Raw genomic sequence first — 72,089 nt, forward strand, 5'->3', positions numbered from 1 at the left:
CATGTCCCAACCTCATATGCCACAACTTCGTTGCCTCAGCATCCTTCTTAGAGCTAGAAGTTGCTACCGCTACTGTCCCCACCACTGTACTACCTTGATAGTAATACAAATTGTTCTTCCTCACGCCTTTCAACATCACCAGTGCTCCAGAAGTTGCTTTAAGAATTCCATCTCACTTCGTCACAACTAGACCTTTAGATTCTAAAGCCCCCAATGAGATGAGATTCTTCTTCAACTTTGGCACGTACCGTACATCCCGCAAAATTCTGGTGGATTCATCATGATTCCGCAACTTGATTGAACCTATTCCAGCTGTCTTACATGGATTATCATTACCCATGTAAACAACCCCGCCACCGAGTTCCTGAAATTCAAAGAACCAATCCCGAATGGGACACATATGATAGGTACAACCTGAATCCAATATCCACTCATCTAGATACGATGATGCTGAAAGCGAGACAATTAAAGAGATATCTGATTCCACATCACTTTTGCATTCTGCAACATTTGCATCTTGTGGAGCCTTCCCTTTCTTCTGCAGTTTTGGCCAGTCTTTCTTCCAGTGTCCTTTCTCATGATAGAAAGCACACTCATCTTTGGCAACGGCTCGACTTTTAGACTTATACCTCCCTCTTCTCCCATTTGTTTGGCTTTGCCGACGACCTCTTGCCACCAATGCTTCTTCTGATGTCGTTGATTTGGTTTTCATCTTATCCTGCTTTCTCAATTCATGACTATATAAAGCAGAACAAACAACATCTAACGACACATTCTCCTTCCCGTGAAGGAGTGTAGTCTCCAAATGTTCAAATTCATCAGGAAGAGATGATAACAACATCAAAGCCAAATCCTCATCCTCAAACTTCACATCTAAATTCAACAGGTCTGCTACTAATTGATTAAACATAGTGATGGGTGCATTCATAGTAGTACCTTGTTGGTAGTCAAATCGGAACAACCTTTTCTTCATCAGGAGCTTGTTCTGACCACTCTTCTTCAGAAACTTGTCCTCAAATGCCTTCCACAGTTTGTGTGCAGAAGTCTCGTTTTTTACAACATACTTCTGCTCTCTGGACAGGCAGGATCAAATAGTTCCGCATGTCAACCGGTTAATGATGCTCCAATATTTCTCCTCTAACTCTTTTGGTTTCTCTCCTTCAATAGCAATATCAAGACCCTGCTGAAAAAGAGAGTCCAAGACCTCTCCTTACCACATGCCAAAATGTCCAGTGCCATCAAATATTTCCACCGCCAATTTCAAGGTGGACACCGGGAACCTCGACCATGATGAAGAGGAGCCCAACACTCTGGATACATCCTTCGCTTCTTCTTCTTGATTTGCCATTACAAACTCAAAATATAATATTCAATATTACAAATAATTTCAAACAACCCAAGGGCGAACCTTCAGCTCTTGATACCACTTGTTGGGAAAAACGGGTGATTTTCCCACTAAAACAGAACCCTAACAGAGCTACCCGACAAATAATATTGAATAAATAAAGCGGAATAATAAAAGAGATAAAGAGGAAAAAAAACACACCCGAAAATTGTTAACGGAGTTCGACATGTTTAGCCTAATCTTTGAGCACAGCAAAAACAACTCACTTTTATTATTATGGGAGAAGATATTACAAATTGGGATATCTAACAGTGAAGGAGGAACGTTTAATTTATAACCCTCAAACCTCCTTCCCAAACAATGAACCCACCGATGGGACTTGGGATTAAGTCAAAATCAACAATGCCTTCTGCATATTTTAATGCCACTGATTCTTAATCTTTACAAACAATATTTTACAATTTCACAAATGGCAAGACATCACTCTTTTTTTTTACCTAATGTCTTCACTTACATTAATTAGCCCCTCAATTATTATTTTTTAGAATAGTTTATAACAACACTATTAAGTACAAAAGATATGCGGCTGACATAAACTTCTGGTTTTTCCAGGTACTTTAATCGATCTCGTTGGAAAGCTTTAAGGTAAGTATTACTTTGTCTCTTCAATTCATCTTTTAGCGTTTATGACATATTTCCAAGTAGGGATTTTCGAAATGTAAACATATCCATAAGTGATTTTAACCAATTTTAACTCCTAAATATCCATATATATTCATTTGAAAAGTTAACTAAGTGACTAAAATTATAGGATGAAAAACACCCATTTATTTGGAATTTATAAATTTTTTCCAAAATTTGAACTAATAATAATTTTTTCTTAAACTTTATTTTAAAGTAGATAATGGTAACTATTTGGATATATTAATTCAACCAAATTGGGACAGTAAATCCTATCTATAGATATATAGATATGAAGTTGCTTAAACTTTATTTTAAAGTAGATAATGGTAACTATTTGGATATATTAATTCAACCAAATTGGGACAGTAAATCCTATCTATAGATATAGATATGAAGTTGTGTTGGTTCAAATTTTCAAATCTTCTCCAAGTACGACCAAATTATGTGTAATTTTTTTTCCTACTTACTTAATTTAATTCCTCACATTGTTTCAGAATCGGCTATTATTAATACATGTGAACTGAAACGTCATAATAATCAAGGGAATGAAATTCTAGAAATATTGAGGTACTATAAATATAGGTGTTGCGAAGTTTAACTATTCACAGCTACGGGAAGCTTCGGTGTACGATGCCATGTTGGATGCAACAAAACATGGAAATGTTGAGTTTATAAATGCTATGAGGAAGGTTAACATGATCTCTTAAGGGCAATGGACAATTATGGAAGAGACATATTTTCGTATGCAATTCTTCATCGCAAACCCAGAGTGTTCCAATTCATGCATACACTCTCTGGTAATAAAGATATAGTTAACTATAGCACAGACATGTTTGGCAATAACCTATTGCACTTGGCAACACAATTAGGACCTTTATCTGATCTGAATCTTAGACCCGGTGCTGCTCTGCAAATGTAAAAAGAAATTCAATGGTTTAAGGTGCATTCATGTTCATTAGTTTTCTCTCACTAGTGCAATTAATGTATGAAATACAATAATAGTCTATGCATTCATTAACATTGATGAAATGAATGCGTACAGGAAGTTGTGCATCTCAAATGTAGAGAGGCGAGAAATGACGAGGGTAAAAAGCCTAGTGAGATATTTATTGAAATGCACAAGGAGCTGATGAAAGATGGGAAGAAATGGGCAAAAGAAACAGCTGAGACCTTTGCAGGTGTTCTAGTCACTGCACTCTTCACTGTCCCAGGAGGTTACCAATTTTCATAAATGAAAAAGCATTTATTGTGTTTATTGTTGCTGATATAATCTCTCTGTTTGCTGCTATTATTACAGTATTGATATAAGTTGACATTCAGATATGGCATTACGTTGAAATAGATTTCCTAGAAAGATTGCCCACCAAGATAATGTCAGGTCTTGGGTTCCTTTCTGTGTCCCTAGTGTCCATGATGGTTGCTTTCTGTGCTGCACTTGCTATAACTCTACAAAAATCTAAAATGTATCAGAGCTTCAATTTTAGCAGTCGCTGTATTGGTAAGTGTTCCGTTTATTTTATTTCTACCATCTAACAGTCGCCAAAATTCAGCACCCCAGGGTTTAATCGGAAGAGTCGTGAATAACCTAATTGATAATCCAATTAGGATTGGTATTTGATTTGTGGACATATAGCTTTGTTTGAGATGTTACCCAGGTTTAGGAAGATGTTGTGGAATGATTAGTTATTTTTGTAGTAAGTGTGTTGATGAGTTAAGATATAAACCTTGCCTATTTTGTATAAGAAAACATTGTCATTTTCCCAGTATCTCAACGCAAACATTCTTACCTTTGTCTTGAGTTAACATCTGATGAACATATGCAAACTGATTAGATTAATGATTATTATGTAAGTGGATGCCACCTACAACATTTACTGCTTTTAATAACTGTACCGTCCGAGTCTCGGTTGATCGTTTACCGTTGACCAGAGAAGACATGGGAACCCCGAAGGAGGGGTCCACGCTGGAGGTTCAGTTGGTTAGGAAAGAGTCTCGTTGGACTCACGTGGAAGAGGACCGAGGAGGTGTCGGCTTGGAGGAGGGTCGAGGACTCCTCGGCCCTCAGCACTCGAAAAGGAAGATGAGTCAGAAGGGTGGCTTGAACGCCACATCCCAGCTATCAGTGTAAGGAAGCCCAGATCGCCAAGACCATGCATAAAGGTGTAGGGAAGCGGCAGTACGCCCAACCGCTAGAGAATCACTAGAACCGATACGACTCGGTAAAGTCTCGTTCCAGCAGCGATCGGCATGCATGGGACTTGCGAGGGCAGTATACGCTCAGCTTGGATGAACCCTCTGATATTGGGCATATGAGTTGACGCCTGAGGGATCATCTCGCGCCAGTTGCACTTCTAGAAGGGAGACTTACACGCTGGAATTTCCCTAAGTTGGGTTACATCATTGTAAGGCCTCCCGCACAGAGTTACGCTTAAGTTAGAAGGAGTCACGTGGCAGAAGCACTGACAAGGTATAAAAGCTCTCGTTGTCAGGAGTTTAAGGTACGTTCTAATCATTTGACGCTTACACAGTGTACGCACGAGTGACTTGAGAACGAGAGAGAAATCAGTTAGAATTTAGTTACGCACCTCCTGAACATTGTAGTTGCGGTGTTCGGATACAGAGGTGCACGGTGTTTTCTGCCAGTATTGACTTGAGCGTCAGAGTGCAAACGGTCGCGAGGGCGTCCTTTGTTCTTTCTGTTTCAGGTATTCACGGCGGTGAAGGGTGAAGGTTTGGAATGAAGAAGAAGGAGTCCTTGATATGCAGGTCTTAGCTACGCACGAAGAACGATTTGGTCAACCGACAGGAACATTTGGAACCCACCGTGGGGCTGATCTAAAACAACAATCCCACAGCAAGTAGTTCGAGTTTCGGTAGCGACAGTGAGGTTCGTGGAGGTTTTTCAAGATTCTTGCAAGATTCGCCGATAATCTTCAAGTTTCGTTCAGTTCTACCGAAGGAAGTTCCAAGATTCACAGTAACAGTTTAAGATTTTCCAAGAAACCGTGAAGAATGAGGACCACGAGGCATAGTTCAACGACGCGCGCAGAGTGATGACATGACCTTGCAGCAGGTCATGGAGATGATGCAAGGCCTTCAAGAGGCGATGACGGCGTTGAAAGTGGAGCAAGAACGCATTCAGGTGGATCTTGCAGCGTCGCAGACGAGAAATGAAGAGTTGTGCCGTGCGAACGAAGAGTTGCGTCGCGGGTTGCGCAACCACCCTAGGAATCGTGAAACAGAGGATCGCGAGTGTTTTACACAACCTAGGGAGTTTCCTATGCCATTCTCGCAGTCTATCATGGAGGTAGTGATCCCTCACACGTTCGTAGGTCCGAAGGTGATGTTCACGGGAATGGAAGATCCAGAGGCGCACCTCACTGCGTTCCATATGCATATGATGCTTGTCGGCGGTTCTGACGCCGTAAGGTGCAAGCTCTTCATGAGCACGTTGACAGGTATGGCAATGGACTGGTTCATTAGCCTTCTAGATGGTCACGTGACCTCCTTTGCGCAACTTTCACAGCTGTTTAGGGAGCAGTATATCGCGAACCAGGCTCCCCCGCCGGTGCCGTATGACCTCTTCGACGTGAAGCAGTATCAGAAGGAGACGTTGAAAGAGTACATCAATCGTTTTGGGGCACAAGTGGTGAAGGTTGGCACCACGGAAGAGCCGATGATCGTGGACGCGTTCAGGAAGGGGATCTGTCCTGGGCCATTCTGTGAGTCGATCATCAGGAATCGCCCCAAAACTTTCGTGGAAATATGGTGTCGCGCAGTGGAGCACATTGCGACGGAAGGTGAGGTGTGCGAGAAACGTGCAAGTGTTGCACCTGCACGCCCTAGAGCACAGTCGCGTGCACAGCCCGCCAGGGTGAATGAAGCCGCGACAAGAAGGAGAGGTCAGGAAAGGAAGCGCCCCTACGAGGCGTGGAAGCCCCAGGCGAGGGGGCGTACAGGCCGGTTAGGCACAACTTTGTGGTGGAGCTAAAAGACCTCATCGCAGTGTCCAACATCGCAGATAGGCTGAGGGTCGGTTGACCGCTGACCAAAGAAGACATGGGACCCCCGAAGGAGGGGCCCACGCTGGAGGTTCAGTTGGTTAGGAAAGAGTCTCGTTGGGCTCACGTGGAAGAGGACCGAGGAGGTGTCGGCTTGGAGAAGGGTCGAGGACTCCTCGACACCCGAAGAGGAAGATGAGTCAGAAGGGTGGCTTGAAAGCCATATCCCAGCTATCAGTGTAGAGAAGCCCATATCGCCAAGACCATGCATAAAGGTGTAGGGAAGCGGTAGTACGCCCCACCGCTAGAGAACAACTGGAACCAATATGACTCGGTAGAGTCTCGTTCTAGCGGCGATCGGCATGCATGGGACTTGCGAGGGAAGTATACGCTCAGCCTGGATGAACCCTCTGATATTGGGCGTATGAGTTGACGCTTGAGGGATCATCGCGCGCCAGTTGTACTTCGTGAAGGGAGACTTACACGCTGGGATTTCCCTAAGTTAGGTTACAGCGTTGTAAGGCCTCCCGCACAGAGTTACGCTTAAGTTAGGAGACACGTGGCAGAAGCACTAACAAGGTATAAAAGTTCTCATTGTCAGGAGTTTAAGGTACGTTCTAATCATTTGACGCTTACACAGTGTACGCACGAGTGACTTGAGAACGAGAGAGAAATCAATTAGAATTCAGTTACGCACCTCCTGAACATTGTAGTTGTGGTGTTCCGATACGAAGGTGCACAGTGTTTTCTGCCAGTACTGACTTAAGCGTCGGAGTGCAAACGGCCGGGAGGGCGCCCTTTGTTCTCTCTGTTTCAGGTATTCACGACGGTGAAGGGTGAAAGTTTGGAACGAAGAAGAATGAATCCTTGGTACCCAGGTCTTAGCTACACACAAAGAACGATTTGGTCAACCGGCAGAAACAATAACATTCCATTATATAATAGCATTTTTTAAATAAAGTATATGAGGTTTATGATTATTTTGGATGAGAATTTTTTGATTTTCTTACCGTTAACTATTTGTAAATCAATAGAAGTACTTTAAATAGTTTTCTATTCATTTATATTTTTTTTTTCTGATTAAAAAAATGGGGAAGGTTACGTGAATTTACAAAATGACAGAAAAGATCCATTTCAAAAGTATGTTTGTATCTGAATATTCGGTGTTTTGTATTTTTTAGCATATATATATATAAGTTTTATGAAAAGGCTACATATAATAAATAGCCAAACAAATCTGAACACTGCACAAAATTCCTCTTATAGATCTACATTATCCATATAATAAAAAAACTTAAAAATTCATGGTTCCAAAATAATTTACTTTTCTTTTTGATATGACATGACCTCCAGCAAAGATTATACAAAAATAATATCTCTGTCATCCATACAGCTATGTATAGTATCAATGTGTATTTTTTATTCGATTTTTAAGCCCATATACTTTCTCATACTCCTCTATTAATATATTATTATTTATTTACAAATAAAAAAATCCTAAAAATTATTTTTTTTAACTTATTAAATCTACAAATATATGAATAAAGAAAGAAACTTTTGGAGTGAAAGAAGGAAGAAAAAGAGAAAATAGGAAATTGATAACTTTTTCTAGTTTTCCTTATTTTTCCTGCTCTAGTGTATTTATTGTTATTATTTTTTCACTCCAACCCACCAATCATAATCCAAATAAACTTTACTTTTCACCGTCTAACCGCTTTACTAACTACATATGAAGTTCGGACATTTATCTGAAATGGTGTGTCGGTGTTCGATACGAGTATCAGACACCGACACTTATATGACACCTGTAGAACATGTATCCGTGAAGTGTCCAATTCAAAAAGTATTTGTTAGATTTTTGACAATTCTAATACGGTTTTAACACAATTTTAAAGAGGAAAAATACATTATTTTTTTAAAAATTCAAACTTTATTGTATAAATTGTTATTATGATTATAAAAATAAGAAACAAATCCTTGTTAACTAGTCATGAAAATCATCTTTCTACTCTAAAAAATAATTTGGAACATACTTGTGCACATAAATCTTTATTGTCAATTTATATAACATATAGATTCATATCCTCGTGTCCTATATTTTAAAGATTTTACGTATCTTTGTGTTCGTGTCGTATCAGTGTCCGTGTCAGTGTTTGTGCTACATAGCTAACCACACCACTCTTTTACTTCATATTTTACTACTTACATAAAAGAAATCAAACAAAAAGAAAATAATACATATATAAATTTATGCAATTTTTTAATTGATTTATTAAAATATTTAGAGCCGTCACAAATTGTATTGTGATTATTTTTAAAATAAATTTCAAAGATTCATTATTTTTATCTAAGATTTCAATTAAAAACAGTTCCAGGACGTGTGAGAATAATTCAAGAACTTAAGGAACAAAAAACGATTCAGGAACTTCAGTAATTAAACCTTAATTAAACAAAAAATTTAAATAATGAGTAAGTTAACTTCTGTTAGATTTTTCTTTTGGCCAACCAGGCTCTATTTTAAAGACAAAATTGAATCTCGAGAGTAATTAATATGCATAAATTATATGTGACAGGGTATAACTAGTGCTTTTTTCTTTGAATATAAAACTCCATTCCCAATACAAATTTTATTTTAAAAGTTTAGGAGGCCTTTACCTTTGTTTTTTCTGGCAGGTGATAATACTTATGTTATTGAAATAGAAAACAAAATACGTGAAATGACACAGGAATTTTATTAGAAGGATAATTATATTTATTTAAAAAACTTACTACATTTTTTATAGTTAATAAATAACAAAAAGACAAAAGCAGAGTAAGAATAAAATATAATAAAATAATTACAATCTTCGTAATTTCAATTAAAAATAATGGATTATTATAATTTAATTTGCAGTTCACGAGACTTGTTTTTTCCCAGGTAAAAGTCCGCGATGTTAATTGTTTTATTGAATAGAAAACAAGTTACCATATGAAAGGAGAAAATTTCGAGAAATGATGCAGGATTAGTAGATAAACACTATTATGATTCCCTAATAAACATTAAGTTTAAAATTTAAAATTCATCCTTTCACAGTTTAAGAGGTATATTAAAAAAAAAAGAGCTATACAAGTTGTTAATTTAAAAACCTTCGGTTTAACTTTATTTCTACCTAAACATTGACCCACGCGTGCGACACAAGCGTGACTAATAAATTAACGATGATTAATACCCATACACTTCTTATTGAGTATTTAAAAGTGTAGAGTTTTATTTATATAATATTTATTAGTTCTATAATGTTAGATTCATAAAAATATATATTAAATACGTTCTTTTTAATAATTATAATAAAAGTAGTTTATTTATATTTAGTTAGATGACAAAAGTAAAAAGTGCTTACTATATAATAACTTACAAAGTAGAAGTTAGTAACACGGGACAGTTAAAAATAATGAATGTTACTTTGTCATTATAAATTATAAATTAGAATAACAATTATTAGTGCTTTATCTCAAGACTCAGTACATAAATCCTGTTTTTTATAGGCCCAATTTCTCTTACAAAATAATCCACTAGTTTTGGGTTTATTGGTTTTGTAATGAAAAACTTTACTGTGTGTTATTAGTTTTTTATATTTCATTAAAGAAAAAGAAAATGTACTCACTTACATTTTATTATTGAGTGTCTTATTTATATAGCACATAAAAGATAAAAATTAAAGATAACTAATATTATGTTACAACTCAAACTCAAAATCTAAAATATTATATGAAATCATATTTATATTTTAATATACATAGCTTGACTCGAAGAGTTCAATTATATATTTTGGGTCCATGTCTGAGTGGATAGAAAATTTATAGCACAGTTGAATTGATCAGATTATTAATAGTGAGATTGATAATATATACGTACCATGTGTGAGCCAGTTGCACCACTTGCAATAGTAAAACCATGTTTGTCTTTAACTCCACACTTGTTCTTTTTTTAAATATTTATTAAAATTAAATTCTGATAATTTAATGAAAGAAGTACTAGGTTGTTCCTCCAGCCTGTCTCCTATTTAATGAAAATCTCAAAACTATGTTATTTAAAAAATTGCAATTTTTTTGGCTTCATTCAATTCGTACAAGTGATCTGAATTATCTAATATTTAGCATCACATATAGATTATCCGTCATATTAAAAAAACGAAAAGGTTTTTTTAAAAAGTAAATAAATAATCCTTAACATAAAAATAACTTTATTGCAAAACGATTAAATTCAAAAGCTCCTTAATATGTCATGTTTCAAAATAGATCTGGACTATAAAATTAGGATCCAAATTAATTTGGCCTGACACATAATAAACTAAACAGGGCAAGCAAAATTAGTAAAATTCAGATTCAAAGATTATCGACCATGTTTGATTCATATGTTTTTTAACTTTTGTTCCTTTTAAAATTAATACGACAAATTTAAACAGTAGTGAGACAAGTTATCCTATACGGTAGACAAAGAAAAGTAGAAATGGAGACGATTGCAAGACTAAACAGGATAATGAAAAGAAATTCCTGTTTCAATGGATCATGGTTCCTGTTTTGGGAAGATAAATGGAACGAGGAAAACATTGGTGGTAAGGTATACAAGGATATTTAGTAATAGTGATTGCAAGTAAAGGAAAACTTTAGATATGGATCCTAGGAGAATCACAGGTGGGTATGGAAGAGATAGTGGTTCTAATGGGACTTACAACTACTGAGTACTAGTGATGGTTTAGAATTATGCAGAAAACTTTTTCTGCAGAGGGGAATATCTTCTTCTTCTGCAGAAAACCAGTTAAAATCTTGCTTTAGATTTTAAAACTTTCTCCAAGATTTAAATATGGCAACCATATTGTGCTAAATCTAACATAAAAGATTTTAAATCTTGCTAATTGCAATGTCAAAAGAATGGAATTTTAAAAACTTGACTTGACTTTCCTTTTTGCCAGGTAAACGTTAAGTATATATGTTACTTATTTTATTGAATTAATAAAACAACTTACCAGACGAAAGAAAAAAAAGAGAGGAGAAATGGTGCAGGATTAGCATATGATCACGAATAATCTGGATCCATACCAAACATCAAGGTTAATTATTTAAAAAAACCATTTTTTCACACGTTAAGATGTGAACTAATTGTAAATTAGAGTGACAACTGCATCCTCATAAATATGTTTTCAAAGTATATATTATCATAAACCTTTTTATTTAACTTCATTTTCGAGCAAGCATGCCACGTGATCGTGTTTAATAAATTTTGAAGTTTAACTGAAAAGTAAACTAAGAAGAATGTATAGTAGAGTATACCATGTTAGAACTCCTCTCAACTATTTACAGAAAGACCAAGCTTCTCATATCCTATATAATATAAGCTCACACTCTTCTTCCCACATTAGACTCCAAGCCACTCAAATCTTTGTTCTTTCTTCTTTCTAGTTCCATTTTCCCGACCTTTCTTCTTTGTTTGCATTCCACTGGGAAAAAAATGATACTGTCCAAAATCAAGAGGGCTGCGGGGAAGCTCGAAAAAAGACCAGCTGAGGCGCCCAAAACTTCAATGGACATGGTCTTCACCTTAGCAGAAGCCATGAGGTTCGGTTATGCAGAGACACTTGGCAAATGGAACCTCTTGGACTTGCCCAGGGCCATCCTTTACTCTATCATGGAAAAGGTACATCCATTTCCAACTTTCCCTTCTTTCAAGGTTTCTTCATTAGTTAATGTCCCTACTGGGTTCTTATAGGGTAAGAAAACAGTTGTAATCGAATGTAAAGAAAGAGATGATTGTGTACAACTGACAGACCCCGAAATATTAAAGGAGTTGTATGAGCTCAAAAAATGCTTGACACGCACCATGCTCTTCAGCAAAAAACGCTTTCGTGCCTTTCTATTTGCTGCTGGATACGTTAAGGGTGATGTTCTCCTAAGGAAGAGAAAAGCTCGGGTATTTACGTTTGGCTTCTTAATTGTTTTACCTTAGTTATACTCTTCAGAGGAGGCAAATCTATCAAATGCCACTTTAGCTAACAGTATTTTTTTTGGCAGATTCTGAAGCCTGCTTTCACAGTGATACGTGATAAAGAATCAAAATGTTTGTTTGTGTTCATCCGGGGAACTCGTAGCATAAAAGACACTCTGACAGATGCAATCGGTGCTCCCGTTTCCTTCAATCATTTCATTTGCAGTGATGGTGAGCTGAAGAAGAACAACGTGATTTCAGGACATGGGCACCGTGGTATGGTTGCTGCAGCTGGTTGGATCAAAAAGCACTGCACTCCTAAACTTCTTGATGAACTTCGTCAATACCCCGATTTCCAAATCAAGGTATTTATTAGCCTCTTACTCAGTTTTTTTGGAAGAACATTAATATTATAATGTTCCTTTTTCATCCAATACCCAGATTTCTAAATCAAGGTATCATGTTTTACTTTCCACACTGCTTCAATTTTTTCATGAACTGAAATTATATATTGTTTTTATTTAATCATGCATGTCAACAAATATTTGACCTTTTTCTATTGTTATACCTATAATAATATTTATTTAATAGATAGTTGGACACTCACTTGGTGGTGGTACCGCTGCACTGTTGACATACATGCTTAGAGAAATAAAGCAGTTCTCTTCATGCACTTGCGTCACCTTTGGCCCAGGCATGTGGATATATGACTTCTTCTTTAGTTCGCATCTAAAGTTTTTTTCTTGTCTTGATTAAGTAATTAATTTTCAATAGGTTTTTGTTATAGGTGAATTTATCATCTCATGATCTTTAGTTTAACCAGATGTAGAATAGTATGAGTTTTAAATTCCAGATCTCTTCATATTTGGTTTTAATGCAACAAAGTGTTAGTAAATTTATATCTATATTTATAAAATAAGTGAAACTTTGAGGTATTTATTAAAAAAGAGATGTAGATAATATTTCAACCCTAAGCATGAGGTACATAAGTTTTCATGTCTTTTATCTGTCATTGTTGATTAATTAATTAGTTGTTTTGCTGTTTCAATAATATTTTCATGCAGCTGCTTGTATGTCACTGGACTTGGCGGAATTCGGGAAGTCCTTTGTCACTTCCATTATAAATGGTTATGACATGGTGCCTACACTGTCAGCTTGTTCTGTTCATGATTTCATTTCCGAGGTGCTCAAATTAGTTCTTTCAACATTACATGGTTTTGGCAAATGTGTTTTTTTATATGTTGTCAATATTTTTTTGTTAATGGTGGTTGGTTCTTTGTTGAAGTTGGCTACTCCATAATAAATACTGATTGCATGATTTACAGGGTCTGATTAAGCGTAAAAAATTCATAAATTCTGCTTTCAGTGCAATTGGATCTCGCATACCATTTGCATCTGGTGCAAAAGCCATTGCAGATCGTGCAGTATCCCGTGGCACCGAGGTACCTACCTTCAACCTCCCTTGTTTATGTTTAACCGTGGTTTTACATTGTGGTTGTGATCATTATGCTGTTACAGTAATGAAAAATAACTTTGCATTACAACAAAATTAATTACTGTTGCATACGAGCGAACCATAATAATGAGGGAACCATATTTGAACCATTGATCTTAACAAACACACTTTTTTATACGAATTTCTCATATAATAATTATCTTAATTACATTGAGATATTTCTTTATACCTAAAGGTTGTGATGAAGAGTAAACAAAGAACTCGGTCACTGATAACCTGGCCCCGACGTGAGAATGCTGCGGCATTGTCAAGTTCTAAATCTGCAGACTTGGCTGAAGCCTCTCAATCATCAGACACAAGTTATGAAGTGACTGAAGAGTTAATAATCTCCGAGTTTACGAGTGATGAAGACGATGGATCTAAATCCTCCAGTGAAGGATCTGATAATGATGACATGGATGAAGAAGAGGAGCAAATCATATCTGCTACTCACAACATCGCTAACGATGAATTGAATCAATATTTGAAGGAGATTCAACTTGAGGCACAAGATGACTATCCTAACACTAATGGCGCCAAGGAAAAAGAAGCAGCCACAAAAGAAGGCGCCACAGAAGCAGAAATGAATGATGAGGTTGTTCACATTGAAGAAAGAGAAGGTAGTACAGCGGCAACATCAGACAAGCTGGTCAGACATCATCTTTATCCACCAGGAAGGATCTTGCATATTGTCCCTGTACTTTCCCATGAAAATTCTAAATCAAACCACAATGATGATGGTGATGAGAAACATGTCGTCTTGTATGAAACGGGTAGAGAGGTGTATGGAAAACTCAGACTTTCAAGAAGGATGCTATTTGATCATATGACAGGGAAGTATCTGAAGGTGCTACAACAATTAATCAATCAACTAGAGAAAGAGAAGTCCCATTATGGTGCCTGAAAATCCAAATAATCAATATCAAAGGTTATAGCTAACAGGTTTGTGGAGCCGCAGAATTAAAATTGGCCTCTCTATGTTTGTTGTGTGTATTGAAGTTGTAATAAATCTGAACTCTGACATTTTTATATGCAATATTCGTTGAATGGTGAGGTTGATGATACTAGGACAAGTGATACTAGAACAAGTGTGTTGGGTGGTTATGTCTTTTTCAAGTATGACAACTTATGACTTCTTATCACTATCATATATCATCCAACAATTAAGGGATAAAGTTTTTTTTTTTATAAAAAAAAGTTATATAATAAGAAAACACAAGGTGTTTCAACCCATTAAAAAAATAAAAGGAGGGTGAGAAGAATTTAAATTGTGTATTGGGTCAAATATTTCTGTAAAATATAATTCAATCAATGGAACTAGATGGAATTAATGGTTGATATAATCAAATTCACGAAAACTAACTCTTGGATCAATACTATTCTACTTTTAAGAAGCATTAGAAGAATATTACAATATTTTATTTGTGTTAGATATTTTACATTGAATAAAGATAAATACTTTTTATAGTATATAATTTGGTGAAAATCTCAACTTATAAGACGATTTTGTAAGATTGAATTATTTTTAAAGTCTACTTCTTAATATAGTATGAGAGTCATTTAAAGTTTATTATAACAAGAGTTATATGTATGAAAAGACTAAAATTTGAAATTAATTAAGGTATGGAATAGAGAACTTTTTGGGAATGTAAACCAACAAGGTGAGTCTATAAAAAAGAGGGTGTTTAAGCTTAATGGAAAAGACGATGAGAATCTGTTAAGTGATGAAAAATGTGAAGAGAGGAAGACTTTATTAGCTGAATTGAGTAGGATTAGACTTAAGCAAGAGGCTTTAGCGTTGCAAAAAGCTAGGAATAACTGATTAAGGTAGGGGGATTTGAATACAAAGTTTTATCACTCCGTGATTAAATGGAGAAGGTCACTTAATGGACTTAAAGGTCTCAAGTTAAATAGTCTGTGGTGTGAGGACCCGCCAATTATTAAAGAGATGGTTAAAGATTTCTTTATGGATAGGTTTAGAACTAAACACTGAGTACTTATTAGACTAGATAATGTGCACTTTAAGTCTATTTCGTGTGAGGAAAATGCCTTGCTAATGGGAAGAATATTAGAGAAAGAGATAAATGAGGCAGTTTGGAACTGCGAAGTAAGAATCCCAGACCGGATGGGTTTGATTTTGGGTTTACTAAATGATGTTGGGAGGAGTTAAAGGGCAATATATTAGGTGTAGTAAGAGACTTCGAGGAAGGAGGGAAGTGGCCAAAGGGGGCGAACGTTTCCTTTATTACTTTAGTTCCAAAGTGTGAGAATTCACAACATTTAAATGAGTATAGACCTATCTCCTTGGTCGATTGCATTTATAAGATCATAACTAAAATTTTGTCTATAAAACTGAAAAAGGTTTTGAATAAGGTTTTTTTTTTTATCAGCAATGAATAAATAAAATTAAAGGGGATACTTTAGGGGTATCCCAACCCATATACAGTACCCAGAAGTGGACTTCCTATAAAATCCACAAGCGAAACTCTTCTTTATGGTTGGAGCAGAACAACCTTAAAGTGAGAAAACCCTACCCGAAAAAAAACCAACATCGGCGACCACCGATTACACAATGGTGAACGCCGCTTCATCGATCGGCGATCATATAGATCTTTGCATGCCTACGGCGACCACCGACTACGCACATGGAGATCGCTGTTTCTTAGACCGGCGATCATATTGACCTATGGAGAACGCCGATTCATACCAGCGATCATGTTGATCTTTGCATACCGACTACGCACACATGGAGATCACCGTTTCAAATCGACGACCACCGATTACGCACTCATGGAGATGGCCGTTTCATCGACCGGCGGTCATGTTGACCTTTGCAACCCTTCAACGACCACCGACTACGCCCGTGTGGAGATCGCCGTTTCAGCAGGGCAGCCAAGGCCATTTCCGCTATCCTTCTGCTATCTACCATGCCTACGCTCTTCATACTACAGCACCCTCCGCTGGGATTTTCATCCAGTTGCCATCAGTTTTGGCCCTCCTTCCTTCTCTCATTACAGCTACTCATACACAACCTTGGATTCATCATCCAGTCCGCAAAACAGCAAGCACCAACCTGTTCTTTATGTTTAAGCCATAACCAAGATTTGAGTTGTGCCTTGTGGAAGATTTCTTCCGCGTCTGCCACTCCATTATCAAACACGATCAAGTTCCTTTGTTCCCAAATGCACCGAACTATAGCTGCCCACACTCCTCTCCAAATCAGATTATGTTTGTTGCTGCCTTGAGCCAAGTAGAAGCTTTCAAAGTGAGTCATAATCTCATTATGTTGAACAGATAAAATCCCAATCCATCTGTGGCACAGATTCCACACTCGTATGGCATGATCACACTCCATGAATAGATGATGGCATGATTCTTCTATTGTTTGACACAAGGCACATAGAGTGTTCTGCATCACCACCCCTCTCCTATTTAAGCTCACTCTAGTAGGAATTCTACCTAAAAGTACCCTCCAGGCTGTTATCATCACATTGGGAAAAGCCTTAGCCTTCCAGAGATTCTTAAAAGCTTGACACTGAGGGCCCCTATCAGGTTTGTCTATGAGATCATAAGCTGATCTCACAGAGTAACTTCCTGATACATCACCCGTCCATACCTGGGCATCGTTGACTTCCTTGACAACATGAGCACTAGCCAAAAGCCCTCCGAGCTCAAGTTCTAAAGGGATTTCCCACTCAAATCTATCTCGCCTCCACCTTAGGGACCACCTCCACTCCAGATCATCCCATACTCCAACCTTTTGTACCTTCTGGCCTTGGTTTAGAGATAAGGAATACAGTCTAGGAAACAAAGATTTGAGGTTGGCTCGACCAACCCATGTATCCTCCCAGAACCTAGCTTTGTCCCCAGCCCCTACTTTCCAAACAACTGCGTCCTAAAACCACCCAACTCCACCTTCCTCCCCACATACTTTCCTTAAATCTCTCCACCACCATGATTGATACTTCAGGGGTATTTGTACAGCGTCTTGCTCCGTTCCGTACTTTGAATCCAGGCACTCCTTCCATTTCCCTTTCTCACTTGATATGCACCGCCATTTCCACTTAGCCAGGAGAGCTACATTGAACTTGCGGATGTCTCTTATGCCTAGACCTCCCTCTTCCTTTGGTTTACATAAGTCTTTCCACCTAACCCAAGATATTGGTCTTGTCTCCTTGCCCCAGCCCCACAAAAATCTCCTTTGGACACTGATGATAATTTTACAGACCGAATCTGGCACTTTAAACAGGGATAGGTAGTAGAGAGGCAGCGTTGATATAACAGATTTTATTAGACATATTCTGCTTGCCATAGACAGGAATCTTCCTTTCCACATACTAAGCCTGGATTTCAGCTTGTTTATAACAGGTTCCCAAAACTTTTTCTTCCTTGGATTGCCCCCCACTTCTAGACCCAAGTACAGGAACAGAATACCCATCTGTGCACAATTCAAAGTCTTTGTGTAGCACTCGATATTTCTACTAAGGACATTAATACCAGCTAAATTTGACTTATTGAAGTTAATCTTCAAACCCGATGCCAGCTCAAAGCCCCTAAGGATAGCCTTCAGAGTAACCACATTGGCATAGGAATCCTCGCACAGGAACAGGGTATCATCGGCAAACTGGAGAAGGCTCACCTCGACCTCCTTCCTTCCTATTTTTAGTCCGCTTAACAGATGGGCTTTCACTGATTGCCTTACAAGCCCCGCCAGACCTTCAGCTACTACTAAAAAGAGAAACGGTGCCACAGGGTCACCCTGCCTCAGTCCCCTAGACGGAATAAACTCATCCGTAGGACTCCCATTAACTAACACTGAGACTGTAGCACTTTCAAGGCATCCTTTGACCCACATAATCCACCTACTATGAAACCCCAGCCTTTGCAGCATATAATAGAGGAAATCCCATCTTACAGAATCGCATGCCTTTTCAAAGTCTACTTTTAGGCACAAACCTCTTCTCCCATCCCTCCTTAGGTCCTCCACCATCTCATTAGCCGTGAGCACACTATCTAAAATACCTCTGCCTCTAAGGAAAGTCGACTGACTTTCATCTATAACAGACGATAACACTTTTTTGATCCTTTCCGCCAACACCTTTGCTATGATTTTGTACATGGCACCCACGAGGGAGATAGGTCTATATTGCTCTAGATATGCCGGATCCCTTACTTTTGGTACCAAGGCTATGAAGGAGGCATTACACCCTTTTGGAATATACCCCGTTTCCTGGAAGAGAATCACTGCTTCCACTATGTCAACCTTAATGGTTTCCCAACAGCTCTTTAGGAAGTTAAAATTAAAGCCATCAGGACCTGGGCTCTTCGTGCCTTCACACTGCCACACCGCATTCCTTATTTCTTCTTCAGAGAAAACAACAATTAGACTCAAATTTTCTTCATAAGAGAGAGATTTGAATTCCACCCCATCGAGTATGACTCCATAATCCCTTGTCGCTTTGAACCTTTTTTCAAAAAGGTTCTTTGCTTCTAACCGAACTGTACCAGGCTCCTCACACCATAGACCCCCAACCTCCACCCCTTTTACTTCGTTCCTCAGCCTTCTCCATCTCAGGGTCGAATGATAAAACTTAGTACATGAATCCCCATTCTTAAGCCATTTAATTCTAGCTTTCTGACACATAAGAGAGTCTAGTTTCTTGTCAATTTCCCGCAGATCACAGATCAACTCATATCTCTTCACCTTATCGCAATCCGAAAGGCTACCAACACAGTCTTGGTCGTCTAGATCCTTGATAGCCTCCAAAATATTCTTCTTCCTAGTGTGAATGTTACCAAACACATCCCTATTCCAGACTTTTAAATCACTCTTCAGCCTCTTAAGCTTCTCCTTAAGCCTGGAGAAACCACTACCTTTAATAGAATAAGCGAACCATTTGTCTCTCACCATCTCACAGAAGCCCTTCTCCGACAACCAGGCATCAATAGAACAAAAAGGCCTAGGACCCCAGTCTTTGACCACAGATTTCACTACAAGTGCACAATGGTCCGACACCTCCCTTTGTTGCACATATTGTTTACAACAAGGCCACTGAACCAGCCATTCCTCAGAAACAAGAACTCTATCCAGTCTACTCTTCGCCAAACCATTAGAATTAAACCAAGTGAACCTTTTCCCCACAGAAGGGATTTCAAACAACTTATTAGATTCGATGAAATTGTTGAACCCTTCAATCTCTTTTGACTGGTCACCCCGTACCATACTACCCTTCCTTTCACTTGGACTTCTGACAGCATTAAAGTCACCGCACAAACACTACACAACTTTCCTGGAAGGAAGGGCTCCTGGACAGTGTGTTGGTGACAAATGAGTTGATTGAGGAAAGAAAAATGTGTATATCTTAAAGTGGACTATGAAAAGGTCCATGACTCTATTAGGTGGGATTTTATTTATTATATGTTAGGAAGATTAGGCTTTTGTAAAAAGTGGATTGGGTGGATTAAAAACTGTTTAAAAATGTCTTCAGTCTCGATTTTGGTGAATGGTAGCCCAACGTCTGAGTTCTTTCCAGAGAAGGGGTTGAGACAAGGTGATCATTTGACACTATTTTTCTTCCTTATTGTTGCAGAGGGTTTGGTAGAAGTGGTAAGACAGGTAGACGAGAAGGCCCTGCTAGGCAGTATTGAGATTGGTGATATGAAGATTAAGGTGAGTATGTTGTAATATGTGGAGAATACATTATTTTTCAGTAAAGTGAATATGCAGAGTGTGATGGTAGTTAAGGCTATTTTGATGTGCTTTGAGTTTGCTTATGGGCTTAAAGTGAATTATTCTAAGAGTATAGTAGGTGGGGAGGGTATTAGCTCTAATCATCTTTTCAGGTTTTCCTCACTTCTAAATTGTGGTATTATGAAAGCCTCTTTTACTTATTTTGGGTATGAAAGTAGGTGGAAACCATAAGAGACTGGGTTTTTGGGATGTGGTGTTTGAAAAGATTGGGAGAGATTGGGGAGGTGGAAATGAATTTTTTTGTCAATGGCAGGGAGAATTTGTGTGATTAAATATGTCATGACTTCTATCCCCTTGTGTTTATATCTCCTATTTTTATATGCCCATGTCGATTTTGAAGGATCTGAAAAAATATAATGAAAAATTTCTTGTGGGGATGAAGATCGGAAGCGCATAAAATAGCTTGGGTGTCTTGGAATAGGATTTGTGCGTTTAAAGAGGAAGGTGGACTTGGGGTAAGAGATCTAAGATCATTTAATATTTCGTTACTAAGTAAATGGATCTCACATCTCAAAACATATGAAAGTGGTCTTTGGAAAGAAATTTTGGAATTGTTGGAGGGTGTTAAAAAGTACAACTACAAATAATAAGGAATCTCTCTAGGTGATTTTTAACCGGTTTTGTTTTTCCGTAGGATGTTTAGAAAAGTTATTCTAATTCTTTCATGTATAAGGTTTGAACACTCCTTTGTGTTTCGTTTATATTATATTTATTTGTTGATTAAAAAATAAATAAACTCAAGAAGTTGTCTACATATGGTTAATTTCATGCAGATTGATATTTCTTTAATCTTCTTTTATGTTACTTTATCCTTATTATAATAACTTTCTCACCAACTATTCAGCTTCAACTAAAGTTTGTTTTGTAGATCATGGATGGACTGATAACTTTGCTGAAGAATTGGCTTGAGCCACTCCCTGATGGAAGCTTGCCGAATATAACTATACCCGCAGAAATATTTGAAGATTTTGAATGATGTAATTTGAGTTTACACCACTATAATATCTCAGGTGATTATTTTTATCAAGATTATTCAGAATCTCATTTATTTGTCTCTTATACAGTTTCCTATAGACCTAGAACAGTATGATAGAAGAGAACAACTGAAGAAGAGTGGCCTTGGAAAGGTAGGGTTTCCTTTGATCATGCGAGTAATTTTCTTTTCTAGTAGAGCCTAAAATATGCCCTCAAATATTTGTAACCTATTGATAATTTGAACCTTTTTACTGTGTTGACAGGTAATTATGTTTTTATCAAATTCTGATGAAGAAATCAGTGTAAACAGAGTCAAAGAACTGGTTGACAAGTGAGTAAGTAAAAACACGATTCAAATTTTGCTCCATCGTATATTTACTTTTCTTTAAACCTTCTTGATAAAAATCTAGTCATGTACTGTTTTAAATGCCCAAGTAAAAAACTGATAGTTTTGTATATTGTGTCTGGGCACTATGGTTTGATAAGTTACTAAATATGACAAATTTTGGAAGGCATTACTTTTTTGTGCATATTTTTTGGTCCTATGACTAGTTAATCTACTTTAAATATGTTGAGTTTTACGTTGTTCTATCTTTACAAATAACCACTTTTGACCAACAAACTTTCGTTCCGTCTTGTTTCTCCAAGCATATTGAACAGAGTAATGTCGCCTTCTGGTGCAAATAAATGGCTGGAAAGAAAACACTAGAATTCTATAGTCATTTCATAGCAAACTATCATAAAAATTTTAATATCTTCTGTGGTGTCTTCCTCTAATAATTAATATGAAAGGAACTGATGCTAGGATGACATTAATGTACAGCATTAAAATGTAGGACTATTGCTATGCTGTCTTCGTACAAGTCTTTAATTAACAGTCTGGAGCACATGGAAGTAGTAAATGTTTAAAACATGAAATTTGAGAGATAAAGGGGAGATGTGAATGCTATTATAAAATACGTCTGTCTTTAATTTGATTCCTATGATTTTTTGTGAAATAACAAATGTAAAATAATTGTAATCAATGAATACATTGTTTTTTCGATAATATAAAAAAAATCCATACTCTAAAATGGATAAACCATTTTACAGAGGGCTACAGTTTTATAACTGCATGGGAATTGGGTACTTGTTTCTCCTCTTATGACTCTGTCGTAGCTTTCATCAAATTTAAAATCTGAAAATCAAAACATTCTAATATCAGCACAGTGTGTACATTTTACACAAAGGGAGAGAGAGAATTGGAAAGAAGAAAAAATGAGTAACATGGATTCAATTTAGCCGACACGGTAATCACTTAACAAATTATTAAAGTTTAGAAATTCCTCTTAGATGATTTTAGAGATGTAAAACACACATACTTATCCAATATTGAATACCGTTGTAAGATACGTATTGAAATAGTTTCAACATAATTTTAAAAAAACAAATACATTAATTTTTTAAAAACTCAAATTTATTGTATAAATTTTTATTATGATTATAAAAATAAAAAATAATTTATTTTAATGAATCAATAATTCGATTGGGTCAATACACAAAGATTTAAAAGTATTTTTTCAAATTGTTCTCTATTTCTAAGTTCGTAGTTTTCGCAGGAGCTTCATCGATATTATCTACCAAATAAAAGGCTAGTTTGGAAGATCGTCTAATTCTCCTGAAAAAAAATTAAACCCTCTACTTGTTTCTACATACTAACATATTTTCCAGCCGAACCGAATGAAAATTATTTTTCTGTCCCAACAAAACTAAAAACTGAGACATAAGTATAATGTAAGTATAATGTGTACATTCATATTCTCCTGTGTCATAGATATTATTCTATATCATATTCATGATATTGAAGAATCCGTTTGCGTAACTTACCAGTACCAGTGTCCCTGGACGATTGTGAGTGAGCATATTGATAACTTTTCTTTAGAATGATATCTTTGATATGACCAATTTGTGGCCAATCATCCCCCGTTTCAGGTTGACACCTTGGCGTTAACAGGGAGCAGTCCGTAATGGACAACGTATATAAAGACTTGATCTTTTCTATTCCTTTTGGCAGCGAATCCAAGTTTTCACATTTAAAAATAACTAGTTTAGTAAGGGAAGTGAGGTTGCTTATGGTTTCGGGTAGATTAGTCAAGGCAGGGCATTCATGAAGCTGGAGCTCTTCCAGAGAGATAACATCCTCAACACCCCATGGAAGGGATTTGAGCTTCGGAATTTCCTTTATGGTCAGAACACGTAGGTGTTTCAGACCCTCCCATTCACTCTTGGATCTGTCAAGATCAAGTTCCGCACATCTCTCAATGGTAAGACTCTGGAGTGAGCTCAAAGACTTGAAACCTTGGGGTAGAGACACTAATTTAGAGCAATCACGAATTTTAAGGGTCTCAAGGGAAATGAAGTTTTTAAGCCATCTCTCTGGTGGAGATTGAGTGATACGTGCAATTATCGTGGTCTTCAATTTGGATAAAGGAAGGAAGTCCTCTGAAGTTCTTGCATGCACTGTATCCCTCATTGACTTTACGCTTGAATCCACAAGGACCAACTCTTCACCCAGATAAGGGTACAAAGGCATGCAATGCAACTCAGGGCAACATTGGACGTCAAGTTTAGAAATGCGAGTAAAGAACGGTCTGTTGTCTTCCCACTTGGCAGTTTCCCACCAGCTTTGGAGTTTAGGGCAGTCAGAGATTGTGAGTTCCTTTAACGATGGAAAAAATTGTGTACTAGAGGAAGAGGAGGCTTCGGTGTCAGCACTAGTTTGGTCACTGTTCTTTGAAACGAATTCAAGGGACTCCTATCTCCTTAGTTCAAGAACCCTGAGGTGTGGGAGGCGATCCAGTGGTGGGAGATATTGGCATTTGTAACAATCATTTAACCTAAACTTAACAAGGCATTCAATTAAAGAAAGCCAGTGAGAAAACGTTTTACCATAGTACCCCACAACGGATAACACTGCCAGATTTGGATTTGGATCAAGACATTCCAGTGTTTCCTTGTCTTTTTCAGCAATACCATTCCTTTTCTTCTCCTCTTCCTCCTCATGATCCCATCTTAAAGTCAAACAATGAAGGTGCTTTTTATCTCTCAAATATTTATCTTCGGCTTCCAATGGTGCACAAAAATTCAATTGCTCCAGATGCAAAATTTCCAAGTGTCCTCTGAGGTCATCGAGATCTGTGAGTTCCCCAAGACCTCCCTTATGGTAGTTCTTGCTGGCCACAAAAAGTGACAATGTCTGCAGAGAACCCAGCTTACCTATCCCGCGAGGCATGTGAGTGAGATCAAGACACCCCTCTAAGTAAAGATGCATGAGGCAACTTAGATTCTCCAAGTCTTTTTGCAATTCCTTGAGAACATGACATTGGGAAAGTTTCAATGTCTGCAAGTGGAAGAGCTTGGTGATTGAACTAGGAAGCTTCTCTATGTTATTATGGGAAAGATCGAGAAGCCTCAAGTGCTTCACGTCCCCAATAGAGCTCGGAACCATCTTGATCCCCAGGTCATGGAGATCCAGCACTCGCAAATACTTGAAAGTTTCCAATATTTTTTCACAAGTTGATAAGGTCATCTTCACCTCGTGTGGAAGCCGCGATTTGATAGTCTTCCCCACCAAGAGAATGCTCCTCAGTTTCTTCGCTTTCTCAAACAAAGCATTTGGGATTCCACACTGAACATCCAACGCAAAATCAAACGAGGATCGCACCACTCTCTCGTGAACTCTAACCCCTTCGGAGTCCACTATGATATTCTCTCCCAGGCCACAGTCCTTGCTAGTTCATGCATTAAACGGTTCATCTTGTACCTCTTCACAACACAAAAATCGTCACTCCCCATTTCCTGGAAAACAAAAGGAACAAAGTCGTTGAAACACGCTAAGCCAAATTCTTCTGGATCGGAATATAGGTTCCTAGAGAGAAACCCTTCTGCCATCCAGAGATGAATCAATCTCCCAGCGTCTATCTCGTGTTCTTGAGGAAACAAAGAACAATAAGCAAAACATAGCTTTTGTTGCGTGGAAAGTTCGTCGTAATAGGTAAACCTTATCTTTCGTAGAAACTTCTCCTTCAACTCTATTTCTGAAACCGGTGAATCAAAATCTTCTAACAACCTTGCTATGGCTATTATCTTCATAGGGACTCCTCCACAATATTCTCCAACTACCCTCCGTTCCACATCTTCTTTGATTTTTCTCAAACCTGGTCCTTGAATTTTCTGAAACAGATACCATGATTCCTCTTGGTTAAGCCCTTGCAAAACACAGGGTTTAAGTTTAACCGTGCCACTTTCAGCAATCTTGTTTGCAACAAGATTGCTACGTGTAGTTACAACCACTGCCCCACCAGCTTCAGCTTCCGTTAACTTGTCCTGTAACATCTCGAGACATCCCTCACCGTTCTCAACTCTCAAATCATCAAGTACAAGAAGAAAGCGTTTACCATTGTTAGCTGTTTCAGTAACATGTGTAGCAATGGACTCCACGTTGAATGTTTCACGGTTTACCCAAATCCGTGACGCAAAAAGAGCTTTGACTTCCTCATCCCCATAGACGAGACGAGCAAGTTTAGTCTTCCCTATTCCTGCAACACCAACAATGGTAATCACAGGAACAGATACAGCAATGCTGTTCACGAACAACTTGAGTTGATCTATAATATCCTTCTTCACATTTTCTCTACCAACCACTTCAACATTCTCAAATTCCTCACTTATACGAGTCAACTTTCTCTCATTCTCCCTGGCTTCTTCAGAGATGACAAACTTTTCTGCCTCCTGTAAGAGGCGTATGAGCTTCTCAGTGGCTTCCTTGATTTGGTGCTTGAATTTGTGGCGACGCGCCATGTTTTGGCTGGCTTTGATGAGAGATAATACGGCGGTATTTGTCTCCTTGTTGTGACGAAGATCCTCCATGAAATCGTTCAAATCGTTGATGACGTCTTTGACCTTTTTCAACCAGAGTGAAAGAACCGAGGCGTCTTGGATGTAGCTGTGCATGGCCTTCTTAACAATGTGGAGTATTCTTTTGAGACTGTCTTCAAAGTTTCGAATGTCATCTGAGGAGAGACGAGTCGCTGGTGGTGGTAGGAAGGTGGTGGCGCATTGAAGGATGTGGGATATGGCTTCCGAAAGAATAGCTATGTCCATTGATTCAACTATGGTGTTTGGAACAAGGCAGAAGAACTCAAAGTATTGTGTGTTGATGAGAAGAAGAGAACTCAAAGTATTAAGTTTTATAAAAATATTCATAATTACTTACTTTTAAAATTGAATTATTAAAGACATATTTATTATATTATTAAAATAAAGTTTTCAAGTCTTCATTTTATATTACAGCAAGCATGAATGTGAGTGTTCAGACAAATGTGGTCCAGAAAAAAGTATTCAAACTAATCTAGTACGGAACGAAAATATTACAGTAAAAATTGTCAATGGAAAATGTGTAAAAATATCATCACCCTTATTTTAATTTTAGTTGAAATTTGACATAGACATCACATGTGCCAGTTGCTCTATAAATTGGAAAAAGGTTTGTTAACACTATCACTATTTGCTTCAATAAAGGAATCAAAATCAAGCACCTTAAGAAGTTTAGTCTTCTAAATAAAGGAATCTGGAACCTGCAAAAATCACTCACAAGAAGCATGGTGCAGAAGTAAAAGTCTTTTAATCATTCTTCAGGGGTGCACGAAGCATGTCGAGGCTTATGCATCATGTATCAAAGCTAGTGTTCTCATGCAGATTCTTTCGGGAGTATAGCTAAGAGGAGGGGACCATGGAAAACAGAATTGGAGGTAGAAGATGTAGGAGCAGGGGAGGTTCTGTTTTTTCTGATGATGCAAGTTTTATCTGTAATGTATAACGCATATTTATGCACATCTGATATGCAGCGTGCACTCCTTGGAAGAATTTGTAGCATGATCATGTGGGAATTTTAGTCATGAATCAATACATGGAACAACCCCTTTAGGAACCTTAACCCGTGAAGTAAAATAGAAGGGTGCAGGGCTCTCTGGTTTGGTGCAATCTCTGGTGACTGAACCCTTCAAAGATATGCACCAATAATCAACTTTCTTATGCATAATATGAATGTAGAACCGTGCAGAATTTGTGTGCTTATTATGCAGCATGAATCTTAAGCATAGATGGGTTGTTTCTATTTTATAAGAGTTGGGAAATCTGAAATGTACTTTTTAATTTTATTTATTTATTTTTGATAAAAAAAATCAAACACTTAACATCCTAATAAATTAATATTTTTAGTATTTTTATTTTATATTTTTAATTAAAAATATTATTATATTATTATAACAAGCTGTCGGTGTTTGATTGATTTTAACTATTTGGAGTGCCAAAAGAAAAGTTTTCCATATTCCTATTTTAGTTTGATGTTGACCCGTCAAATAGGGACCATCATTCATTTTTATTAGAAATGGTCATGTCATTATATCCCTCCTAAATACCCATTTCTAACCTCAAAAGACCTATTATTGCTTATGGCCCTACAAATTGGTCCTAGAATCCAAACCTTAGCCATTGCAATTGCTGACATTCAAATTGTACAAGGTCTGCCTAAGAGTCTCACAAGAGATGATAATGTGATGATTGCTGTAAAAACTTTTTGTAGTAATGTAAAAAATAATTTTAACTAAAAGGTTTTAATTTTTTTATTTTTTTATTTCGTTAACATAAAATTATTACTTTATTAGATTTTGTAAAAACTTTTAATTTTAAAAAATTAACTAAACGGAGTCATTCCTTATTTCTTTAACTTAAAGATTAATGTTATTAGGAAATTTAATATTTTCATATGTGGGACTAATAAATCACTAGTAAATAATAACTCTTTAACATTAGAAATACAGAACTTATTTTTTCAAAACTATAGTGGCATGACACTACTTGTACATTATAAATACACGACAATTTTTACTTTCTTCGTTGGAATATATATATATATTAATTTCGTTATTTACTCAACGAAGATAAATTCAGTATTCTACCTTAATAACCATAAAATCGAATTCGAATACTTTACATATGTAAGTATTTAGATTGATTCTAAGATAAATGTAAAATGTAATGAACTTTTGTTATAAGATTTTTTAAATCGCATTGCAAAATGTAACTGATATAACATTCTCGTGATTCTCAATCCTAATCTCTGAGGCATCCAAGTATATATAAATGCGCTTGATCTAACTGAACCTTCTCTCCATATAGGTCTCAACATGCAAGCTTTTCAAATTAGTTAGATCATTTTTCTTTTCCTATTCATTTTCTGGTGCCAAAGTTCCTGCAAGGTAAATGCTTATCTTTATTTTTATTTTCAACAATAATAAAAGAGTTGAAAGGGACTGTCTCAACCCTTACCCAAACTCCACGATAAAGTGCCAAAAAAGTGTAGGCTTTTATAACACACCTATCATAGCATATTTATGCTGCAGATTCTGCTTTTTGCACTTACAGTTATATACCCCAAATCCATTACAGCACCACTTTCCTACTTATCCTTACATTTGCAAACCCAATTTCCTTCCCAAAAAGAGTTCTGTTGTTGATGCTAAGAGATTCCAAAAATAATACTGCAAAAAAGTTTCTCCATGTCCTGCATCAGGAAACCAGAAGCTTTGTCCTTCTCTACATAGTGCAGAGACAAACTTTGCTGGCCTCTATATCTATAGACCACGAACTCTAACACCTCCATTCTTGAACTTTGACTTTCTTCCACTGATCTGCTTGCTCCATTCTCCTTTTTTCTTAGGTCTCTATCCTCATCTTTTCCTAGTGCTTTCTTCTAGCCCTTCTTCTTCTGAACTTCTTTTCTTTCTCACTTTTCCTGATCTCTCTCCTTTTCAAATGCTTACCTTCATATACTCTTCTTTCCCATTTTCATTTCTCAATTAATTAGTTTTTATGTTCAGGTTGTGGAAGGTGAAGTTTGAATGGCAGTAATAGGTGGTGCAGCGAGTGGAATAGTTCTGGAAGCACTCACAAGAGACAATTACGAGAACTGGAGTGCTCTTGTGAGAAATTATCTGATGGGTCAAGGTTTGTGGGGTTTTGTGACTTTTGTTCCTGAGATTGGTGTGAAACCTAAAACCGTTTCTGTCTCATGGAAGAAGAAGAATGCCAAGGCTTTGCATATCATCCAGTTAGCATGTGGAAGGGAGATTCTAAGTCAGATTAGAGATGTTAAAACGGCCAAAGAAGCTTGGAACAGATTGGGAGCCTTGTACAGTTCACAGTTAAAAGCTGATTCAGATATTGAACAAGGTAATCACTTCCATTCGTGCTTAGTTAAGAAACTTCACTTCTATGTTTCAAGAACAAAACTCTTTTTTTTAAACGAACAAGAATTTTATGAGATAAAATCAATTTAATTTTGCAAATCATTATTTGAGATTTTGTTCATATATATTTCTAAAAAAAATAAACATTAGCTACCTTTAGATTTTTTTTTCCGCATTGAATGTATAACCTTTTTGTGTGATTGCGGATAAAAAAACTGTTTAAATGATTAATATTTGTCCAATGAATGGAAGGATATTTTTGTACATTTCTCAAAAAGGATATTTTTACTCCTTTGAAAACTTAGTATACTGCAAAATAATTCGAAGTTGGTTGTACCAAACTGTTTTTATTATAACTTTATTATTAATGAAAATAGAAGTAGCATAAGTTTCTCACATTATATACGTGCTTGCCAACGCATACACTATTTTATTTTAACAAATAATTGTTTCTCCAAAACGTGTACTCATAATCTTGTAGTTATCCGTCTTTAATATATATAATATAATAATCAAAATAGGTCATATCATAACAACATGTATAAGTTAACAATTTATTTTAATACATAAGCTAGGCTAATAAACTCGTATACGGATTAAGTTGTTAAATGGAATACTTCACAAGTTGGTCAAATAAATTATGATATGCTAAAATTGAGTTATCAAATAAATACTGGTAAAACTAGTTTCAATAAGTTAGTTTGTTAAACTATAATAAAGTTAAAAGATTAAAGTTCATACAATTCTCAATTAAACTAGATAAAAAGGCACGAAAAAATTTACGTGAGACAGGAAGATTCATCAATGAGTCCCTCTCGTGTGTTGGGATCTTTTTAGGAAGAAACACTGCAAAGATTTTACCGAAATGAGTAAGATGGTTTGTGTGGCAGGTGTACTTGTGGAGCATAGTCTCCTTCAAAATAAACCGTTGTACAGATATGTGGAGAGCGATGAGTGGAATGATGCAAAAGCAATAATCAACAATGACGACACCGCCATATTTTCCACCTCCTTTACAGGAAAAACCGTTCTTCATGTTGCAGTAATAGCTGGCCACCTACACATTGTGAAGAATTTGGTCAAGTTAGGGAAAGATAAGTTAGTTAAAATGCAAGACAACTTCGATTACACGCTCTTTCTCTCGCCGCGGAATTAACTGGAAACGTAGAGATTGCAAAGTGCATGGTAGAGAGGAAGGGAGGGCAGAAGCTTTTAATTATGAAGACCAAAGGTGGTGAAATTCCTATTCTTCTTTCTGCTGCTAAGGGCTACAAAGAGATGACTCGCTATCTCTACTCTCAGACTCCGTTGGAAGCGTTTGTGGACAAAAATTCCCACACTGGAGTTTTGCTTCTTGCACGATGCATCACTGCTGAAATATTTGGTAAGCAATAACTCTTAGTTAACTATATATAATGGAGTTTCTCACACTATTGAACGTGTGGTTGGTGTTGGTTTGATGGAATAGATGTGGCTTTGAGTTTAATCCATCGCATCCCACACCTCCCTCTAACCCATGAATCCGATGATGGACTAAGGCCCTTATATGCATTGGCACACATGCCTTCTGCATTCCCTAGTGGCACTGGATTTGGACGTCTACAACAACTCATTTATGACAGTAAGTTTTATCATTCTATTCCTCTCTTCTCTGTTCTTATCTTTGAAGTTTCTCACAATTTTGAGCACTTGAGCATGCGATCATGAAGTAACATGGGAGAGGTAGCGGAAGTAAGTAATGCTAATTATCCACTTCAATCCATTTTCAGCTTTAAGATTAGAAAGATTAGAGGTGCAAAACTTTCGTAGAGTAAGAGTTAACTTGTTCGGAATAAGCATTGACTATTGCGGAAAGAGCATTGGGATAGTGGCAGATGATACTGAAGTAGAAGGCCTTCGTGTTGCTCAAGAGGAACACCAATTTAAAACATCCATTACAGGTCTGTATGAATATAATTGCACTCTTTCTCTTTTTTAAGAGTAATAAACAAGAGAGGAAATTCTGTATTTGAAATATATGTCTATTTGGGACTTATTTGAAACAGTTATTTTATTTAAATTTAATAAAATTATTTACATGAGTTATTTTCAATTTATTTTGACAAAATTTCTCTTTAAAAGTTTACTTAAAATAAACTGTTTTCATTTTTCACCGAATTAGTATAAATGCTTACCTAATGAGGAGACCCATTTTTCCAATTCATGTTTGTTTTACTATTGTTAAAATCAATTGAAAACCAGAAAAGAAACTCTTCTCATATCTCGATTTCTTACAATTTTACATTAATTTAATTATTTTTATTTTCTACATTAATTTTTTATTATCAATGAACATAAATTTATTATAATTTAAAGCTAATTATTTTTACATGTTTAGTTTGAACTTCTGTACGTATTTTGAATGTTATAAATCTATAAATAATAATTTATTTATTTATAGTGTTATAAAAACTATGATGTTATATTTAATTTAAATTATTTGATGTATTTACTTATTATTATTATTATTGTTATTTTACTTATACTGATTCTACTGTGATTCAATTACGAAGTATTAAATTTTCAACTATAGTGTTTAATTAACTAATTTTTAAAAGTATAACTCACATGTATCATTCTCCCTCCTCATTTCTTCTTTCCATTCACAGACTTAAAAAGTAGTTCGATCATTACTCAGTCTATTTCCTCAATTGTTTCTTTAGGAAGACTCTGTGAACTGGCTTTGAATTTTCCTCCCATAAGGCTTTTAGGTACGTGTGTCCCATTTCTTTCAGGGATCCTGTGCCCTAGCATCAAATATATAAGTGTTTTAGTTCTTTCTTTCTTTGTTTTGCAGGTCGAGTGCTTATATTCGTTTATCTGTTATTTCAAAATCACATACTGTTAAAGTTCTCAGCTGGTACGTCAGCATACATTGAATTTATTTTGTTTCTCATGTTTTCTCCTCATTTTATTAAATTGCAAGGCAAAAATGTTCTTTCATCTTGTATTATTTATTTAAAAAGATTCCTTTTAATTAATATCTTATTCTTATATAATGACTTGATTATCCCAGGAATCAGAGAAATATACCAACAGAAAAAGACCCACCTTGTAGTTCTTGAAATTCTGAACTGCATGTGCGATAGAGTTTCAGAGTACGAGGAATCTCAGCTGCGAGAGGCTTCAGCGTACGATGCAATGTTGCAGGCCGCGAAGTTTGGAATTATTGAGTTCATAGATAAGATGAGGAAGACGAACCCTGACCTCTTGTGGGCCATTGATAGAAACAAGAGAGGCATATTTTCGCATGCAATTCTGAACCGTAGAAAAGACGTGTTCCGACTCATAAACAGTCTCAATGGACGGAAGGAGATAATCAGATGCAGTGCAGACGTGTTTGGCAACACCCTCTTGCACTTGGCAGCGTATTTAGGGCCTTCCTCTGATCTTGATAAGAGAGCCGGTGCTGCTCTCCAAATGCAAAGAGAACTTCAATGGTTCAAGGTTATTTTATTATTCACTTCCTCTATTTCATAACTTGATGGAAGGAAGAGATAGATAGAAAACTGATAAATACAATAAATAATGTGAAAAAAGTGAAAAATTAGTCAAATATGTTTGATTATTATAATATGATGATGATAATTTATTAACGCAGGTTGTTGAGGAAATTGTGCACCCCAAGTGCAAGGAAGAGAAAAATGGAGACGGTAAGAAGCCCCGTGAGATCTTCAGTGAAAGTCACGGGGAGATGTTGAAAGCTGGTGAAAAATGGGCCAAGGACACAGCTAGTTCTTTCACCCTCGTAGGTACTCTGATAATCACTATCATGTTCGCTGCGGCTTTCAGTGTCCCCGGAGGAAGCAACCAAGACACTGGGGTACCTATCTTCTTTCGCGACCAGATATTCACTTTATTCATCATAGCAGATGCTGTCTCGCTCTTTACATCTTCCACCTCGGTCCTCCTTTTCATTGGGATCCTTACCTCTCGTTATGCTCAGAAGGATTTCCTGAAGACGTTGCCTTTGAAGTTACTTTGCGGTCTCGTGGCCCTTTTCTCGTCTGTGGTGTCAATGATGGTAGCATTTTGTGCTTCGCTTGCTATGATGCTGCAGGGTAATCAGCGGTTGGTAATAGCAGCTATGTCGCTTGGGACTATTCCTGTTATTGTCCTAGTACCCTCACAGCTTCGCCTCTTTCTTGAGATTTTCAATTCTACAATGCATGCAAGATATATCAAGGGAAGGAAACCTTCATTGTAAGTGCCAAATTAACTGATCTGGGTCGTTGGAGCTGAGTCCTTTAGTGTCTTCACAGATATCATGAAGGGAACCTCCGCTTGAGTACTAAATTTTTTGGTTTCATAATCATGCAAATTGGACCAGCTCAGGTATTTGTTTGGAGTGATTAATTCCGAAACCCAACAATCATTTATCATTATGTTAAAAAATATTATTAAAGAAAAACAAAATATATAGTACACGCAATATGATATATTAGGTCAAAACTCATACATTATAATAAAACATTTGTGTTGTTTCATAAATACATGGTTTGATCTTAATGTTTATTTTTCTTTATAGAGTTTAAAATGATATCAAACTTTTACAAACCTTTCTTCTAAATTTATTTTCATTGTTTCTTCTCTTAGTTTTTTTAGCTCGATAAACCCATTGTTCGGAGGATTTTTTTTGTGTGTAAAACCTTTCTCCTAGGTTCGCTTATACTATCTCAATGCCATCTTTTAAGGTTTTTTTCCCTCTTAGCTATTTTACTTCCACTATTGAGTCACCTAGTGGTCTTCTATTCTCGACTAATTTATCTCTAGAAACATTTGAATTTATCAAATGGTGTCCAACACACGGATCAACTAGTAACTATTTGTCTCTCACTACAATAAATTGTCCATTTACAAATCGAATATTAGATACAAATCCAAATTTGTATGTAAAGTGAACATTATATACAAGTATTTACATATGAATTAAATCCGTATGTAAAAATAAATATGCTTACATACAAAGAATAAAAATATTACATACAGATTTTTCCGTAAGTCAAAAGTGATTATATATGGATATTTAATTCAGTATGTATATAGACATTACATATAATTTTTTTTATGTAAGCCAATAGCGATTACATACAGATTTAATCGGTATGCAATTTTGGTGTCATACGAAAATAATTACATACGAATTGTATCCGTATATAAAGTATTACATACAAAATATTTTTAATAATTGTAATAATAATAATATTGATATTAATGATAATATTGATATTAATATTTTTATTAATATTAATGATAATAATATTAATATTAATGAAAATATCTTGAACGCTAGAGTTCTTGCGAGGTGTATCTGATATGCTGATTTGCTATCACTTTTTTTTTAAGAATACTGATGTTAAAGAGCAGCCTATTAGTGGATCCCGGAACTTGCTGGTTGGGAAAGATAATTGTAGTGTAAATTGGGTGGAAACCGGTTGGGATGAGTGCAAACTTCAAAGCACACTCAAGGCTTATGTTATGTGAAGTTTTGTAGGATACACTTATCTCAATATGGATGTGAGATTGCTATAGAAGTCTTTGGAGTGGAGTCAAGCGGAAGGAGAATAGGCGCTTAATCTGCTTATGGCAGGTTAATTAACCTCAAGTTTGGAGATGCTGGCACAGGAATAAAGCAGTAGAAAAACATGTTTATAGGTTTTTATGTAGTCTGGAGTAGGCTCTGTTGTATTCCCCTGCAATGTCAAGCTCTGTTGAAGGGAACTGGGTAGGAGAGGCATCGTGTGGTCTTGCTTTATCTGGTGATTGGAAGATGAAGGAAGTAAGTGAATCCGTGGGCAGGTGCTAAGCTTTTAAGCAGATAGTTGCAACTACACTTCTGGTTTTGTGTTTTTTAGCAGCACGCTGCAACTGTCCGGTTGGTTATGATTCAGGATAAGCTCTGTTTATTGTTGCAGATAAAGAAACCTTTTCTGCCTTTGGCTTCTGGGATTTTTGTGCCTTTATTGTTGCTTCCAGCTACAAACATTTTGTTGAACTCTATATTATGGACCGGCTATTCTGTAAATGCACCTATTTAGCGATGGTAGCAGTATCCGGTGGCTGCAGCATTATTCATAATTGTTAGTTGGGATTTTTCTCCAATCACATACTTTTATATTCTGCAGAAAGTGCAATCTGGTGTGTACAAGGTAATTATTGAGTAGTTAAGTAGGGAGAGGTGTTGGTGGTTTGGCACGTTCCAGCATCCGTGTTTTGATAATAATCATAATTGTTTTTTTGGCACAAGAGGTGAGACAATTAGAATGAAGACCTATGATGCACTCAAGCTGCATAACTATTGTGTGGTGTCTACGAATTAATGCTAGGTAGCTATTGTCCAATTGGGTTGGTAGAAGCTAATCAAGGGGAATCACGATTGTATAAGTTATAGATCACATTGATATTGTTTCCTTTCACATGTTGCGTTTTAAAAGTCCTAAGCCTTGTATATGTGGAGATGTTACGTATATATGTAAATTAAAACATGAATAAAAGTACAATTAAACAATTACAATAATGTTCACATACAAATCTTATCATATCATGATTCTCACACAATCAAGAAGGAATATGCACTTACTTTGATCCATGAGTGATCCTATTTGAGCAGTTACTTTATCTCCTTTGTCTCAATCTATCTCTTAACAATTCCTTTCTTGTCACACACTTCCGTGATGGTTAACACTGAGACAACTATTATTTGCAGAGACAGAACCCTATTGACCTTAATTCCCAATCTCCATCATCAGATGTTAGGTTTTCATTAGGTATATCATCAGATATATATTTCTCGCATTAACCGATGGACCTTTAATTCTATCATTATTATTAAATCATATTCGGGTCCAAAGCCCAAACTTTAAGTCATGTGAGTTACTTTATAGAAATTAATTTACATAATTTCTTACCTTCTCCCACTTGACTCATATGAGTTATAATACTTTCATGATTTAATAATTACATAAATGCGCATTTAAAATGTCTTATGTAAATTGGTTCTATCATTAATGCACATTTCCTTCCATGTACTACTATATCATTATTTTTCTCCTTAATATGACTTTATAGTGAGAAATCCATAATATGTTCAAACATAATGTCATTTTCATCAATAACAACACAATTTGTTTTCCACAACATAATTTACATGCATATACATAAAGTAGAAAACATAAATTTCAGAAACTTTATTTATCAATGAGCTCAGAGTGTCAAATAAGCATTAATAACAACATTCATCATTCAGTAGTAGACATAATGCCCATATTTACAACATGACCAATAAATGTTTTGAGCGGTAACCATTTTGTTAAAGGGTCGCAATCATAAGATCAGTGCTAATATGTTCTATTGACACTCTATGTTTATAAACTTCTTTAACGACAAAGTAGTTCAATTCCGTATGTTTAGCACCTTTGGAATACTTGTCGTTTTTAGAAAAGAAGACAGTTGTGGAGTTATCACAATAAATTCTCAGCGGCTTGGCAATACTATCAACTATTCCAAGTCCTGAAACAAAATTTCGCAACCAATTAGCATAAATTGTGGCCTCAAAGCATGCCACAAATTCAGCCTCCATGGTGGATGCAACAATGACTGTCTGCTTCGCACTTTTCCATAAAATCGCTTCGGCTAAAAGATACACATAACCAAATGTAGACTTTCGTGTATCCACACAGCCAGCAAAATCTGAACATGTATATCCAATCACCTTAAGATGATCATATCTTTTATAAGTAAGCATGTGATCCTTCGTTCCTTGTAGGTATCTTAAAACTTTCTTTGTAGTTTTTCAATGACCCAATCCTGGATTACTCTGGTATCTACCAAGCATACCAACTGCTAAACTAATATTTGGTCATGTACAAGTTTGAGCATACATTAAACTCCCAACAATAGATGCATAAGGTATATTCTCCATTTGTTTCCGTTCCAAATCATTCTTTGGACATTGCATAGACTAAATTTGTCTCATTTTTGTATTGGAACAGGAGATGTTGAACATTTATCCATTCTGAATCTCTTTAAAACTTTATTAATATATGCTTTCTGAGACAAACATAGAAGTCCTTGTGATCTATCACGAAATATTTCTATTCCTATCACATAGTATGCCTCACCCATAACTTTCATCTCAAAGTTATTAGAGAGAAACTTCTTAGTCTCACTTAATAGACCAAGATCATTAGTTGCAAGCAAGATATCATCAACATACAGAATCAAGAATATAAACTTGCTCCCACTGACCTTCAGATATATACACCGATCAACGATGTTTTCCTTAAATCCAAATGACACAATAGTATCATTGAACTTAAGATACCATTGTCTAGAAGCCTGTTTAAGCCCGTATATTGATTTCTTAAGTTTACACACCATGTGTTCTTTTCCTTCTTCAATGAACCCCAATGGTTGGTCCATATAAACATCATCTTCTAAATCCCCATTCAAAAAGGCAGTTTTGACATCCATCTGATGCAACTCAAGATCATATTGAGCTACTAACGCCATGATAATTCTAAAGGAATCTTTCTTAGAAATAGGTGAAAATGTTTCCTTATAACCAATGCCATCCTTTTGAGTAAAACCTTCGGCAACAAGTCGAGTCTTGTAACGTTCGATATTGCCATGAGAGTCACGTTTAGTCTTAAAGACCCTTTTACACCCGACTCTCTTGCATCCTTCTGGCAATTCTATAAGGTCTCATACATCATTATTTGCCATTGATTTAAGCTCATCTTTCATGGCATCTAATCACTTATCAGAATTATCATCATTGATGGCGTCTGAAAATGAAACTGGATCATTATCAATACTTAAGTCATTTTTTGACTCTTATAGATAAACCACATAATCATTCGAAATAGCTTACCTTCTTTCTCTTTGAGATCTTCTTAATTCTATTTCTTGAGGTTGTTCTACTACAGGTTCATTGTTAACCTCGTGATCATTAATTTGTTGTTCTTCATCCTCGTTGAGTGGTTCAACTACATTAGGAACAACAATACTTGAAGTTGAAGTACTAGTCAAAGGAACTTGTACTCTGACTTCCTTAATCTCCACATTTCGTGAAGTATCACTCCCACTGGTTTCACCATTTTCAATGAACCGTGCATTTTCAGATTCTACAATTCTTGTGCTATGGGTAGGACATTAAAACATATACCATTTTGACTTTGCTGGATAACCAATGAAATATCCACTGATTGTTCTTGCATCCAATTTCTTTTCTTGCGGGTTGTATCTTCTAACTTCTGCCTGACATCCCCAAACATGCTGGTGTCTCAAACTGAGTTTCCTTTCTGTCCACGATTCAAAAGGTGTCTTTTGAACTGCCTTACTAGGAACCATATTCAACAGATACATGACAGTTTTTAAAGCATACATCCACAATGAAACAAGTACAGTTGACTTACTTAACATGCTCCTAACCATATTCATTAAGGTTCGATTACGCCTTTCTGAAACACAATTTTTTTGTGGTGTACCTAGCATTATGTATTGAGCACAAATACCACGTCTCTCAAGGAACTTAGCAAACGGATCAGGATGTTGTCCACTTTCATCATACTTTCCATAATATCCACCACCTCTATCTGACCTGACAATTTTCACCTTTCTGTCTAATTGCCTTTCCACTTCATTTATATAAACTTCCAAGGCATTCACTGCTTGCGATTTTTCATGCAGTAAATAGACATAACCATAATGTGAAAAATCATCAATAAAGGTGATAAAATATCTTTTTTTATTGAAAGAACTTGCATCAAAAAGTCCACATATATCAGTGTGTATAATTTCAATAAGTTGAGTACTTCTTGTGGCTCCCTTCTTTGTGTGTTTTTGTTTGTCTGCCTTTAATGCAATCAACACATACATTCAGATCAGTAAAATCCAAACTTGGAAGAATTTCATTCTTTACCAATCTCTTCATCCTTTCTTTGGAAATATGTCCCAAACGTTTGTGCCACAAGAAAACAAAACATTCATGCACTAAACTACGTTTAGTGCCAAGATTATGATGCGAGGTCATAAGAGTTTCAAAATATAAATTATCAAGATTCAATCTATATAATCCATCATAAAGAGTACCAGATCCAATAAAATAGGTACGCTGATATATACTGAAACATCCATTTCCAAATTTAAAAGAGTATCCAGCAACATCAAGTTTAGACAATGAAACTAAATTCCTAGATATAATAGGTACATAAAAAGTATCCATCAAGTCTAAATAAAATCCAGTGTCGAGGATTAAACGATAAGTCTCGACTGCTTCCACTGGAACCTTCTCTCTATTTCCCATGAAGACAAACTTTTCATTTGGCTTTATGATTCGGGTTGAAAGGAAACCTTGCATCATGTTAGAAACATGAGTTGTGCATCCAGAATCAATCCACCAAGAATTATGTGGAACTTCAGTTATGTTTGATTCAAAACATACATAATAATTATTCATGGTGGTTGATGTACTCATTAATGTCTCAACAAGAGACTTATCATCTTTTTGAGAGCGCTCTTCCACAAATTTCATAAATTCTTTTGCATTCTCGATTTTGGGAAGAGCAGACTTAATATTGTTTGCTATGCTCATTCGCATAAACATCATGCTAAGTCTATTTGACTTTTCCCAAGCCCTATAATGAGCTTTCTCCTCATTGTTATTATCATCAGTAATAGCAACAAGTTTCTCAATTCGAATGGCCAAATCAAGATCCAATACATCTAAATGAAATTGGACTTTTTCACTCCAGTCAAAAAAATTTAGACCATTAAAGACTGAAACAGACGTAGCTTGCGAATGTAAGGCTACAGGAACAGATACTGCAATCACACATGCTTAACATTAATACTTCGAGTCATAAACTAAACATACAATACAGATTCAGAAAACATCCTGATGCTAATACACATATGTATACTAATGTTCTCCTTTGGGAGATTCATTAATACACAAAACATAATGATGCTAATAGTATTAACTTTATTTGGCAAGATATATGCATTAACTAGAAACACTTGTTATCTTTGGATATACAAGCAAAACTAATAACACATACTCACTACCAACAATCATATCTATTAATTATACGGACAACTAATCAACCTTTGGGTGATCCAAAAATGTCTTATAATAATGAATTTTCATTTACCCATATTTAAATAATTGAAATAAAATTTATCAATAATATGGAATTAAATAAAACTTAAAGATTTGATTGTGATTAACAAACCTATCATACAAATAATTCCAAAAATTATATCATTAATTGAAATAAAATTCATCCATAATTTGGAATTAAATAAAACATAAAGATTTGATCACTTTGGTGATTACAAATCTATCATACAAATAATTCCAAAATTTCAATTTAAAATTGAATGCTTTCAATTTAAAATTGAATGCATAAAGAAAAAAATTAATTTTCCATTTCTCACTAATTAAATTACATTATAATATAATAAAACTTTAATTAAAATTTGATAAAATCATTAATAAAATAAATGACGACGTAAGGTGCAGGAATGAATTCATGCATTTCATTAATTGAATTCTTTTCATACATTCATTTCATTATTTTATATTATAATATAATAAAATTTGGAAAATAATTTAATTAAACTTTAACAAAAACATTAATAAAATTGATAACGTAAAGTTGAAGGAATTAATAACCTAAGGTGCAGATAATTCATACATGAATTTAATTATATTATATTATAATATTTTGAATCCAACATTTGGTCACATTCCAATTCCGTGAGAACCTGGACCCTCCCTGCCATTACATCATCCATGCCAAGGCTGATATTTCCACACACCAAAAAAAAAACTGATGACATAAGGTGCGGTGAATTAGCGGTGAATTAATTCATACATGCATGAGTCAAGTGCACCATCATTCACCGTATTGCAAACCTAGAACCATTCTTGAGTCAAGTGCACCATCATTCACCGTATTGCAAACCTAGAACCATTCTTTTGGAAGACAATCATGCAACCAAAAGCATATGTTTCTACATTAGCGTAAAGGGTTCACTTTCCCTCTTCAACCCCAACGTCGCACCAGGCCGATTAGGGAGACCACCATCGCGCCTCCCGCCACGAACCATCGCGTTAGCCACTACACGAACAATCGTGCGAACCACCGTGCCGCACCAGACTTCAACCCCAATGTCATCGTGTCCTAAGCCACGTTCACTGCACCCTGGGCTTAACTCGATCCTTACACATCCACGGTCACCGCACGAACCACTATGTTCCTTGACGACAACCAGGTCGCGGCCACCTGCGTTGTCGACTACAAATATGGGTGGTGATGGAGAGGTGCACGCCGACAACGAGAGAGGCTGCGCGAGCGACGGTGCCTTGCGGTTCCGCGTCGACAACGACTCCAATAATGGGTTCGAGTACAGGGTGTTAACGTCGTTAATAGCGTTGGGTGCATATTAGGTTCTGTTATTGAAGAATGAAAACTTTGATCCATAAACCCTAGTTTTAAAATTAGGGTTCTTCAATTGGGATTAATTAAATTAGGAACAAAATTAGGGTTCTTAAAATTATGGAAAAACATTAATGGAGAATCACAAAATGAGCAATTTGACTCTGATACCATATGTAAATTAAAACATGAATAAACGTACAATTGAACACATACAATAATGTTCATGTAAAGAACTTATCATATCATGATTCTCACACAATCAAGAAGGAATATGCACTTACCCTGATCCATGAGTGATCCTATTTGAGCAATTACTTTATCTCCTTTGTCCTAATATATCTCTTAGTAATTCCTTTCTTGTCACACACTTTCGTGATGGTTAACACTGAGACAACTATTATTTGCAGAGACAAAACCCTATTGACCTTAATTCCCAATCTCCATCATCAGATGTTAGGTTTTCATTAGGTATATCATCATATATATATTTCTCACATTAACCAATGGGCCTTTAATTCTATCATTATTATTAAATCATATTCGGGTCCAAAGCCCAAACTCTAAGTCATGTGAGTTACTTTATAGAAATTAATTTACATAATTGCTTACAATATAAAGTGAGTTTTAGATGTAAAGTGAGTTGTTAATGTGACCCATGAGTTTTAGACGTAAAGTGAGCAGTGAGTGTAACCCACTGCTTTCACCACTTAGCTACATACATATAAATACATATTGTAATCATGGAAAGAAATAATGATAATACACATTTTACTCACCTCTAGATTCTTCCTCTTTTTTCTCTTCTATATGCCAAACCGATTCTCGATTCTTCTCCTCTTCTCTGTGCGGAAACCCTGATTGGGTTTTCTTCCTGCAATCTTTATCTTCAGTGCCCTTTGCAAGGAACCCTAGATCCTATTTTGTTTCTATCAATTGGTATCAGGTTGGTCTTTTGGAGGACTTGTGACTATGGTCGATGCTACACGTTCCGCTCAGGCCATGAAAGACATGGAAGATCGTTTGTCAACACGCATGGATTCTCAGTTTATCGAATTAGCTAAGTCAGACACCATCCAAGATTTGATGAAACAAAATAAGGATGCCAAAAACCTCAATTTGGAACCAGAGTTAGTCGCGCACATAGGGCGTCATTCTTCTTCTTCATACGTCTGCGGTACCTGTTTGGCTAGAATCGACTTTCCTAGATTTAATGGAGATAACGTCATCCCTTGGATCCATCAATGCGACAATTATTTCTTGATCGATAATACCCCGGACGAATTTAAAGTGAAATTGGCTATTGTTCATTTGGAAGGTAAAGCTTTGCAGTGGCACACGACTTTAACTAAGACTTTTCCCCATTCTTCTTTATTGTCGTGGTCTGATTTTACTAAACGATTGATCAAACGATTTGGCAATATATGTGATAATGGCAGAACTCATGAGGCTACGATAAAGGAATTTCGTGACTGAGTATCATGAAGAATTTGATTCAATTATTACAATATTGAATCTTTCTGATACTTATGTTTTAAGATGTTTTCTTGGTGGTCTCAAGAAAGATATACAAATGATTGTCAGAATGTTTCAGCCTCCAACTGTGAGTCGGGCTTTTGCCCTTGCAAGGATGTATGAGGTTGCTACTTTTGTCTTTAATTCTAACAAGAATCCAAGAGGAGTATTGGGTCCTGCACCGACGTCTCCAAGGGGGTCTCAACCAAATTCACATACCCAGCACAAATTTCAGAGAAACCTTACACCGGCATACATGTCAGAGAGGATAGTGAAAGGACTATCCTATTCCATGTAGCATAGTTTGGTTCATAAGAAATTGCAAATTCATGTGATGGAGATGGACAACGATGACATTACCGTTGAGGACACTGCCGGTGAGGAGGGGGAGCCAACACAGTCGGTTGAACCACAAATTTCTATTAATGCTTTAACGGGGGTAACATGATTTCGAACCATGAGAATTACGGGATATTATCAGAGAAAACCAATGCACATTTTGATTGACAGTGGCGGTACCCACAATTTCTTATATGCTCAAGTTGCTAAAAAATATGGGTGTACAATTGAACAAATGCAGCCTTTGAATGTTGTGGTGGCGGATGGATCTAAAATCTCAATTTCTTTTATGGTCAAGAATTTCAAGTGGACTATTCAGCATACCACTTTTATAGCATATATGTTTTTACTTCCCTTGGGGTGTTGCGACTTGGTATTAGGCATTGAATGACTAATACAACTAGGAGATATCATATGGAACTTTGATAACCTTACTATGGAGTTTAGAGGAGCGACAAAAAATAAGGTAAAAACTGTTAAGAAACAATAGTTTTGTAAAACATTAACTGATGGAGTGCACCTCTCGTTGATGCAAGTAGCAGATGAAACATGAAATTTATCACAGTCCTTAACAACCCATGCCCACGCCCAGGTGGACCATTCAGGATTACCACTTGAAGTAGAATACTTGAAGAGTTTCAAGATGTGTTTCAAGAACCCACTCAATTACCTCCATTCAGGACAAGACATGATCACCAAATAACCTTGAGTCAAGGAGTAGACCCAGTAAATAGGAGACCATATAGGTACCCAAAAAGACATTATTGACAAACTTATACATGAATATTTGAGGTATGGAATCATTCAGAACAGCAGTAGCCCTTATGCAAGTCCAGTAGTGCTAGTGGGAAAGAAAGATGGATCATGGCAATTATGCGTGGACTACAGGGAGTTAAATAAGGGTACAGTAAAAAACAAGTTTCCTATTCTCTTAGTTGATGACTTGTTAGATGAACTTAAAGGCTCCACAATCTTTTCGAAAATTGACTTGAGAGCAGGGTTCAATCAAGTCAGAATGGACCCTGCATATATATGGAAAACAACATTTAGAACACACTCAGGACATTATGAATACTTGGTAATGCCCTTTGGGCTCACGAATGCACCTGCTACTTTTCAAGGACTCATGAACACAATATTTCAATAGGTTTTGAGGAAATTTTTATTAGTTTTTGATCCTGCCTGTTGACCAGGACGCAAGAAACTTGCCTCGTCAAATCTGGATCGACTTTGCACCGTGTTAGCTTCCGTCCTTCACCTTGATTCACCTCAAGAACCTGCAAAAGACAGAACGGCGCCGCTGCGGCCGATCACGCTCCGACGCCCAAGTCAGCGACTGAACCACCAAAATACTAAGAGAAAACTAAGAACTTCAGGAACCGTGCAAAATTCTCTCTCAGCGTACTCAAGTTCTCGCAAGCGTAAAAGAAGTATTCTAAAACGCGCGTACCTCAGAAGTTCGTTAGGATCCCTTATATACCTGTGCATTTTCTCTCTCCTGACAGTTACACATCTGGACACGTGGCTCGTATCCAGCTGTACACGTGTCACCATCTGGAGCATCCTTGACTTGGGCGTCACTTCTTACTCTTTAGGCTTATTCGACTAAGTTATCCATGCAAGGAGTAACTCGGTGTATAGCTGCCTTGGAGCGCGATCTCTTCTGTGTGGCGAGTACGGGTGTCTTCATACACACCTTCCCTATGGTCTCGCCGGCCGCCATCATGATCTACTTCACTTGCTTCATCGTGCATGCTCGGGTAAGCTGTTCCTCGACCTCAACCTCTGGCTTGCTAGGGAATGACCATCTGACGACTTCATCCTCTGCTTCGAAAGCCTGGAACAAGCTTCCCTGATCCTTCGGCGATGTCCTCCTTTCGGCGATCTCTGATCACTTGGTCGTCTGGGTTTGCATCCGGCGACTTCATCACAAACCTGGTGACCGCCGGTTTAGGTATGCTAGAGATCGGAGCACGCCAACTTAATGACTAACGACTACATGAGCCCCCCGACTTCCTTCCCTTCTGCCAGCCAGGTGCCCCGTTCAACACGCCTATATAATAGCTTGCTGCCACGTCATCACTTCCAACTACCTGGGCGGTACAGTTTTCTTGGATGATATTCTCATTTATAGTAAGAATTTGACGGAACATCTCGAACAACTGCGACAAGTCCTGGTAACCCTTAGACTCAATTCTTTATTTGCTAAAAGATCTAAGTGTTATTTTGTGGTGGATAGTGTGGAATACTTGGGACATATCATATCGGGTAAAGGTGTTTCTACTTATTCTAATAAAATTGCAGCCATTGTCAACTGGCCTTTACCTCATACCCTAAAGCAGTTGAGGGGTTTTTTGGGGCTAGCTGGTTATTATAGATGATTTGTTAAAGGCTATGGAGTCATCACTAAACCCTTAACTAATATGTTAAGAAGAGACAATTTTACATGGACTGATATAACTGTACAAGCTTTTGACAAGCTGAAAACATTAATGAGTAGCACACCAGTTCTGGCCTATGAGGCTCAGACACTTCTCTTAAATGGCGTATCCGTGTCGGACACACGTATCGGTATCGACACTTGTAGGACACTTATCAGTGAAGTATTCAATCAAAAAAATATTTGTTGGATTTTTGAAAATTCTAGCACGGTTCTAACACAATTTTAAAAGGTATAAATACAATAATTTTTTAAAAACTCAAATTTATTGTATAAATTTTTATTGTGATTATAAAAATAAGGAACAAATTCTTTTGAACCCGTCATGAAAAATATATTCATGCTCCCAAAAGAATCTCAAACATACTTTTGCACATAAATATTTATTTTCAATTTATATAATTCAAATATAATATATAGATCCGTATCCCCAGAAAATAAAATAAATTTTGTAGTGGGTGGGAATCGAAACCAAATTCCTTCAGTAACTACACTAGCCAAATTCTTTAGTATTATTATGATTTTTATAATACTTATTATTATTAATAATATGAATAATCTGAATAATAAGAATAATAAGAATAATGTGAATAATATGAATAATAAGAATAATATGAATAATAAGAATAATATGAATAATCTGAACAATATGAATAGTATAAATAATATTTAAAAGATAAATAATATTAATAATATGAATAATAATATTAATAATATTAATAATATTAATAATATTAATAATATTAATAATATTTATAAAATGAATAATATTAATAAAATGAATAATATCAATAATATCAATAATCTATACTTATATATAAAGGGGATTTCCTCTTGAACTGCTCTCAAATTTTTTCCTATTTTATCTTTAGATTAATATTTGGTTTTATTTCATTATTTTGGTTATTGCATCATTTTCTACTTTTTAAAAATATTTGAAATAGATTATCAATTTTGAATCGAAAGATATGATTTATTTTGAAATTGTATAAATGAGGGAGTGTATGTTAAAATTATGAGAGAGAAACAAATATTAGGAAACGTGAGTAGTGGCCAAAGTAGTGGCAACAATTTTGAAATGTAACATCTTCTTTTAACTCCCCACTTCTTGTGTTAACCTCCACGATTCCCCTTTAACGGTTAACTCCTTATTTTAAATCCTTTAACAATGCTCCCCCTTTAACTCTTTATTTTAAGTCACTAACACCCAACCTTCTCAAGAGAAATTATTACTTTTATTACTTTTATTCTTTTTGTTAGTATATTTCCTCTTAACGGAGAGTGACGAAGACGAAGAAGAGTTCCATGGACTTATTGGAAAGAAGGCTTAACATACGCAATTCAGAGGTACCATCACTGAGTCAGCCACCTAATTGAAAGGGAGACACGCGAAACTCCGTGACTCGATCATTGGTGCACGCTACTCCGCTCCAATCGGTGCACGCTACTGCCGCTTACTAATGTCATAACAACTCTCCTTTCTATTTTTTTTTTTGTTTCTGTTTGGTTCTTTTATAATAATTTATTATTTACATCTTTGTATTCCCTTTCTATCTTTTTTTCGGTTCGTTTTTCTATAATAATTTATTATTTACGTCTCTCTCTTCTCTTCCCTTTTTATCTTTTGTTTTCTTTCTGTTTGTTCTTCTATAATAATTTATTATTTACGCAAGACTTAACATACGCAATTCAGAGGTACCATCACTGAGTCAGTCACCTAATTGAAAGGAGATAGGCACAACTCCGTGTTGGTTATTCAGATTTTATTATTATTAATTCTGATTTTATTACCCTTAAACTATTTTACCGTTATATTGCATTAATGGTCATTTTACAGGCCTGTTAGTATTTCTATCTTATAGCTTCCAGTAATTGTAATTTTATTATATATATGATTGAGTAAATCAAAATGAATAAGATGAGTTTTGCAATTTTGTGCAATTACGTTCAATCAGTTGCTACAACATTTTGCCTTCTCTTATTTCCTTCCATTAATTCCTACAATTGGTATCAAGAGCTAGTCTGTTATCATGAACTTTACCCAATTATCAGTCCCTATCCTTAATGGAAAAAATTACAATCGGTGGTGTGTGCAAATGAGAGTTTTGTTTGATTATCATGAGTTATGGGATGTCGTTGAGAGTAGAGTGTCTGCATTAGCTGATAATGCAATTGAGGCGCAACGAGTAGCGCATGGTGATCAGAAGAAGAAGGACAATAAGGCTTTGTATCTCATCCATCAAGGGATGAATGACGAGACGTTTGAGCAGATAGAAGGAGCAACAACTGCTAGTGAGGCTTGGATCATTTTGTCAACCAATTATAAGGTGATGACAAAATCAAGAGGGTGCGTCTTCAAACCCTAAGACGCCAATATGAATTACTGCAGATGGAAACCACAGAAACTATTGATGTCTATATAAATAAAGTTATTGCCTTGACAAATCAGATGAAGACCAATGGTGAAACACATTCGAAGCAGGCAAAGGTGGAGAAGATTTTGAGATCTTTAACTCCCAGATTTGAACATGTTGTTGCCGGAATTGAAGAGGCCAATGACATTTCAAAAATGACAGTAAGGTTATTGTCTGGTTCTCTACGAGCGCATGAGCAGCGGATGAATGACAATAAGATTGAAAAACCAATTGAACATGCTTTACAAGCACAAGTCTCAATTGGTAGCTCCTATCATGAACATGGTAGCTATTTCAGCAAAGGTCGTGGTGGCCAAAATCATGGAGGTGCTTGGCGCGGGGAACGTGGTCGCGGAGGACGAGGAGGCATTTATAATAAATCAAATGTTGAGTGTTATAATCATGCTGCCAATTGTGCTCAAGAAGAAAGTAATCACGAACAAGATGAAGAGGATCATGCAGTACTAATGGCAACCACATCAAATGAAACTCCAAACAATCAGACTTGGTATTTGGATACAGGTTGCACAAATCACATGTGTGGTAAGAAGGAGTTGTTTGCAGATTTGGATGACTCATTTCGCACAAAAGTGAAATTCGGTGATGGCAAGTTCGTTCCGGTGACTGGAAAATGGCGAATTCTTATCACATTGAAGAATGGTGATCACAGGTACATCTATGATGTTTTCTATGTACCTAATATGAAAAGTAATTTGTTGAGTATGGGGCAGCTGGCCGAGAAGGGTTATGTGATGCACATAGTTAAAAATAAATTATCAATTTTTGATAAAAAAAAGGTAGTTTGATTCTTAAATCTTTTTTATCAAAAAATCGCATGTGTCCAGTAGATATTCATATGGGTGATTTCAAGTGCTTGAATGCAATAGTGAATAATGAATCGTGGTTATGGAATTTACGCTTTGGGCACTTAAATTTCCAGAGTTTGGAAAATCTTTCCAAAAAAAATTTAGTGAATGGTTTACCCCATATTCATCACCCTGATCAATTGTCTGAGGCTTGCATTTTTGGAAAGAATCACAAGATACCATTTGTTAAGGAGTCTTGGCGTGCAAAATTTCCTTTGGAGCTTGTTCATACAGATGTTTGTGGCTCGATGAACATATCATCAGTTGGAGGTAATAAGTATTTTTTAACCTTTATTGATGATTTTTCAAGGAAAACCTGGATTTATGTATTGAAGAGCAAGGATGAGGTATTCTACTACTTTAAAATATTTAAAGCATTTGTTGAAAGAGAGAGTGGCAGACAAATTAAGATGGTGTGTAGTGCTGGAGGAGGTGAGTACAAGTCTAATGAATTCAAGAGGCACTATGAAGAACTTGGGTTGCAACATAACATAATTTGCCCTTACACACCTCAACACAGCGGAGTTGCTGAGAGAAAGAATAGAACAATCATGGACATGGCGAGGAGCATGCTTAAAGCGAAAGGTATGCCAAATTATTTTTGGGCTGAGGCCGTAACATGTGCGGTATATTTGATAAACAGATCACCCACTCGGAGTGTTGCTAACATAACTCCGATTGAGGCATGGAGCGTAATCAAACCCAATGTGCAACACTTGAAAGTATTTGGGTCCATTACTTATGCCCATGTCCCTAAGACAACAAGATCGAAGTTGGATGATAAGGCAGTGAAGACCATTTTCATTGGTTATAAAAATGGAGGATACAAACTGTATAATCCAATGACAAAGAAGGTGATTATTAGTCGTGATGTTACATTTGCCGAAGATGAGGAATGGCAATGGAATGCAACAACTGAAATGGATTCGAAAAAAAGATATATTTACGTTTTGAATGATGATGTGGAAGATGGAGTCACTCTTGAAGCACCTACAGTTCAACCTGAAGTTGTAGTTCAACCTGAAGCTGTAATTCAACCTGAAGTTGCAACTCCAATTGAAATGGAGCGACCAAGAAGGCAGCAGCGACAACCTGTACACCTTCAAAATTGCGAAGTAAATCTTGATGATGAAGTTGATGACAATGGAGATTTGGTTCATTTTGCTTTTCTTGCAAAATCAGAACCTGTGAGACTTGCCAATGTCATTCAACACCCTAAATGGCAAAAGGCTATGAATGAAGAATTGATGGCGATTGAGAAAAACAATATCATGACTCAAATTGGAAAGGTTGTTCCAAATCAGAATTAAGGGAGGATGTTGGTTATTCAGATTTTATTATTATTAATTCTGATTTTATTACCCTTAAACTATTTTACCTTTACATTGCATTAATGGCCATTTTACAGGCCTGTTAGTATTTCTATCTTATAGCTTCTAGTAATTGTAATTTTATTATATATATGATTGAGTAAATCAAAATGAATAAGATGAGTTTTGCAATTTTGTGCAATTACGGTTCAATCAGTTGCTACAACCTTTTGCCTTCTCTTATTTCCTTCCATTAGTTCCTACACTCCGTGACTCTCCATGACTCGATCATTGGTGCATGCTACTCCGGGTGCACATTACTGCCGCTTACTAATGCCATAACAACTTTCCTTTCTATTTTGTTGTTGTTTATGTTCGTTCTTTTATAATAATTTATTATTTACATCTTTGTCTTCTCTTCCCTTTCTATCCTTTTTTTTTTTTCAGTTCATTATTCTATAATAATTTATTATTTACGTCTCTCCCTTCTCTTCCCTTTCTATTTCTTTCTGTTGGTTCTTCTATAATAATTTATTATTTATGTCTCTCTCTCTCTTCTTCCCTTTTTATTTTTTTTCGTTCTTTTATAATAATTTATTATTTAGGTCTCTCCCTTCTTCCCTTTTTTATCTTTTTTTGTTCGTTCTTTTATAATAATTTATTATTTACATCTCTCTCTCCTCTCCATTAACTATACCAACCTTTTTAAAAAATACCATTATCTTTGAGTTGATCTGAGTTCTAATGGGATCATTCATTTTTTAAATTGTTTTTGTTCAATATTTCTGTAATATAAAAATGTGTATATTTAATTGTTGTATAATAACAGAAACGGTTAGTAGATTTTAACAAATAAATAAATAAATCAATAGATACAAGTTTATTATTTGTTTTTTTAATTTTTTTTATTCGCTATTATTTTGGAATTTTATAGAAAAAGGGTGTTGATTATTAAGGTAGTGTTAAAAAGGGTGTTGATTATTAATGTGTTAAAATAAATAATTAATATATTTTGATGTCATAGATGAAAATCTTTTATTGTTAAAGATCCACTTTTTTTTGTGAGTATCATTTAAAAGTAAAATATTGGTAGGAGAGTGGAGAGATTGGTTACTTTTCTGTTTTAAACTGATATTCTTTTTTATTAAATAAGTATAATTTTAATTTTAAAATTTTATTTTATTTGTTATCACTTAACTGACAGGAAAGTGGAGAGATTAATGCCTTTTATTAGGGAAGAGTGGAGAGGGAGGGGTGAAATGTGAATTGTGAGAGAGAAATAATATAAAAACATCTTAATGTCTCCAAAATTCTAATTTTGAGATTCTGAAATTGTATGGTTGTTCTTCATCACACTTCATCACCCCAACTTCACCAGGTCATCGGTCTACTCCATGCTTCAAAATCCCTAATGTTGAGATTCTAAAATTGTGTATTGCTAATTTTCTTCATATTTCATCTCTTTTATTTATCTTATTTTGCTTTTCTTATTTATCTAATGTATACATTTTATTTTATTTTATTCAATAGAGATGTTTAGTTTATTTTATAAATTAATAACTTCAATTTCTTTACTCATTAAGAATCACATTGTTAAAATATTAAGTTCTTCAATAATATTACATTTGATTTATTGTGATAAAAAAATATAATTATTTTAAACATATTTAATTAAAAATTAATATAAATATAAGTAAAAAAAATTAACACAAATAATAATATATTATTTAATTTGATTAAATTTTGTATTTAATTATATAAAAATAAAAAATGCGGATACACATGCGCGAGAGCGCCCGTGTGCCCACTAGTATTAATAATATCAATAATATCAATAAAATGAATAATATTAATAATATAAATAATATTAATAATATAAATATAATATTAATAATATGATTATAATATTAATAATATTAATATAATATTAATATCATTAATATAATTTATATTATTATTATTAATATAATTTATATTATTATTATTAATATAATTTATATTATTATTATTAATATAATTTATATTATTATTATCATTAACAGAATTTATATTATTATTATTATGAAATGAAATGATTGCCTTTTTCCTATGGAAAACAAGTGATTTTTGTGGTTGTGGACATAGTGAGCAAAGGAAGTAGCACAATCTTATTTTGGCAAGAACTGATGGCGGTGCAAGGAGTTAAGATCCAACTATCTACGAGTTATCATCGACAAACTGATGGACAAACGAAAGTAGTGAATCGTTGTCTTGAGACTTTTTTTAGGTGTATGTGTGCTGAATCACCACAAAATTGGGTAAAATGACTATCCCTGAATGAGTGGTGGTATAATACAACATATCATATTGATACTAAGGCTACACCATACGAAATTATGTATGGAAAACTCCCCCTATACATCTGTCATATTTGCCTGGGAAATCTAATATTGAACTGGTGGACAAAAGTCTTGCAAAAAGGGAGGAAATGCTAAAAGTAATCAAATTCCATTTGAAAAGGGCGCAAGAAAGAATGAAGCAAGTGGCTGATAGACACAAATCTGATAGGAAATATGAGATTGGTGATAGAGTTTATGTGAAGTTGCAGTCCTACAGACAAATTTCAGTGAGCTTTAGGCCTAATGCCAAATTAAGCCCCAAATATTTTGGGCCTTATCGAATTTTGGATAAGGTGGGAGAAGTATCCTACAAATTAGGACTTCCTGTAAACTCAAAAATTCATAATGTGTTTCACGTATCTTAGTTGAAGAAGTATGTGAGAGATATAGTAGTCACTACTAAATTTCCTTATCAAGATGAGGAAAGGTTGTGAAATGGCAGCCACCAAAATGCTTGTGAAATGGAAGCATAACCTTCCAGAATGGAGACTACATGGAGTTTTACTATGACTTCAACAGAAAATACCCTTCATTTACTGTTTCTATCAGGAGATGAAATTATAAGAAATGAAATACAGTGGCTTATTTATTTCATTTATAAATTCTCGATAAAAAAAATTCACAAAAGTATCATGTCATATCAAGTAACGATTAGATGAAAACAAACGAGAATTGACATCCTCAGCACGGTGTCGTTCCCAACTGCACCGGAACGACTCGTAGTCCACGAACACTGTGTGCTAAAACCCTAGAATACCACGAAAAATAATTCTGGTGCTAGTCGTTTGATAATTTTGTATATTATATTTCTTTTCAATATGATAAAAATTATCTAATAAAAATTTAATATAATACTTTTATAAACGAATGATTAATCATATTTCTAGTTTATGATAGTTTTTTATAGAATATTTATAAAAGATAAATAAAAAATGTATTAGTTTTAATTCAATAAAATGCATTATCTTTATTTTATTTATTTATTTAATTAAAAAGAAATTTTGTTAACATTTTAAAAAATGCTACTATATAATTAGTTTAATGTTATTTATAGTAACATATTTATCTGCAAATTGTTACAATATTTTGTCGTGATATTTATATGAAAAAATATTACTATACTAGTTAAAATTTATATATTGTAATATTTTAAATAAATATGGTTATAAAAATACTACTAAATGTGATAAATGGTGTAGGGTAAATGGAACAATTGACTAAACAATTCACTATTTTAGAGTCGAAAATGTTACATTTAACCAATCATCATTAATTTATTTTTTAAAATTAATATTTTAATTAGAATAGAGTTAATTAACCAACTATATATATTGTATCTTTTAATTTTTATTTAAGCGTCTCGTTAATATTTTTAAATTTTAGCACCTAATGTTTTATTTTCACGCTTTATGATTGAGTGTACAATAATATAGTGGGAAATTTAATGCTAAAAAAATAAGAAATATATCAAGAAAGTTGTGCAAATATTTTTACCTTCACATAAATATATATATATATATATATATATATATATATTATAATAGGTGGGTGAGACTCGAAACTAGATTTCTTGAACTACAAAAAAAATTTATAACAATTTTATACCACTTAAATTTTGTTGTCATTTTGTTGTCATGATATAATTATATTTATTAGTATGATTATCAAATATTAATATAATTAATAATATAAACATTATCAATATTATTAATATTATTAAATATTATTAATATTGTTAAATATTTTTAATATTGTTAAATATTTTTAATATTGTTAAATATTATAATTATTATTAAATATCATAAATATTATAAATATTGTTAATATTATTAATATTATGAAATACTATTAATTTTATTAAATATTATTAATATTATTAAAATTATAAATAGTATTAATATTAGTAATATTAATAAAAATATTAAAATCATTGATATTATTTATATTATTATTACTAATATTATTAATATTATTCATATTATTAATATCATTAATATTATTTATTATTATTATTAATGAATATTAGTTATGATTTTATAATTATTCATATTATAATAATATTATTATATTATTAAAAAATTTAAAACTATTAAGATTATTTATATTTTTAATATTATTAATAAAAATATTTATATTAATGATATTAAATTTGTTGATCAAGAGTGATCAAATGTTTTGAGGAATCCAAATCCAAGTGTTTGATGAAAGGCTGGTGTTGTTGCTGTTTCTGGGAGGGATCTAGGTATAATAGAATGTGATCCACTCCTTTATTGAATCTAAAACTGATGTGATTTGAAACCTTTTTGAAATCAAGTGTTTTTCTAACTAAGTGAAAAACAACCTGTTGTTTTGTCGAATCAACTGGTTGTTTTACTCTTAGGAGTTTTGAAAAGGTTGAAAACTGTTTTAGTTTGGTTGACTTAAATGTCAAGCCAAATAATCGGTTGTTTCGTGGTTTCAACCGATTGTTTCTTTGAAAATCCTAACAGAATTCAGTTTTGTTTGTTGAATCTGCTTTAAATGTTTTTTAACTGAATACGCTCCTTAATTAATTGCTTTGACCAATCTTTGGAAAATATAAATGGTTTGTTTATGTTTTCAAACAAGCAAGAGAAATAGATTTGAGTTTTTCAGTTGTGAAAAATTTGATTCTAAGATTTGAACATTCACATCAAGTTTGGGTTTTCAAAGAGAGTGGAATAGGATTGCAATTGTATTGATTTCAGTTTGTACTGTAAACAAGTGTAATCCCTTCTGAATCTACTGTATTTTTGGTGTTGAGTTGCCAAGGAGTGTTGTGTGTTCTTGAGGTGGTCAAGATCAATACTCTTGGTTTGTTTTGCCAAAGGAAGTGTGTTTCTTGAAGGGTTCAAGGTCACAACTTTGGTGGTTTGTGTTTTGTAATATGATTTGATTGCTTAGTGGATTACCCAGTGGTTTTCTGGGGACTGGATGTAGTTCTTGGCTTAAAAGTGAACCAATATAAACTATTGGTGTTTCTCTCTCTTACTCTGAACTCATTTAAATTTTGTCTTAAGTTTTGCTGATATAAACAACCGATTGTTTCAAAGAAACAACCGATTGTTTTTCTGTTGCTTAGCTGTTTAATTGCTTATATTCTTGGCTAACTTGATTCTTGTATTGGATTCACACAAAAAAATTTATTAAATCTGAAAAAGTTTTCAAAAACTCTCCTTAAACAATTCACTCCCCTCTCGTTTTAGGTCATATATTCTAATAGAATTTACTTTTGAATATAGATTTGTGGGTAATAATTTGTAGGTAATGTTGAATTTACCTACATATTCATATATGTGGGTAATATCTATATGTAATGTTGAATTTACCTATGGATTCATATTCATGGGGAATATCAGTAGGTAATGTTGAATTTATCTACGGATTCAGGTCTGTGAATAAAAATCCGTAGATAATACTGATTTTTTTGTGTAGTTTAATAATAATAAAAAACAACAATCATAATAATAAAAATAATCATAATACTGATGGAAACCATCCAACCACATACATCCCCATAATAATGAAGAAGAATAAGCATTGGATTTGAGGACAAATCCTTTTCAAAAGGGAGGGGATGATGATAGAGTCCCAAGCCCATGATAGAAGAAGCCCAAACCCAAGTCCAAATACAAGTTCAAGCTTCAGCTCAAGCCCAACACATAGAAGATCTGAGCCAACTCAGCATCATTGGATGTCTCGTTTTGTAATTACTTTTGAGTAATTTTTAGTATGACATAAAGGGAGGTGTATATATAGATATAAGAGGTGCAAATGTATAAAGATAAGTCACACCTTCCATGTGACATAAAAAGAAGGTGTAGGTGTAGATTTAGGAGGTGCCAAAAAAAGAAACCAAGTCATACTTCATTTGAATTTCCCTCCACTTTCATTTGAATTTTAGCCCTCTAAACACTATAAATAAGAGGGTTTGACTCATGTAATTGCAAGATTAATCTTATGAGTGAATTGCTGCCAAATTTATGCCAATTACACTCTTGTCTCCTAGTCTCCCTAGGATAGACGTTTGATCTTCATTCTTCAACCTCCAAGTGATTAGGTCTCACCTATCACTCACCATACATCTCATGCACCTTCAAGGATACCACACCTCTTAGGAGATCCTTGCACGCCTCTTTCATATGCTTCTGCCACCATTATTCAAGTTTCGTCACACATGAAGGCACTTCTTCCATCATTTGGTATCATGAGTTATGGTCTTTAAGAGATAAGTGCCTTATCTTGATTTTACTTTTGTGTTCTTCTTAATTCCGAGTTGTTTATCATATTCCTTACATGTCTTGTTGTTTTAATTTCGTTTTTGGTTCATGTTGATGTTTGAACAATTTTAATCGGCGCATTTGGCTCAAATTGTTCTTGAGTTTTCAATTTACAAACTGTTTTTAGGTTCCTAATTGTGGTGTTGTTCTGTTTTTGCTTTGTTTGAGTCTTTATTGCAATTTTAATTGGTTCATATGGTGTTGATTTGAGTAATTTTAATTTTGGAATCCAATTGTGTTTTGTCAAGTCATGTGTTTCCAAGAATTGTCATCAAATCCTAGTAGTACTTTTCTTGATTGATTTGGTTTCTTGATTTGATTTTGACTCTAGTTTATAATATGAATTGTTTGATCCTTTGGTGCATTTTTCTTTTAGATTTGAGTTCATGCTTGAGTGATAAATCCACACAACTTCTTATATATCACTTCCATTGTGTTTTTGAAGTTTCTTAAAACTGTTTTTAATTCAAGAATTAGGCTTCCTCTGTTTTTGATTTTGTGCTGACTGTTTTAGCTTATGAAATTAAAAATTCGTTGGAGAAAAATTATGAAATTCTGGATCTAATTAGTTTGAATTGTTAAATAAAAGTGAATCAAAATTCAAAATAGAAAAAAAAATGATAAATCAAATTCAAAAAGTGTGCATTATGGCGCAAACAGAAACAATGATTTGGCAACAGATTTGAAAAATTTATCACAATTAATTGGTGTATTGTTTTGGTGTGATTCCAACGCCAAAATTTTGTTAAGATCTTGACTGTTTGTGATTTAAATTTCAAATTGAAATTCAAAATACACAGCTCAATATAAATATTTTAAGTCATGCATTTTGTGCCTCAAAATTCCAGTAGTACTGTTTTGGTTTTATTAATCAATTCTAGTGTCATTCTTTAGGTTCAATTTGTGTGTCACCTTTTGTTAAGTGCCTTATTTTTTGATTGTTATATTCATTCAATACTCTTTCAAGTTATGTCATATAATTACTCCCTTTGTTGTTGTCCAATTCCAAATTAATTTGTTTCTTTGCATTGAAATTTGTTGACCTCTTTGATTGGTGAAATTTGTTTTCAAAAGCGGTGCTAGATTAAGTTGGAGGTAACCTTTGTGGTGAGTCCATTGTCACTTAGTAGGTGCTGTTTTAAAGATTTAAATTGAATATTTGTGGGAGGTTGAACAAGAGTGCAACAACAAGTGAGTTTACAAAAATACACAAAGAGTGGGTGCCAATAAAAAAGAGTAACAACAAAAAGGAGTGCCAACAAGCAAAAGAAGAACATAGAATAGGATTTCTAATTTTTGTCAATTCAATTTTTCATTGTATTTCATTGAGTTGTAATTGCATTAAACTTGATTAATTAGTGGAATAATTACGCATTAGACGGTGAGTGTGTCTTCAATGGTTCTAAGTGCCTAGAAGTCTCACCATAGGATTCGTCTAGCTTAAAAGCTTTCTAGTTAGCTCCTTTAATTGTGTTTTAGGGGGAAAGAATCTTTTAAGGAACAAAGCCTTAGAATTAATGAATACTATCAACCATCCCCTAGGAAAGCTAGAAAGGAAAGGAAAGAGAGCCCAAGAGAGGTTAGGGTAGAGCTACCTCATTTCTATGGAAAAGAAAATGTTGAAACATATCTAGATTGGGAAATGAAGGTAGAACAATTGTTTGCTTGCCATATAGTAAGTGAGGAAAGAAAGGTACCCTTAGCCACCTTAAGTTTTCAAGGAAATGCTATGTATTGGTGGACTGCCCTTGAGAGAGAAAGGCGTCTTCATAAGGATCCTCCCATTAAATATTGGAATGACCTTGGGGGAGCCTTAAGACGCCGCCATATTCCCCCCTACTGCAATAGGAAGTCAATGGACAAACTCCAAGGACTTCATCAAAAAAATCTAAGTGTAGAAGAATATTGGCAAAAGATGGTGTTATATATAATAAGGGCAGGGATTAACAAAGACAACCATACCACCATATCTAGGTTTTTAAGTGGTCTCAAACTTGAGATAAGAAACAAAGTTGAACTTTTACCTTATAAAGATTTAAATGACTTGATTCAACTTAGCATTAAATTTGAAAAACAAATTTTGACAAAACAATCAGGTCAAAAACAAAGTTCATACTTTGTATCTTATGACAAGGAAAAGGTCCAAAGAGAGGAAGAGCATATAAAATAAACATCTCTAGAACCTTCTCAAAACCTACCCAAATACGAGCATATCTCACACACTCAAACTAGAGAAATTCAATGTTTTAAATGTCTTGGTAATGGTCATTTAGCATCTCAGTGTCCCAATGAAAGATCTATGATCTTAAGGGACAAAGATGACAATAGTAGTCAAGAAAAAGAAACTAGTGACAGTGAAGAAAATATAAAAATAGAAAATGAAGAGAAAGTCCTTAAGGACCAATCTGAGGTGTGGGAGAAGAGTGTTCCTTCCCACAAGGTTATTCAGAAAGAAGAAAAATTTGAAAATATACTTCTATCTGAACAACCTTCAGACCTCCTTGCTTGTAAAGGAACACTTGCATGTGCACTGCCACACTTGTTGAAATTTGTGAGCTATCTCCTCAAGAATTTATTTATTTTTAAAAAGAATCTGATGATATATTCCCTAATGAAAACCTCATTGAACTTTCACCTTTTAGAGGTATAGAACATCAAATAGAGTTTGTTCTAGGAGCTAGTCTACCAAATAGACCAGCTTATGGAACTAATCATGATGATACTAAGGAGATAGAATCTCAATTTCGGGAATTGTTGGAAAAGGGCTGGGTTCGCAAGAGTCTAAGTCCTTGTGTTGTATCTATTTTGTTGGTGCCAAAGAAAGATGGCAAATGGAGAATGTGTTATGATTGTAGAACCATCACTAATGTCATCATCAAATATAGGCATCCAATTCTTAGACTTGATAATATGCTTGATGAATTGCATGGGTCCATTACATTTTTCAAAATTGATCTTAAAAGTGGATATCACCAAATAAGAATCAAAGAGGGTGATGAATTGAAAACTACTTTTAAGACCAAATTTGGACTATATGAGTGGTTAGTGAAACCTTTTGGAATCACTAATGTACCTAGCACTTTCATGAGGCTTATGCATCATGTCCTTAAGAATTGCATAGGTAAATATGTAGTAGTTTATTTTGAGAAGAAATCACCAACAAGTGAAGGTCGAGTTATCTATAGGCATCTACAGAGATAAAATTTTATGTGATGTAGTGCCTAAAGAAACTTGTCATGTCTTATTGAAACGACTTCTTTAAAACTCCATGCTCAATGGTCTTACCAATGATACTACCTTCACACATAAAAACAATATTTTTCATGAAGGAGAACTCATGGGTCAATTTGGAGTTGATAAAACTCTAGAGATTTTAAAAGGAAAATTCTTTTGGCCACCCATGAGGAAAGATGTTCAAAGACATTACCATAGATGCATTTCTTGTTTAAAAACTAACTCTAAGGCAATGTCTCATGAACTCTATGATCCTTCACCTTTTGCAAGTGCTCCATGGGAAAACATAAGCATAGATTTTATATTAGAACTTCCTCGGACAACAAAAGGTTTTGATTCCATTTTTATAGTTGTGGATAGGCTCTTCTTTAGTGAAGTGGTAAGACTTCATGGTTTATCTCCAAGCATAGTTTTAGATAGAGATCCAAAATTTGAAGACCATTTTTTGAGGATTCTTTTGGAAAAACTTGGAACTAAGTTGAAATTTTCAATTTCTTATCATCCTCAAACGAATGGTCAAAATGAAGTTGAAAATATAGCTCTTTATACTATACCTAGGGTAAGCATGAGAGTCAACCACAAATCTAGGGATGAGTATCTTTCCCATATTGAGTCTGAATACAATAGGGTAGTTCATAAAACTACTAATATTTCTCCATTTGAGGATGTATATGTTAGAATGTATGGCCTTAAACGAGAAGGGGGGTGAATTGTTTAAGGGGAGTTTTCGAAAACTTTTTAAGCTAGAATGAAATTATTTGCAAGAAACCAGATTAGGAATTCAGTTAGCCAAGAAACAAAGCTCAAAACAGCAAAGCACCAGAAAAACAATTGATTGGGAGGATTTAGCATGGAAGGTGTGAGCTAAACATGGAAAGCATGACTCCACATGGCACCTTCTCATTGGAGAGTTTTATTTTGAATTTTAAATTTTGGCTCCAAAATGTTCAACCCTCTCTCCTATAAATTGAGGTGCTTGGCTCTCATTTTGTAAGATTAATCAATGAGTGAATTGCTGCCAAATTTGTGTCAATTACACTCTTGTCTCCTACCCTCCCTAGGATAGACGTTTGATCTTCAATTTTCCCCTAGACCGAGTGATTAGGCCTCACCTATCACTCTTCATACCTATCCTTCTCCTACAAGGAATCCACAAGCTCTAAGTGAGCTCCTTATCCACTACAATCCATGAAGCTTCCACCAATCCACCAAAGAAATCTCAACGGATGAAGGCACTCTTCCATCATTTTGAATTTGAATTTGAAATAATAATAATACAAATAAAATAATTATAACCATGTTAATAAAATAATTATAATTCATTCGCAAAATCAGTTACTAATTTGTAGTGATATATTTGTATTTAGTAACCAATTTGATATTGGTCGCTGAATCAATGTAAATTAACGACGAAACGAAATTCAATCGCTAATTTGTAGTGATTTAGCGATGAAAATCATATCGATCACTATTTGTAGTCATATGTTTGTATTTAACTATCAATTTGATTTCAATCGCTAAATCAATGCAAATTAACAACAAAGTTTAAATTTGATCACATATTTATAGTGATTTAGCGACGAAAATCATATTGATTGTTAATTTGTAGTGATATGTTTGTGTTTAACAACTTGAGGGACTAGAGTAATAAACCAACTTGAGAGACTATGTAGTGATAGGTAGAAATTTGACTTATCTTAAACAAGACTTAATCTCAAGTCTTGAAAGGGTGTGTAGTAATAAGTAAGATTCCACTACAAAATAAAATGGATTTGCCAATAAAAGAAATTCGTAGGTAACAACAAAAATCTTTAGGTAAATCACCGTAACCCACAGAAAAAATTTGTAAGTAATATAGATGTAGGTAATTTATCTACAAGTGATGAGTTTGTGGGTAACAGCAATCCGTAGGTAATACCTACTAACAACAATCTGCAGATAACACCCACCGACAATAGTATGTAGGTAATATCCACTGACAATAGTCTGTAGGTAATATCCACCGACAATAGTCTGTAGGTAATACCCATTACCAATAGTCTATAGGTAATACCCATTAACAACAGTTTGTAGATAGTACCCACCAACTTCAGTTTGTATGTAATACTCATCAACTACAGTCCGTAAATAACATATATGCACACATTACCCACCAACTATTTTTCATGCGTAAATCTGTAGGTAATCTTGCATGCAATTAATGTTCATTCAACATTAAATAATGAATATTAGATGATTTACATCTTTATAATCAACATTCCAACACATGAAGTAATCTAACATATCTAAATTGAACAATCTATTATCAATGTGTATTGAACCTATAAATTCTACAACAATCAAGCATCTTTTAATACCCCTAACATAAAATAAAATCCACATAACATATAATTGAAGTATCATCATATAAAGTAAGTCAAATATAACATAATCCAAAAGTCAAGTTAACTTGAAATATCTATAAAAATTCAAACAAACTTGAAACATAATTGAAGATATCAATAATTCAAAAGTCAAGTCAACATGAAAAATAAACTGCAATTTAAACTAACTAGAAACATAAAGCTCCTAATAATTTGCATAATCGTTATCTTATTGTCCGAATTGTCCATGCTCATTTTCTTGTTGGTTAGGAGGTTGTTGTTGCAGTTGTACTTCTTTAAATTGTTGTTCAAATGCACTTCGTTCATCAAGATGCAACCTCTGATCTCTGATTTGACTTGAGTAAATGATGACACATTTCATGAAGGTCTTCTTGAATCATGTAAGAAAATGGTGCGGAAGCTATGGAGGTGTGTGTGCAAGATCCTCCTAAGAGTGATGTTGATCTTGAAGGTGCATGATAGGTATGAACATTGGGAGGTTCGGCCAGCCCAAGGAAAGGTGAAAGATGTGAAGTTTAGAGCCTAGAGTTCTAGGGAGAAGCAAAGCTTGGCACAAAATGGCAGCATAACTTTACTCACAATAAACTTGAAAATACAAGGTGTAGGCTCCTCTTTTTATAGGCTAAAGAGGACCATAATGCAACCCTAATGCTAATCAAAATGAAATGCAAATTTACATCACATGGAGCACATGGCCATGTGGAGAATCCTTCTAGAAAGTGACCAAATCTTTAGCAAATCTAGGTCAAGTCTCATGGAATCAAGTTTATGCTATTTACACCACAACTAATACTAAGCTACCCCTAATGGGCCTTCATGTAGCATAAACAAATCTGCATGGATTCACTTGGCCATGAGCTTAGCAATTTGGTCCTAGACGCTCCTTTCATTGGCCTAGACGCTCTCCACCTTGAGCTAGACGCTCCTCCCCTTTGGCCTAGACGCTCCTCCCTTAGCCCTAGACGCTCTTGGTTTGGCTTTGGATGCTCATGTCTTGGCTTTTGTCTTTCTTTTGAGGTTGTGCTTGGCCCTCTTCCATCAGTAAATCTACTTTGAAGTTATTCCTCTTATTCATAATGTCCCATTTTAATTCCATGGATCTTTGAACAATTAGTACCATTAACTATTCATTTACTATTGTTTGGCTCATCATCCATGATGTTGGAGTTACTTTTTCTCTAGTTGATTGATTAATTGTTGTAACTTCCTCAAATACTTGTTTGTGGGATGATCTAGTATCATCCCTCTTGAAAATCTCAGTTTTCCATACAATTGTGTAGGCGTTTTATACAAGACATGTTTGTCATCAACATTGTTATAGTCTAAATTTGAATTTTCTGATGAAGGGACAATATGCAGGATCTTGCCTGGTGGATAAAGATGACGTCTTCTTGATGTTGTGACTGGACCAACTCTTTCTTCTGTGATATTTTTTCCATCAGCCTGAATGTTAGGGATGTTAACATGTTTTTCCAGTTTAAGCTTTCCCACTTGATTCAACAATTGATCTTCATTTTCATTATCGTCATCTGAGTCATCATTGTCAGATCCTTCACTCGAAGAATCATATTCATCATCATCAATAGATTCTATGAGTAATTGTTCTTCACTTAAAAGAGGTTCAAAACTTGTCTCAGATAATTTAGAAGCTCCAACCAAATTATCTGACAATGTGTGAATATTATCACGTTGGAAGGATGATATCAAGGAGTGTTTATGCTTCTTCACAACCTTTAGCCATAGATATGGAACAATATTGTATAAGATAATTAATAGATGACATAATGAGTTATGAAAAAGGGAGACATGTTTAATTATAAAAACTCTCCAGCAAATCCTAGTTGTTAAGACAATTGAATCAGTTATTTGTAAACTCTTAGTGTCTAGCAAATAACTAATATATAGGAGACTAGATACCTATAGAAGAGCACTGCGATTTTAATATCAAATATATCATAAGAAGAGAGCTTAAAGTTACCTCGGTGCAACTCTTTACTGCATGTCCTGCAATTGCTTTCGCAAAAGATAAATGAGTTCCAACTGCGCTTACGATGTTTTTATCCTTAGTCTGGCCCTGTAAATTATCAATACCTAATCATGAAAGCTTACTTGTGCAAAGAGTGAAACATTTTCTAAGACATATCATCATGAGAAATTAACCTTTAATAAAACAAATAAATATTTGGCTAAAATATTTTAGGCTGTTACCTCAGAAATGAAATCATGGACAGAAGAAGCTGACAATGTAGGCACTATGTCAGAACCATTTACTATAGAAGTGATAAAGGATTTTCCGAATTCAGCTAACTCCAACGTCATGCAGGCAGCTGCAAAAAATTACAATTATGAAACAATTAACATCTGGTTAATACTAAAGATCATGTAATAAAAATCCTATTGAATTAGTGTTCATTAAAGAAGTTTGTATACCTGGACCAAATGTGACACAAGTTGTTGAAGAAAACTGTTGGATTTCTCTAAGCTTATAAGTCAACAGTGCAGCAGTTCCACCACCTAGGGAGTGCCCAACGATCTATATGAAATATTATTATCATTATTATTATAGAAAACCAAAATCCATAGTTTTAATTAACAAAACATGCTAAGTAACATTAATAAGTACCTTGATTTTGAAGTGGGGGTATTGATGATGAGCTTCAAGTAGTACAGGAATGCAGCGTTTTCTAATCCAATCAGCTGCAGCAATCATACCACGGTGTGCATATCCAGAAACTATGTTGTGCCTCTCATGACCACTCCAAATGAAGTGACCGAAAGAGACTGGAGCACAGAGTGCATCTGTGAAAGTGTCTTTTATGCTACGCGTTCCACGGATGAACACAAGCAAACTTTTTGATTCTCTATCACGTATAACCGTGAAAGCGGGCTTCAGAATCTGACATGCAAACTTCATTTTTAGTTCAAATGGCCGAATACAAATTCATCAACAAAATTAATACTAATTAATTAACGTACCCTAGCTGTTCTCTTCCTATAGAGGATATCCTCCTCCTCGAATCCCGCAGCAAATAGAAACGTAAGAGAACGTTTGCAGCAGCTGAAAAACTTGGCACACGTCAACATTCTCTTCAACTCATATAACTCCTTTAAGATTTGGGAGCCTTTCAGTTCTACACAATCACTTCTTTCACGGCATTCACTTCCAATAGTTTTCTTACCCTACATATTGATAAGTAAAAGCTCTTTGAACATGAACAAACTTTTTAAAGAACCCCAACATAAATGGATAGATATAAGAACTAGGAAACCACCTTGTCCAACACAGCGTGAGCGATGGCTCTGGGCAAGTTGAACATGTGCCTTCTCTCGGTGTAACAGAGCAACATTATCGCATCTGCCAACATGATGATTACCTCCATCAAATTTTTGGGCGCTGCAAGTTCCCTTCGTTCAACCCTCACACCATTATTTCTATTGCTCGCCGACATTATTTGCGAACAAGAAGGAAGCACAGAAAAATGAAGCAAGAAGAGTTAAAGAAGATAGTTGAATATATGGTTGGCGTTGGTGTGTGTCTGAAATGCCAAGGAGAGTGTGACCTTATATAGGATGTGATGCAAGTGGCTTTATTTCTCTGGGTTGAATTAAGTATGAGTAAGAGTTGCAAGTTGTATAGAAATATAAATAAGAATGAACCACGACTTATCTTAAGATTTTGGATTTTTGGATTTAAATATGACAACTGTGATACTCTTAGTTGTTTTTATATTTGTTATCAGTAATACATAAAGTCAATCCAATTGAAAACTGTTAAAATCTGGTTTTAGATTTTAAAAGTTTCCAAGATTTAAGTATGTCAACGATACTGTGCCCACCCTTACTCTAGTGTTGTTTTTATATCTGTTATCAGTAACACAAGTGGTACAAAATATAAGTCATATTCAAAAGTGTTCTTTTATGTCTCTTCATTTGGTGCTTCAAAGCTGTTGCCAAGGGCAACGAACTGACAAAGGTACATGTTTTTTAAGCTTTCATGGTTCATCATTGTATCCCCTAGGTTGATTTCACTAGAATATAAGCCAAATAAATTTTATTATTATACAAGGGGAAATAGATAATAAAAAAACAGTCTGTATTGCTTTTAGAGTCAGTGAGACATATATAGAAAAAAACAATGCAAACCAAAAAATTTCAAATGTCATATGGTTAAATCAAATTTGGAATTTTAATCATTGCATGCCCTATTATTACACTACTCCAGTCAAAACTAGCATATGACAAAAAAAGGCACATCACCAAACATAGGAAGATAAAGAGTTCACATAATACATTGAATGCATGATTTTAAACATAAACATCATTCAAAGTATGAGAATGATGTTGCTTATTTTTTATTGGTGATCCATGTCAGACTTTTAATTGTGTCATTTAAAATATTTCATCATTATCTACTCTTCTATATATATCTAAATACAAATGTGTTCTCCACTCTCATATGCTTCTTAAAATAACAACTCAAGTTGAATTGGTCAAAATGTTGTTTGCTTTGGTTATGGTGAGCTGTTAATTTATTATAAGAGTTCTATACATGTTAAGCAGACATTCATAGAATAAAGTTAGTGTTTATTTTTTTTATCAGCAAGTAAAATATTACTATAAATAAAGTTAGTGTTTATATCCTCCTCTAACCATTTTTTTGCCTTGTCTTTTTTATGACCTCTTGTTTAAAGTTTAACTTATTTAATTTCGCAAACAGTTTACTTATCTCTAGTGATGCTTCCAGCTTACCCTAAACTTAACCTTTTTTTAATTTTTCATTTATTCCACCAGAACCGCATCGGTAGTCCCATTCAGAAGGAATTAATGATTGAAACAACAATATTATTAAAAAAAAAAGACATACCAAGTTCAAAATATATACTGGTAGACTATTATACTGAAGCAGCAAATCATCATCAAACTTATCCTGCCTCAAATTATTTATCAGATTACCTGTTTCTTCTTGAGGAATATTTGTTATTTTTATATGTACACATATTAAAATATATCTCAGAATTAATTTTTTTATCTGCTGCATTTTGGCGGAATGAATCTTGCTAATTGCAATGTGAAAAGAATGCAGAATTTTAAAAAGTTGACTTGACTTTCCTTTTTGCCAGGTAAACGTCAACTATATGTTACTTACTTTATTGAATTTATAAAACAACTCACCAGATGAAAGGAAAAAAAAAGAGGAGAAATGGTGCAGGATTAGCATAACGAATAGGCTGGATCCCTACCAAATTGATTAAAATTATATTAATTTTTATAACTAGTATTCTAAAAAATAATTTTATCACACTTGATATATAATATTAGATGAAAAAACTGGAAAAAAAAACTTATATTTTAAGAAATTACGTATATATTATGTCACCATACTTGCCTTGTCTTTGCTTTGCTTTCATGTTTGATTTTGAAGGTTTTGGGTTTTAAAATCTGTTATATGGCTATGGGTTCTTTATAGTATAATGGTTCTGTTATGTTATGGCCTGAGGTGTGGAAGGTATGGTGTTTATGTGGTGTAGGTTATGAAGGCAAATGGAAGGCTGAATTGTCTCCGGAATTGATTTGCTGCATAGCTTTGCTTTGCTGCATAGCGTTGCTTGGCATGTTCCGCAGTAACATTGGCAATAGTTTGGCTGCGGAATACTTAGTTTGCTGCCCAAGAGTTACATGCGTGGAATATCTTCTCAGGATTCATAGTCCCACGGCAAGCAAGTTTCGTCTTTCATATAGTAGCTATGCCAAAATACACTCTGTCATGGTCATGAATTTATGCAGGGTTACTGCATAATTGTGCAGAATGCTAAGGCCTTTGCTGCATAATTATGCAGGGAACCTAGGTTTCAAAAGTGATGTTTTTGCTTGTTTGTTATGATTATGGATTTGTAAGCAAGATGAGGGTTTAGTTACTTGTATAAGGGTTATATAAGATGCCAAAATACACGTATTTTTTTAATTTATTTATTAAAAAAATACAAACTTTTGTTTATTAGTCCAAAAAATAATAATAAAATTTTCCATTGTACATTAGTTTAGAAGGTTGGTATTAAATGCATTTTATAGTTTCATGAAATTTGATGCATTTATTTTTATTTAACATTTTCTTATAAGAAAATGAAGTTGGATTTCTGTATGGATTATAAAAGGAGGATATAACGTTTTTTTTTTTTTTGAAGAATAGTATGTACAAGGGTAAGATGAAGAGAAGGATAACTTTCTAATAAGGTGTAAGGGAAAGCATATAGACAATGAAAAACGAAAAAGATGCGGACTTACACCTCATTTAATTAACAATCCTCACTCATGGGTGATTTTGTAATTTTGAAGTTTAAATGAAAAGAGTAAGTAAACTAAGAAGAATATTGTAAATTATACCATGTTTGAACTCCTCTCAACTATTTACAGACGAAGTGATACTTCCTTAAAATGAAGTTCCCTTAATGTAGTGTAGGTCAACTTAGATCGAATCCAAAAACAACATCACATGCACAAAACTTATTATATACAATCTTTCAGTTACAAAGGGGAAAGAAATTGAGATTTAAACAAAACTATAGCCAAATGAAAATTGCAGTAAATCTAACACTAGATTGTTTGCAGATGATCGTATGATAAACTCTCTAGTGAACCTAAATATGCAGACGAAAAAATAAACAATATGAAGGTAAGGACATGAAAATAAAAGGTAATGCAAATGAAAAGAGAAGTGAAGAACAAAATCAGTAAGACGCAACTGTCATAACATCGAGTCTGCAATCGCATGCTAGTTCGTTTGATGATTGCTTAACAAAAAAAGAAACAAGTTCAATGAAATTTATGACCTTCGTAAATGACCCTCACGTCACTTATCAAAAAAATTGAGTGTTATCGCTTAACAAATCATCTGACGTGAAGTGAAAATGAACAAAAACATATATAGTAGAAAATACATAAATGAGTGGAAACGTAAATTGCAGAAAACTAAAGTGTTGAAACTTAAAATGCGGAGAAACTAAAGTGCAAGAAATGTAAATTACTGAAAACGTAAAACAGGGCAATGTAAAAAATGCAAATGACATTGAATTAAAAGTATATATATATATATATATATATATATATATATATATATTATTACCTAATGAAAACCTAATCTGATGGAGATCGGAAAAGAATAGAAACGGATCTTGTCTCTACAAAGGAAGTTGTCATTAGTACAAAATACGTAATTTACGACTTTTTATAAAGACGGTTCGTAAAGAACAATCGTAATAAGAGAGGCGGTGGCAGTTTTTTACTTTTTTGCAAATTATCGGTGTTTTTAATGACGGTTCAAGCGGGAACTGTCGTTAATTTGGATACAAAGTGAGAATGTTAATTATGTGTATCGCAGCCAAAAAAAAGAATCTCGCCTAGCCCACTCTCTCTTTCCCTAACTCATTTTCACTCTCACTCACTTTCAGGCTCAACTCCTCACCACTGCACTCTCTCTTTTTCTCATTCAATTTCACTAACACTCCTCACTCACGACCACCGCGAGCTACAATCCCACTATCTCCACTTCACTTCACCTTCCTAACTCTCACTCTGCCTCCCGCCGTCTCTGCGTTGTGTGGCCAACCCTAAGGTTGTGCCGCCTCACTCCTTTCCTCCCTCCCTCCACTGCAAGCGTGCTTCCACTACATCGAAGGGAAGGACAGTATTGTTGCGCCACGTTTTTTATCCTCCGCGGTGCTGGTTCTGCTCTGTCGTGTCACTGCTCATCCGCGCCACTTTTCCCACCAGGTTAGTGTTTGAATATTCTTTATTTTTTTATTCTTTATGTTTTTTATTTTTTATTTTTTTATTTTTTATTATTTAATTTAATATTCTTGACTTCTTTTTAATAAATTTATGAATGCAACATACGTGTTGATTCTGAGCCCGAGGGTGTTCGATCCTCGACAATTTTGGATTTTATTTTATAATGAATTAGATAAGATTTGTATACATTGAACGCGTTGCATGCATCTATGTGTTGATTAGTTAGTAGTTTAGGGTTTGTGGGAACTTCATTTAGTGAATATTTGATGGAGGAGTCCTGACATTGAAGAGAAGAGTGATACATTTGGAGTTGGCAAAAATTAGCATAAAGAAACTTCAAACGGTCATAACTTTTGATAGAGAAGTCGGATGGAGTCGTGTAAATGACAAATGTCATTTCTGTGGGAAATCTGGACATTTCCAAAAGGATTGTCTGAAAAGTAAGACTTGGTTTGAAAAGAAATGTAAGCATAATGCTTATTATGTATGTTTTGAATCAAACTTAACTGAAGTTCCACATAATTCTTGGTGGATTGATTCCGGATGCACAACTCATGTTTCTAATATGATGCAAGGATTCCTTTCAATCTGAACCATAAAACCAAATTAAAAGTCTGTCTTTGTGGGGAATAGAGTGAAAGTTTATGTGGAAGATTTCAGGACTTTTAATTCTTGACACTAGATTTTATTTAGACTTGATGGATATTTTTTATGTACCTAGTATCTCTAGGAATTTAGTTTCTTTGTCTAAACTTGATGTTGTTGGATACTCTTTTAAATTTGGGAATGGTTGTTTAAGTTTGTATAAGAGTACTTGTTTGATTGGATCTGGTACTATTTATGATGGTTTATATAAATTGAATCTTGATAATTTATATGCTGAAACTCTTATGACCTCGCATCATAATGTTGGCACTAAACGTAGTTTAGTGAACGAATGTTCTGCTTTCTTTTGGCATGGACGTTTGGGACATATTTCCATAAAAAGGATGGAAAGATTAGTAAAGAATGAAATAATTCCAAAATTTAGATTTTACTGATTTGAATGTATGTGTGGATTGTATTAAAGGTAAACAAACAAAACACTCAAAGAAGGGAGTCACAAAAAGCACTCAACTTCTTGAAACTATACGCATTGATATA

At 34.8% G+C, this 72,089-nt stretch overlaps 3 protein-coding genes and 3 pseudogenes across 3 annotated transcripts; 4 read left to right on the forward strand and 2 right to left on the reverse strand.

Annotated features, from left to right (window-relative positions):
- Positions 1-2,396: 2,396 nt before the first annotated feature.
- On the forward strand, positions 2,397-3,712 carry LOC137809309 (uncharacterized; annotated as a pseudogene).
- Positions 3,713-11,417: 7,705 nt separating this feature from the next.
- On the forward strand, positions 11,418-14,658 carry LOC137811216 (uncharacterized). Its single transcript, XM_068612864.1, has 7 exons — positions 11,418-11,704; positions 11,777-11,977; positions 12,079-12,357; positions 12,584-12,686; positions 13,057-13,175; positions 13,318-13,434; positions 13,684-14,658. The coding sequence occupies exons 1-7, from the start codon at positions 11,519-11,521 to the stop codon at positions 14,389-14,391; spliced, it is 1,713 nt and encodes a 570-aa protein (XP_068468965.1). The 5' UTR covers positions 11,418-11,518; the 3' UTR covers positions 14,392-14,658.
- A 5,307-nt stretch (positions 14,659-19,965) lies between these two features.
- LOC137809310 (uncharacterized) lies at positions 19,966-20,506 on the forward strand. Its single transcript, XM_068610438.1, has 3 exons — positions 19,966-20,157; positions 20,215-20,305; positions 20,397-20,506. Exons 1-3 carry the CDS (start codon positions 19,966-19,968, stop codon positions 20,504-20,506), a joined length of 393 nt encoding a protein of 130 aa, XP_068466539.1.
- Positions 20,507-22,131: 1,625 nt separating this feature from the next.
- On the reverse strand, positions 22,132-26,355 carry LOC137811217 (putative disease resistance protein RGA4; annotated as a pseudogene).
- Positions 26,356-28,651: 2,296 nt separating this feature from the next.
- LOC137811218 (uncharacterized) lies at positions 28,652-33,956 on the forward strand (annotated as a pseudogene).
- Positions 33,957-64,187: 30,231 nt separating this feature from the next.
- Positions 64,188-66,699, reverse strand: LOC137811219 (uncharacterized). Its single transcript, XM_068612865.1, has 7 exons — positions 66,434-66,699; positions 66,138-66,341; positions 65,785-66,057; positions 65,592-65,694; positions 65,370-65,488; positions 65,140-65,235; positions 64,188-64,892 (listed from the first exon to the last, which is right to left on the reverse strand). Exons 1-7 carry the CDS (start codon positions 66,608-66,610, stop codon positions 64,329-64,331), a joined length of 1,536 nt encoding a protein of 511 aa, XP_068468966.1. The 5' UTR covers positions 66,611-66,699; the 3' UTR covers positions 64,188-64,328.
- Positions 66,700-72,089: the final 5,390 nt, after the last annotated feature.

Source organism: Phaseolus vulgaris, chromosome 2 (genome assembly GCF_000499845.2).
Source record: "Phaseolus vulgaris cultivar G19833 chromosome 2, P. vulgaris v2.0, whole genome shotgun sequence".
Lineage (NCBI taxonomy): Eukaryota > Viridiplantae > Streptophyta > Magnoliopsida > Fabales > Fabaceae > Phaseolus > Phaseolus vulgaris.

Excerpts from the sequence above, each read along its gene's own strand:
- LOC137811216 (XM_068612864.1), top strand. The coding sequence starts at position 11,519 with ATGATACTGTCCAAAATCAAGAGGGCTGCGGGGAAGCTCGAAAAAAGA. Across the intron at positions 13,176-13,317 it reads TTCATGATTTCATTTCCGAG|GGTCTGATTAAGCGTAAAAA; the intron begins GTGCTCAAATTA and ends CATGATTTACAG. Across the intron at positions 13,435-13,683 it reads CAGTATCCCGTGGCACCGAG|GTTGTGATGAAGAGTAAACA; the intron begins GTACCTACCTTC and ends TTATACCTAAAG.
- LOC137809310 (XM_068610438.1), top strand. The coding sequence starts at position 19,966 with ATGTCTTCAGTCTCGATTTTGGTGAATGGTAGCCCAACGTCTGAGTTC. Across the intron at positions 20,158-20,214 it reads TTGGTGATATGAAGATTAAG|AGTGTGATGGTAGTTAAGGC; the intron begins GTGAGTATGTTG and ends GTGAATATGCAG. Across the intron at positions 20,306-20,396 it reads GAGTATAGTAGGTGGGGAGG|GTGGAAACCATAAGAGACTG; the intron begins GTATTAGCTCTA and ends GTATGAAAGTAG.
- LOC137811219 (XM_068612865.1), bottom strand. The coding sequence starts at position 66,610 with ATGTCGGCGAGCAATAGAAATAATGGTGTGAGGGTTGAACGAAGGGAA. Across the intron at positions 65,695-65,784 it reads ACCCCCACTTCAAAATCAAG|ATCGTTGGGCACTCCCTAGG; the intron begins GTACTTATTAAT and ends TATTTCATATAG. Across the intron at positions 65,236-65,369 it reads TCCATGATTTCATTTCTGAG|GGCCAGACTAAGGATAAAAA; the intron begins GTAACAGCCTAA and ends GATAATTTACAG.